This window comes from Zingiber officinale, chromosome 2A (assembly GCF_018446385.1).
Source record: "Zingiber officinale cultivar Zhangliang chromosome 2A, Zo_v1.1, whole genome shotgun sequence".
In the NCBI taxonomy this organism is placed as follows: domain Eukaryota; kingdom Viridiplantae; phylum Streptophyta; class Magnoliopsida; order Zingiberales; family Zingiberaceae; genus Zingiber; species Zingiber officinale.
This window is the reverse complement of record NC_055988.1, coordinates 80650516-80707779: the sequence shown is the minus strand read 5'-3', so window position 1 is coordinate 80707779 and position 57264 is coordinate 80650516. Positions and strand designations below refer to the sequence as shown.

At 35.5% G+C, this 57264-nt stretch overlaps 1 protein-coding gene and 1 pseudogene across 1 annotated transcript; one reads left to right on the top strand and one right to left on the bottom strand.

The window, feature by feature from the left end:
• Positions 1 to 23745: 23745 nt before the first annotated feature.
• LOC122044523 lies at positions 23746 to 23884 on the bottom strand (annotated as a pseudogene).
• A 2587-nt stretch (positions 23885 to 26471) lies between these two features.
• On the top strand, positions 26472 to 28795 carry LOC122041333 (leucine-rich repeat extensin-like protein 5). The gene is made up of 2 exons (XM_042600974.1): positions 26472 to 27706; positions 27779 to 28795. Exons 1-2 carry the CDS (start codon positions 26565 to 26567, stop codon positions 28503 to 28505), a joined length of 1869 nt encoding a protein of 622 aa, XP_042456908.1. The 5' UTR covers positions 26472 to 26564; the 3' UTR covers positions 28506 to 28795.
• Positions 28796 to 57264: the final 28469 nt, after the last annotated feature.

Genomic DNA, 57264 nt, shown 5'->3' with positions numbered 1-57264 from the left:
CATGTGTTAAGAGTTGAAGGGTGGGTAATTTAAAGGGAGGGGAGGTTCTAACATGTGTCAAGGATTGAATGATGGGTAATTTAAAGAAAGTGAGAAGTTCTGACATGTGTCAAGAGTTGGAAGTGGGGGTAATTTAAAGGGATGAGAGATTTTAACATATGTCAAGTGTTGAAAGGGGGACCATTTAAAGTGATGAGAGATTTTGACATGTGTCAAGGGTTGGAAGGGGGGTCATTTAAAGGGATAAAAGATTTTGACATGTGTCAAGGGTTAGAAGTGGGGTAATTTAAAGGGAGGGAAGGTTCTGACATATGTCAAACATTGAAGAGGGGTAATTTAAAGGGAGGAGGTGTTAAAGAAATAAAACTAAATAAATATTAAAAAATTAAATAAATAATAAATAAAATTAATTAAAAATAAAACTAAATAAATATTAAAAATTAAATAAATAATAAATAAAATTAATTAAAAATAAAACTAAATAAAAATTTAAAAAAATTTAAAAAATATAAGTATTAATGAAAAAAATAATAAACAAAATTAATTAAAAAATAAAATTAAATAAAATTAAAAATATATATAAGTATTAATGAAAAATAATAAATAAAATTGATTAAAAATTTAAACTAAATAAAAATTTTAAAATATATAAACTAAATAAAAATTTTAAAATATATAAGTATGAATGAAAAAAATTAAAAATAAAATTCATTTTAAACATAAAACTAAATAAAAATTTTAAAATATATAAGTATGAATAAAAAATTTAAAAATAAAATTAATTAAAAATTAAAAATTAAAATTAATTAAAAATTAAAAATTAAAAATTAAAAATATATAAATATGAATATATAAGTATGAGTTAAAAAAATTAAAAAGAAAATCAAAAAATCAAAAAAGAAAAAGAAAAAAAAGATAGAGGGTAGAATGATTATTTTCGGAGGGGAGAGAGAGGGAGGATGGGGTGCGGCACCATGATTGAGGCGGAAGCGATTGACCAATTTCTTCCGTCCTATCATCGGAGAGTCATCCTTTCTGGTTCCTTCCCTGCGGTACGCACAGGCGGTACCATGCCTCACATGCTCCTATGCAGCCTAGGACCGGCAACTACTGCAGATAATATTAAACCGCGTACGTATCTGTCTCTCTCCATCCCTTGCTCTATCACACTTTGGAATATTTATTTTTACAAGGGTGTTTCAGCAAAATTGAAAAAAAATATACAGCAAATTTAAGGGCCAAATCCATTAAGATTGTCTAATAACTAAATAAACACCATTATTATTAATTTAGGATCAGATCAAATTCAATTCGAAGCTTATCCTCTTGATGTTATTTTTTTTATTCTGTTGCAACTAGTTCAACTTCGAGTAACTATAATTATTCGACCAGCTAGATCTCCTCCCACTAAAATGGTTTACACATATATCGAATTATTATCATCCTTCCTTTCCTTTGTTATGCAAATGTGAAGTTTCAAAGCATCGAGGTCGGTTTATAAACGCGTGTATATATTTTTATAATATGTGAGCATCTATTTTTTTTTTTCATGAATACTATAATCTAAGTGGTAAATCTGAACTTAAGAAAAAAAATCTTATTATCTTAAATTTATTATAACTCAACCTTTAAATCTTAAAATTTTATATCCTAAATACATATAATATATCCTATGAATATTTAAAATTTTAAATCTTAAACACTATAATCCAAGAGGATGAGTCTGAATCCTAAACGAAAAATCTTATTGACTCGAATACATTATAACTCAACTCCTAAATCCTAATATTTTAAACTTTAAATATATATAATATATCCCAAAAACTAAACAAAAAGTAATTAAAAATTTATTCTGATTGAATCTAACATGTCTGGATTCAACCCAGGACGCGCCCTGGGTCCACACAGCAGCGCAACATCGAGTTCGTAGTATAGTAAACTCGTGTGTCTCGATATATACTGTGGAATAAAATTGACGGACTGCTATGGACATGCCCTCGTGGCAAGTCCACATATTTTTTTTCCTTTCTAAAATTCAAAATTTCTCACGTCTTTGTCTTCTTCCGTAGTGTTGCCTCACAGCGGGTCATGTTGGTGAATCAACCCAGGTTGGACCCCAGCCAAACCCCAACCAGATCCCGCCGGATCACGATCGAATTTCAATCAAATTGCGGCCAGATATCGGCAGAATCACGACTGGATTCTAGATGCAATTCGATAGTATCGGGTCGCAACCCGACCGGGGGTTTGGCAGCGACCGAATTTCGCCCATGATCACATCGGATCACAGCAGGAATCCAGTCACAATTGGCTGCGATCCCTCTTTGGTTTACATTCCCCCCAGGTTACAGTTTGGGTCGGGGCAGGAGGCCAAAGGCGGTCGGCGGTGGGCGAACGATCGGGCGATCAAACGGTCGGGCGATCAGGTGGTCGGGCGACTACGCACCAAGCAGGGGATGGCAACCGACAAGCAGACATGGTATGCACGGTAGGCGCTAGGCTGGCAAGAGTCGAGTGTTGCACGATGAGGAGCGATTCAGCAAGGAAGACATGGCGATTTTGACCTACAACGAGGGCAAGTCTGCAGCATTTTGGTCCACAACAGAGCAGCACCCTATATATTGTAAGTACCCCATGGTAATTTTGATGTGATCAACTAAGTCAAGTTAGGTCCTGTTGTTATTTAACCCATATGTCTAAGTGTGTAGGAATTTAATAGCACAGGAAGTTGAGCGAAAGACGTAGTTAGTGAAAAGGATGGCACAGGAGAGAGTCGACAGGCTCAGTGTGTCTGAGGGATGAAGTGTTGCGAAAGAGTACGCTAGCGGACGAGAAAGAAGCGTGCAGCATTTCCAAGGGACTAGAAGCCAAAGCAGAATCTTGCTCGAGGAGAAAAGAAGCTGAACTACCTTATGGAAGACACCTTCCATGGCGTGGAAGGCGCCTTCGATGAACAGTGCGAATGCGCCTTCAATGGCTTGAAGGTGCCTTTCCAGTAACTGTTGGCGAAGATAAAACTTTATCTTTGCACAAATAAAATTGTCACGCTGGAGGCACCTTCCACCCTATAGAAGGCGTCTTCCAGCCTCAGATAGAATTTTTCCATGAGCTATAAAAAGACCTCTAGAGCTAGGAATAACTCAACAACTTTTGTATTAATTTCCCAGCATAGTTTTTAGCATTCAAAATAAAATTGTCACGCTGGAGGCACCTTCCACCCTATAGAAGGCGTCTTCCAGCCTCAGATAGAATTTTTCCATGAGCTATAAAAAGACCTCTAGAGCTAGGAATAACTCAACAACTTTTGTATTAATTTCCCAGCATAGTTTTTAGCATTCAACGAGTGTAATAGGCTTCTTCGCCTACATGAAGGAGATCTTTTCAGTGCTTTCTTCTGTCTTAGATTAATAACCACCTAGGTTGTAACCAAGTTGTTAGTGTAGTTTGCACTAACGGTCTAACTCAGGTTTTGATGAATGACAAGTAAATTAAGTTAGGTATTGTTATGATCTAACCATCTTACCAAGTGTGCAGGAGATTAACCAGATAGGTTAACAGGCCGATCGAATATCTAGTACGAAGTCTAGATAGGTCAGCGGGCCAACCGGATATCTGGCAAAAAGTTTAGCTAGGTCAATGGGCCGATTGGATAGCTGGTGTAAAGTTCAGCTACGTGGACGGGTGATCAGATAGCTGGTGCGAAATCCAGATAGGTCGACAAGTTAATTGGATATTTTGCAAGAAAGTCTAGTTGGCTCTACGGACTAGACAACTGGCCAGTTGGTAAGTTAAGGTAAGCCACTGGAGGAGAGTAACCTTGTGAGAATATGTCCCGGTTGAGGGACAGCAGGCGTCGGTCCAGGTTAGATCTGTTTCAGATCCCTAATCTGAGACCTTGACTAGTTCTTAGTCCTGGGAGGATAGAAACTAATTCATACTACTCATTATTATTATGCTAACATTTGTCTTGTAGATTATTATTTTGTTTATTGGACTAACGTGGTTTTGCAGGATAAAGGAACAAAATTGCCTTTGGATGAACAGTATCCGAAAGCGCCTTCAAGCTTGATAGAAGGTGCATTCGTACTGTTCATAGAATGTGCCTTTCGCGGGATGAAATTTGGACTTTGTCGTGGATAAGTGTCGCGTTGTTCGGAATCGAGTTTCTCAAGTTGGCGGCGCCTTCCATGCTCTTTATAAGCCTACTCACTCAAAGCTTCAACATAAAATACACATATGAGCTACTACATATTCGATTGAGCATCTGATTGCTTATGCTTCCTGCTATTACTATAGAAAGTCTGTCTACCTTTGAGCTACGCTTTCAAGACGTCCGAATCATCTTCGGCAGACCAACAACAACACACCGAGCTCTCTATTTTGTTGGTAACCTTTTTATTAGTATTGCATTCTTAATTCTATTGCTTTAAAAGGTAAGTGTAGGTTGTTACATTGTCCCTATTTTTGTACTTGATTCCCTCTTCCGGAGGTATCGGAAGAGGCATTTAGTGGATTACCTATCGATAGGTCTGTGAGATCTAGGTCTTAAAGTAGGAGTCGTCGAAGGGTCCGAACCAAGTAAACTGCTCGTGCTCTCTCTTTTCATTTTTGTTTGTCTATTTTCTTTTTCCGATGTGCGTACTTGTGATTTTAAAATCAAGAAAATAAGTTTTATAAAAAACATGTGATTCACCACCCCCCCCTCCCCCACCTCTCATGCGCGTCTCGATCTAACAAGTGGTATCAGAGCAGATTTTACTCTGATTTGCTGCAACCACTAATCAAGCCGGCCGAGGGAATCATTTTCAAATTTCTTTATTTTTCGCATTCTATTTGAATTGGTAAAAACTTTACCTATTTAGATAATTTTTTTCGTTCGATTTTAACTTGAGATTCGTGCAACACCTCTCAAATTCTTATATATATATATATATATATATATAAAACTCTGCTAATCCAAGACCAAGTCTTGGTACCTTCTTTAGTTTATCTTTTCAACACACAAATGGCGTAACTTGAACGGTACAACATCGTACGTCCCCCACTCTTCAACGGGGATGACTTCCCATACTGGAAGAAGTTAACGGAGGTGTACCTTAAAATTGACTACGACAAATGGTTTAGCATCACCAAAGGATACAAGGTGCCTGTTGATAACGCCGGAATTCCAATGGACCCGGAGAATTGAAATCCGAAAATGAAGAAAAAGGCTTAGATTGATTTTAAGGCCCTCAACACAATCCAGTGTTGGTTAACCGAGGAGGAGCTAAAACGCGTCGGCCCGCACGAATACGCCATAGAACTATGGAACAAGCTCATAGAATTACACGAGAGAACCAACGACTAACGCCAAAATCGAGAAAGGTATTGCTCTTATTGTAGGAATGTCGAAAAAAAAATCCAGGACTAAGCCAAAACCTGAAGTTGAGTCTAACCCAAACTCAGAGGATGAAGAATACCTGGTGAACTTGGTAAGGAAGATGTTCACCAGGAGAAAGAAGAACTTCACCAACAAGGACCTACAGAAGATCAACTCCACCTCTAACTCGAACAGCAAGAACGTGACATGCTTTGGATGCAACAAGAGGGGGACTACAAGACCAACTGTCCGAGTCTCAAGAAGAAGCAAACCCTGAAGACGACTTGGGACGAATCATCAGGGGAAGACTCAGACGGTGAAGAACTGAAGCACTCCAACTACCTCGCACTGATGGCATACGGACCAGAATCAAAGAGTGAATCGGAAGACAAGTCCGAATCCAAGTCGACCCATGAGTCCACACTCGTTTCTGAAGATTCCGATGAGGTATATTTTGATTTAAGTAAAAAAGTTTTTAAAAATCATTTTATGTTTAAATAAGAACTTAACTACTTCTGAAAATGAAATAATTGAACTAATCCAAGAAAATAAAATATTTAAAGAACAATTAAAATCAAATCTAACAGTTAAACCAATTCAATCTAAAAGCCCAACTCAAGTTGCAAAACTTGAGGAGAACAATCTCAGGTTGAAAAGCGAATTAGTCAAACTAAAAGAATTACTGGAAAAATTTATAACTAGATCTAAGTACCTTGACATGATACTTGGATCACAAAGAGCTGTGTATAATAAGTCCGGACTCAGATATAAGTCTAGCTCAACCAACAAAATCTTTATTTCTTTAGTTAACCAAAATAAAAATCAAATTAAGGCTTGGGTTCCAAAAGTGTGTATAACCACGTAAGTAGGACTCAATCAATATTATATACCTAAAGATAAAATTTATTACATAAATCAAATGACTCTCCCTTAAATTCTAAAATTAAATCTTCAAAAATAAATACAAAATCAAAAGAAAAACCTTAAGTTAATTAAATCTAACTTAAATGAATACAACATAAACACAAGCTATAATTGAATATACTACAACTATAAAATAAATTGACATAAACTCAAAACTTAAATCCAAATGTTCAATAATTCAAGGGGAGACTCCAATTAGTTGACTCCAAAAATCAATAACTTACCCAGATGGGTAATTAGGGCTAGTCTAATAGGAACAAAAGTTTAACTTGATCAACTGTACTGGTGAAGTTTTGGATAATAGTAGGTTAGGGAAATTCTATCTATGCATGTCTAGGAAGATATGACTTAAACCTGATGCATTTGACTTAGTGGAACTAACTAAAGCTACCCTTTAAGGATCTTAACTAGTTAAACCAATATTTTGTACTAATTTCAGTGGATAGGACTATTTGGAAAACATCGAAGACATGGTTACTCTAATGATGTTCAGATGACTCACCATAGCGCAGAAGTTTAACAAAAAAATGTCAATTTGGTGAGTCCAAAGCTAAACTTGAATCTAACACAAAGTTAAACCAAATCCTGAAATTAAACCTAATTTATCTCATAAATTTATAGGATTCCCTAATTAAAAACATAGATCGAGTGAGATGAATAAGGATTAAATTAAATTTTATTAAATTAATTAAATCCTAAAATCAAAACTGAATTAAATTTAAAATAATTTAAAAATCCTTTTAATTTTTTTTAAAATGTTTTAAAAATTACTTTAAAAAATATTTTAAAATTACTTTAAAAATATTTTAAAATTACTTTAAAAATATTTTAAAAATACTTTTAAAATATTTAAAATTACTTTAAAAGTATTTTTAAAAATTACTTTAAAAATGTTTTGAAATTTACTTTAAAAAATATTTTAAAATTACTTTTAAAACTATTTTAAAATTACTTCAAAAATATTTTGAAAATTACTTTACAAATTATTTTAATAACTTTAAAAATTATATTAAAATTACTTTAAAAATTATTTTAAAATTACTTAAATTACTTTAAAAATTACTATAAAAATTATTATTTCAAAAATTATTTTAATAACTCAACAAGGACATTTAAATTAAATTAATAAATAAAATTAAACTAAGTTAATACTTGAAACTAAATCTAAATCTCAAACATTCAAGTTATTCTATCCAATTGATAAATAAATTCCTACTTTCTTTGTTGGAAATAAAGTGGATATTCGACAGTAGATGTTCCAGACCATGACTGGAAATCACACCAAGTTCACTCAACTAACTTATAAAAGTTTAGGAACAGTTGCATTTGAGAACAACGACAAGCTCATGGTAATTGGGATAAGTAATATCGAACTCAAAACTAATTTTATTGTTAAAAAGGTGCTATTAGTTGATGACTTCAAATATAATCTGCTTAGCATTAGTCAACTATGTGATTTTGGATATAAGGTTGGTTCTTATCTTCTGAATACTTAATCAAACACTTAGATAACCCTAATATAAATCTAAAAGGGTTTAGGAAGGACAACATCTATGCAATCAATCGAATTGTCTCTTCACTCAAGTGTCATCTAACACAAAAAGAAAAAACTTGGTTATGATATAGAAGAATGTCCCACACAAACTTTAGGAACCTAACAAAATTAAATGGTTTAGCTAGAGGCTTGCCAAAATTACCCAACTTAGATGCAACAATCTGTAATGCTTGTCAACAAAGAAAGCAAACGAAATCAACCCACAAATCAACTAACCAAACTCAAACTAACTCAATACTATAATTATTGTACTTGGACCTATTTAACTCTCATGGAATCAAATCCATAAATGAGAGTCTCTATTGCCTAGTAATAATAGATGATTACTCAAGATTTACCTGGGTAAAATTTCTTAAGAATAAGGATGAAACGTTTGAAGTATCCAGTAAATTCTGCAAACAAACTGAAAATGAAAAAGATCTAAAAATCAAAAGAATCAAAAGTAATAACGAAGGAGAATTTAAAAATCACAACTTTAATCAATTCTGCCTTGAAAATGGCTATTATCACGAATTTTCATGTCCTAAAACACCTCAACAAAATGGAATACTAGAAAGAAAGAAAAAATAGAACTTTACTTGAAGCCTCTAGGAACTATGCTAAATGAATACAACCTTCCAAAATATTTTTAGGCGGAGGCTATTAGCACAGCCTGTTATGTACAAAAGATAATCATAATAAATAAAACTTATAATAAAATCTCATTTGAACTCTATTATAGTAAACAACCTAATATCAAATACTTTAAAGTATTTGGATGCCTAGCATATATACTAAACACAAGAGAATACTTAAAAAAATTTACCTCAAAAGTAGAAAAAGGAATCTTTGTAGGTTACTCATTAAACAGTAGAGCTTATAGAGTATATAACAATACTAAGAATTGAGGAAACTGTAAATGTAAAGTTTAAAGAATCTACCTCGAACTTAGAACCGACTCAGATTTAACCAATTATCTTTTTAAGAAGTAGTACAAGTCAAGAGGGAGCAAATGAAAACCTAAGTCGAGAATATGAAGAAGAACATCAACCACAAGGAAATGAACCTAGTAGAATAATAAGGATTAACCCAAACTATCCACTTGAACAAGTAATTGGTGATCCAGACCAAAGAGCCCAAACTAGATCAACCCTTAGAAACCTAAGTCAAATATCTCTAATTTCTAAAATTGAACCCAAAATAATAGAAGAATCCCTACTTGATCCACACTGCATTATAGTCATCCAAGAAAAACTGGTCTAATTTGAGAGAAATGAAGTTTGGGACTTAGTATCACTATTTGATAATAAAAAGGTAATAGAAACAAAATGAGTATTCAGAAATAAGCTAAGTGAAAATGGAGAAATTGTTAGAAATAAGGCTAGACTAGTGGCTAAAGGGTTTAGTCAAGTAGAGGGGCTTGACTATGATGAAACTTAAGCCTCAGTAGCCAGACTTGAGTCCATCAGAATGCTACTTAGCTATGCAGTCCATAAGGGATTTAAACTTTATCAAATGGATGTTAAGTCCGCCTTCTTAAATGGGCTAATAAAAGAAGAGGTATATGTAGGTCAACCACCTGGATTTGAGAGTTTAGATCATCCTGACCATGTCTTTAAACTTAAGAAAGCCTTATAGGGTCTTAAATAAGCACCTAGGGCTTGGTATAAAAAGTTAACCTCCTACTTAATTTCCAAAGGATTCAACCAAGGACAACTTGATCTAACACTATTTGTAAAATCAATCCAATAAGATATCTTTATAGCCCAAGTATATATAGATGATATAATCTTTGGTTCAACCAATTCAGAATTTTTACAAGAATTTATAACCCTAATGGAACAAGAATTTAAAATGAGCCTAGTAGGTAAATTAACTTATTTTTTAGGATTACAAATTAAACAAACTATTAAAGGGAATTATGCTTATCAACAAAAATATATCAAAGAATTACTTAAAAATTTGGAATGAAAAATGTTAAAGAAATAAAATAACCTATGGCAACTAACACAACCTTAGATAATGATCCAAATGGAAAACCCGTAGAGCTAAAATACTATAGAAGTGCCATAGGCAGCCTCATATACTTAACTGCAAGTCGACCTGATATTTTATTTGCAGTTAGTATGTGTGCCAGATACCAAACCTATGCTAAGGAATCCCACTTAACAAATGTAAAAGAATTTTTAGATATCTAAAAGGAACACAAAATGTAGGAATTTGGTATCCAAGAACAACTAATTTTAAACTAATAGGTTACTCTAACTCAGATTACGATGCCTGTAAACTAAATAGAAAAAATATAAGTGGTAGATGTCAATTACTTGGATCATCACTTGTTAACTGATTCAGTAGAAAGCAATACTGTGTTGCTTTTTCTACTACTGAGACAGAATATATAGCAATAGGAGAATGTGTTGCACAATTATTATGAATGATGCACACCTTAAAAGATTTTAATTTAAATTTTAAAATTACATAAGTACCAATTAACAATATTAGCTCAATTAACTTAACAAAAAATTTAGTGCATCATTCAAGAACTAAACACATCAAAATTAAACACCACTTCATCAGGGATCATGTCTCTAAAGGTAGCATTAAACTCAATTACATTGAATCCAAGTCCAACTTAGCTGACATATTTACCAAACCTCTCCTTGAAAGTAAATTTAATGATTTACGTCGACAACTAGGAATGTGTTCTATAGACTAGGACCTCTATTTTCAAAATTATTTTTTCAAATAATTTATAAATTCTAGGGTAATTTTTTTCTTACATTTTCCTCAAAATTCCCTTATTTTTAGAATTTTCAAAATCAATTTAGCCTTAGACTAGATTAAATCCATAGAAAGCATGTTCCTATAGATCTAGGACTTGAGCATCTCACTAACACATTAGGGTTGTCTTGTTTGTGAATTGACAAACTTAAAAAAGGGGTGAGATGCATAGACAGATTGTCTAGACTTAAGATGCTTATATCAATGCATCAAAATAAGTTTAGACATAAAATACCAAATTCATAGTAATCAGGTTAAGTAATCTGGTTTAGTCAAACACTAACTGGATAAAATGACTTAACCTGATTAATCAAGTGAACACTACTAGCTTATACTAGTCAGTTAGTAACTAACAGTTAGATAGTCAAGGATAATTTTTAGATGATCAGATTATTTTTTAATATTAGGTTCAGGGGGAGAATATTTAAAAATGACTTTAAAAATAATTTTTAAACATACTTTGAATAGATATTTTCAAAAACATGTTTTTCAAAATACTTTCTTTGAAAATTATTCTTAACACATTTTGAAAAATAATATGTTTTGAAAAATTCTAATCATATGTTTTAAAATTTGTTTTGAAAATTGTCTGCTTCAATTTTTGTAAACTACTTTTAAAAGTTTCATTTTTTTAAAACCTAGTCGTTTGAAAATTTCATTCCTTAAAAGTATTCCTTAAAAATTTTTGAAAAAGTTTCATTTTTGCAAACCCTAGTCGTTTGAAAATTTCATTCTTTAAAAATATTCCTTAAAAATTTTTGAAAAAGTTTCATTCTTACAAAACTTATTTTAAAATTTCCTTAAAACTTTTCATGTTTAAAGCACTTTCAAAATATTTTCTAAAACTTTCTTGTCAAAAGTATTTTGAAAAGTTAGAACACATTGAAAATTATTTTAAAAGTTTCTTAACAGCTATTTGTGTAAAAGTTTAAAATTCTTTAAACTCCACTGATAACTCTAAAATTTTATTATTGCTAAAATTTCACTACTTTTTCAATCAGGTTGAACAAGTTTTAATAAGTTTTTTTGGCATTATCTTATTTATCCTTATTTTTTTGATGAATGCCAAAGGGGGAGAGAGGGCTAGGGATTAAGTTAGCAAACAAAAGAAAAATTAGAATAACGTAAACCTTACAAATGATCAAGACAATAAAACTAATTTACTCATGTTTTATTTTATGCTTATTTTGCATATTTTTTTCTAACTTAACTCAGATTGTCATTGCATAAAAAAGGGGGAGATTGTCAGTGTAGTTTACACTAACGGTCTAACTCAGGTTTTGATGAATGACAAGTAGGTTAAGTTAAGTATTGTTGTGATCTAACCATCTTACCAAGTGTGCAGGAGATTAACCAAATAGGTCAATGGGCCAACTAGATATCTGGTACGAAGTTTAGATAGGTCAACGGGATGACCAGATATCTAGCAAGAAGTTCAGCTGGTCAATGGGCCGACCGGATAGCTGGTGCAAAGTTCAGCTAGGTCGACGGGCTGACTAGATAGCTGGTATGAAGTCAGCTAGGTCGACGGACCAACAGGATAGCTACTGCGAAATCCAGATAGGTCGACGGGCTGACCGGATATCTGGCAAGGAAGTTTAGTTGGGTCTGCGGATTCGACAACTGACAAGTTGGTAAGTTAAGGTAAGTCACTGGAGGAGTCCCGGTTGAGGGACAGTAGACATTGGTCCAGGTTAGGTCCATTTTGGATCCCTAATCTGAGACCTTGACTAGTTTCTGGTCCTGGGAGGACAAGAACTAATTCATACTACTTATTATTATTGTCATTTATCTTACAGATTATTATTTTATTTATTGGACTAACATGGTTTTGCAGGATAAAAGAGAAAAATTACCTTCGGATGAACAGTGTCCGAAGGCGTCTTCAAGCTTGATAGAAGGTGTCTTCGTACTGTTCATAGAAAGCTCATTCCATGGCTATGGAAGGTGCCTTCCATTGGATGAAATTTGGACTTTATCGTCGATAAGTGTCGGGTTGTCCGGGATCGAGTTATTCAGGTTGGAGGTGCCTTTGATGACTATGGAAGGCGCCTTCCATGTTCTTTATAAGCCTACTCACTCAAAGATTTAACATAGAACACACATACGAGCTACTACGCATTCGATTGAGCATCCGACTACTTCTGCTTCCTACTGTTACTCTAGAAAGTATGTTTGCCGCCTCTGAGCTATGCTTCCGGGACGTCCGAATTATCTCCGGCAGACCGACAACAACACACCAAGCTCTCCATTTTACTGGTAATCTTTTTATTAGTGTTGCATTCTTAATTCTACTGCTTTAAAAGGGAAGTGTAGGTTGTTACATTGTCCCTATTCTTGTACTTGATTATCTCTTTCAGAGGTATCGGAAGAGACCTTTAGTGAATTACCCATCAATAGGTCCGCGGGACTTGGGTCTTGGAGTAGGAGTCATCAAAAGCTCCAAACCAAGTAAACCACTTGTGTTCTTTCTGTTTCATTTTTGTTCATCTATTTTCTTTTTTCGCTGCGCGTACTCATGATTTTAAAACCAAGAAAATAAGTTTTTTAAAAAACACGCGATTCACCCCCCTCTCACGTGCGTCTCGATCCAACACAAGTAACTCCTTAGTGGCTTTAATTTATTAGTTGTTTAATTTCCTTTTTATAAGTGTGCTTGCTACTAATCTAAGTTTAAAGATTGAGAAGGATTTTTATTTTATTTTTTAACAGACAATTCACCCCCCCCTCTTGCTAGTCCAACCTGTTCTAACAAGTGGTATCAGAGCCAGGTTACTTCAGAATGACTAACCGCCGATCGAAGCACAAGAGATGGTTGGACCGAGCATTAAAATTCATCTAAGTTCGAGGGGGAGTTCGCGATTTGAAAGAAAAAGATAGAGATATTCCTTAAGACCGATTTTGATTTATTACTAATTATGAAATTTGGTTTTGAAATTTCAACATTTAATCTTTCAAAATTTTCTAGATAAGAATATTTTTCCTTTGACTTTGTTTTAAACTTTATTCTCAAAGCATTTTAAAGTACCCTATTTTTATGTGATCAAGGGGGAGAAGTGAAGATTAAGTCTAGGGGGAGGGTATCATTATTTTTTGTACATTATTTGCACACTATTATTTGCGATATTAATTACCTTAATATTATTTGTTTTTTTACCCTAACTTAACTTGGGGTTGCTCACATCAAAAAGAAGAAGATTGTAAGTACCCCGTGGTAATTTTGGTGTGATCAACCAAGTCAAGTTAGGTCATGTTATTGTTTAACCCTTGTCTCTAAGTATGTAGGAACTTAGGAGTACATGAAGTCGAGCGAAAGAAGCAGCTAGTGAGAAGGGCAACACAAGAGAGAGTCGACAGGCTCTGTGCGTCCGAGGGACGAGGTGCTTCGGAAGAGTACACTGACAGACGGGAAGGAAGGGAGCAATATTTTCGAGGGACGAGAAACCGGAGCGGGTACTTGCTCGTGGAGAAAAGAAGTTGAACTGCCTTATGGAAGGTGCCTTCCATGGCTTGAAGGCGCCTTCCATGACTTGAAGGCGCCTTCGATGAAAAGTGGGAAGACGCCTTCAATGGTTTGAAGGCCCCTTCCCAGTGACTGTTGGCTAAGATAAAACTTTATTTTCGCATGGATAAATTGTCATGCTGGAGGTGCCTTCCACTCTATAGAAGGCGCATTCAACCTCAGATAGAATTTTCTAGGGGCTATAAAAAGACCTCTGGAGTTAGGAATAATTCAACAACTCTTATATTCATTTCGTAGTACATTTCTGAGTGTTCAATAATTGTAATAGGCTTCTCCGCCCACACGAATGAGATCTTTTCAGTGCTTTCTTTTGTCTTGGATTAACAACTACCTATGTTGTAACCAAGTAACTCCTTAGTGTCATTAATTTATTAGTTGTTTAATTTCCTTTTTATAAGTGTGCTACTAATACGAGTTGAAAGATCGAGAAAAGTTTTATTTTATTTTTTTAACAGACAATTCACCCCCCTCTTGTCAGCCCAACCTGTTCTAACATATATAACACAACCAGTGCACATGATCGGTCAGGGTAAGATTTACTCAAGTGAATCAATCTGTGTTTGTCATATAAACTTTTTTGTTTATGTGTGTAATGGATGTATTAATCGATGATTAATGGAGAATCTGTAACCGACTAGTGAAACAGTTGGCCGTTGATGGTTTCGATCTCGAGAAGGAATGACCTTTATTTGGTCAGTTACACTACAAAAAAACAGTCTATTAGGGACGACAGTTTGCAACGAATTTAAATTTTGCTCCAAACTTTCCAACAAAATTTGCAACAAAATAATAAATTGTTTCGAATTAGCAACGAATTTAGCAACAAAATAAATTCGTTCCAAATTAGCAACAAAATATATTTTGTCGCTAATATTGTTGCAAGTTAGCAACAAAGAATAAAATTTGTTGCAAATTTTGGAACGAATAATTTATTCGTTTCAAAATTTGCAATGAATAATTTGTTCGTTGCAAATATTTGCAACGAATAGTATTTTCGTCGCAAATATTGCAACGAAACTATTATTTGTTGGAACTCCCCAACAAATATATAATTTATCGCAATTCTACAGTAAAAAAATTTGCAGGATAAGGTTTCCAACGAATTTGTAATTCGTTGGAGATTTCCAACGAATTGGCAGATTCGTTGGAGATTTTCAACGAATTGGCAGATTCATTGGAACCATTTCCAACGAATCTACCAATTCGTTGGAAATCTCCAACGAATCTGCCAATTCGTTGGAAATCTCCAACGAATTACAGATTCGTTACAAAGTATGGTATGGATTAAAAACCCGTTTGACCGACATAGAGACCTCGGAATTGGATGAAACAAGTTCCTGTGTGCTCCTCTTGGTCTCATGATTCTATAGATAAGCTCAAATATTTTTTTTTGAAATTAGATGAATTTTTAACATCTAGGTCAATTGGATGAAATTGAATTTGAGCTTGAAAGTGTTAGTTATAAATCAAATTGGAGTATAGTTGAACTTGCTAGATTTAAAAAATGATGTTCGAGTGCTCAGAACGAGGGAAATCAGTTTGGTGGCGTTCGTAAGGTTCTCGTGATTATATCCATGAATTAAAAATAATTACGGAGCTAATTTATGTTGATTTGTGAATTTTTAAACTTGAGTTTATATTTTCTAACACATTGGGGATTAAAAAAATAAAGGAAAAAAATATATGAAATAAAAAAAATATTTGAGGACATATATGAAGTCAGGACAAATAGAGGAGCACACAGGAACTGGTTTCATCCAATTCGGAGGTCTCTAGGTCGGTCAACCGTGGATTTAAGAAAATGTAGGGTTTCTAACGAATCTGTAATTCGTTGGAGATTTCCAACGAACAGGCAGATTCGTTGGAAACATTTCCAACGAATCTGCCAATTCGTTGGAAATCTCCAATGAATTACAGATTCGTTGCAAAGTATGGTATGACTTAAAAACCCGTTTGACCGACCTAGAGACCTCGGAATCGGATGAAACAAGTTCCTGTCTGCTCCTCGTGGTCTCATGATTCTATAGATGAGCTCAAATATTTTTTTTGAAATTAGATGAATTTTTAACATCTAGGTCAATTGGATGAAATTGAATTTGAGCTTGAAAGTGTTAGAGTTTTAAATCAAATTAGAGTATAGTTGAACTTGCTAGATTTAAAAAATGATGTTCGAGTGCTCAGAACGAGGGGAAATCAGTTTGGTGGCATTCATAAGATTCTCGTGATTATATCCATGAATTAAAAATAATTACAGAGCTAATTTATGTTGATTTGTGAATTTTTAAACTTGAGTTTATATTTTCTAACACATTGGGGATTAAAAAAATAAAGGAAAAAAATATATGAAATAAAAAAAATATTTGAGGACATATATGAAGTCAGGACAAATAGAGGAGCACACAGGAACTGGTTTTATCCAATTCGGAGGTCTCTAGGTCGGTCAACCGTGGATTTAAGAAAATGTAGGGTTTCCAACGAATCTGTAATTCGTTGGAGATTTCCAATGAACAGGCAAATTCGTTGGAAACATTTCCAACGAATCTGCCAATTCGTTGGAAATCTCCAACGAATTACAGATTCGTTGCAAAGTATGGTATGACTTAAAAACCCGTTTGACCGACCTAGAGCCTCAGAATCGGATGAAACAAGTTCCTGTGTGCTCCTCTTGGTCTCATGATTCTATAGATGAGCTCAAATATTTTTTTTGAAATTAGATGAATTTTTAACATCTAGGTCAATTGGATGAAATTGAATTTGAGCTTGAAAGTGTTAGAGTTTTAAATTAAATTGGAGTATAGTTGAACTTGCTAGATTTAAAAAATGATGTTCGAGTGCTCAGAACGAGGGGAAATCAGTTTGTTGGCGTTCGTAAGATTCTCGTGATTATATCCATGAATTAAAAATAATTACGGAGCTAATTTATGTTGATTTGTGAATTTTTAAACTTGAGTTTATATTTTCTAACACATTGGGGATTAAAAAAATAAAGGAAAAAATATATAAAATAAAAAAAATATTTGAGGACATATATGAAGTCAGGACAAATAGAGGAGCACACAGGAACTGGTTTCATCCAATTCGGAGGTCTCTAGGTCGGTCAACCGTGGATTTAAGAAAATGTAGGGTTTCCAACGAATCTGTAATTCGTTGGAGATTTCCAACGAACTGGCAGATTCGTTGGAAACATTTCCAACGAATCTGCCAATTCATTGGAAATCTCCAACGAATTACAGATTCGTTGGAAATCTCCAACGAATTACAGATTCGTTGGAAAGTATGGTATGGCTTAAAAACTCGTTTGACCGACCTAGAGACCTCGGAATCGAATGTAACAAGTTCCTGTGTGCTCCTCTTGGTCTCATGATTCTATAGATGAGCTCAAATAATTTTTTTGAAATTAGATGAATTTTTAACATCTAGGTCAATTGGATGAAATTGAATTGGAGCTTGAAAGTGTTAGAGTTTTAAATCAAATTGGAGTATAGTTGAACTTGCTAGATTTAAAAAATGATGTTCGAGTGCTCAGAATGAGGGGAAATCAGTTTGGTGGCGTTCGTAAGGTTCTTGTGATTATATCCATGAATTAAAAATAATTACGGAGCTAATTTATGTTGATTTGTGAATTTTTAAACTTGAGTTTATATTTTCTAACACATTGGGGATTAAAAAAATAAAGGAAAAAAATATATGAAAAAAAAAATATTTGAGGACATATATGAAGTCAGGACAAATAGAGGAGCACATAGGAACTGGTTTCATCTAATTCGGAGGTCTCTAGGTCGGTCAACCGTGGATTTAAGAAAATGTAGGGTTTCCAACGAATCTGTAATTCGTTGGAGATTTCCAACGAACAGGCAGATTCGTTGGAAATATTTCCAACGAATCTGCCAATTCGTTACAAAGTATGGTATGGCTTAAAAAACCGTTTGACCGACCTAGAGACCTCGGAATCAGATGAAACAAGTTCCTGTGTGCTCCTCTTGGTCTCATGATTCTATAGATGAGCTCAAATATTTTTTTTGAAATTAGATGAATTTTTAACGTCTAGGTCAATTGGATGAAATTGAATTTGAGCTTGAAAGTGTTAGAGTTTTAAATCAAATTGGAGTATAGTTGAACTTGCTAGATTTAAAAAATGATGTTCGAGTGCTCAGAACGAGGGGAAATCAATTTGGTGGCGTTCGTAAGGTTCTCGTGATTATATCCATGAATTAAAAATAATTACGGAGCTAATTTATGTTGATTTGTGAATTTTTAAACTTGAGTTTATATTTTCTAACACATTGGGGATTAAAAAAATAAAGGAAAAAAATATATCAAATAAAAAAAATATTTGAGGACATATATGAAGTCAGGACAAATAGAGGAGCACAAAGGAACTGGTTTCATCCAATTCGGAGGTCTCTAGGTCGGTCAACCGTGGATTTAAGAAAATGTAGGGTTTCCAACGAATCTGTAATTCGTTGGAGATTTCCAACGAACTGGCAGATTCGTTGGAAATCTCCAACGAATTACAGATTCGTTGCAAAGTATGGTATGGCTTAAAAACCCGTTTGACCGACCTAGAGATCTCGGAATCGGATGAAACAAGTTCCTGTGTGCTCGTCGTGGTCTCATGATTCTATAGATGAGCTCAAATATTTTTTTTGAAATTAGATGAATTTTTAACATCTAGGTCAATTCGATGAAATTGAATTTGAGTTTGAAAGTGTTAGAGTTTTAAATCAAATTAGAGTATAGTTGAACTTGCTAGATTTAAAAAATGATGTTCGAGTGCTCAGAACGAGGGGAAATCAGTTTGGTGGCATTCATAAGATTCTCGTGATTATATCCATGAATTAAAAATAATTACAGAGCTAATTTATGTTGATTTGTGAATTTTTAAACTTGAGTTTATATTTTCTAACACATTGACGAATAACTTGAGTTTTTAAACTTGAATTTTTAAACTTGAGTTTAGATTCGTTGGAAATTTCCAACGAAAATGTGGATTCGTTGGAAATTTCCAACGAAAATGCGGATTCGTTGGAAACATCCAACGAAAATATATTTTCGTTGGAAATTTCTAACGAATCTATATTTTCGTTGGAAATCTTGTATTTTGTAACTTTTCCAACAAATAGTTATTCGTCGCAAATCTGTTTGCAACGAATACATTTTTTTGTTGCTAATTTGCGACAAATTTAGGGTTCGTCGGAGATATTTTCTGCTGACATTTCCAACAAATATTGATTTTTGTTGCAAAATTTCCAACGAAATTTGGAACGAATTTTGATTTTGTTGCAAAATTTCTAACGAATTTTGATTTCGTTGCAAAATTTCCAACGAAATTATATTTTTTCGTCGCAAATTTTTGCGACGGCATATTTGCAACGAATTTTTTTTGTCGCAATTTTCGTCCCAAATCCAATTTCCAACGAATTTTTTTCTAAAATTTGTTGCAAAATTTATCCCTAAATGACAGTATTTTTGTAGTGTTAGTTATTGCTGTCAAAAATCTAATCTCCTATATAAAAAGGTTGCAGCCTTAGGCAATAGACACCACGAGAAGTAAATTCTCCACCTTCGTTCCCCACAGTTTCTTTTATATATGTCGTGTTCATTTTGCAAGGCAATCTGCCTATGATAATGTTCGGGTACTTTCTTAGTTCATCGTGACCGCATGTTCTATGTGGTGATCGTAGTTTGTCATTGTATCTTAAGAAATAGATATCTATCGTGACCTTTGCGTCGAACGCATACCTCTCTTTTTCTCGAGCACTAAGAGGTCTTTTCGGACTCAACCATTGGGCATTTTGACTAATTATGGAAACTTCCCAAGTACTCGGCTTCGCTCTCCGACCACTAGATAGTTGGGCAACTTGGTATCTTGACTCGGTACTTATTTACCCACTCATGCGACTCAACAACTCTCCCTACTATGCGCCGTAGATGGAGGCCCATTCAGGGCACTCAAGGACAGCTCAGCTAATCCGACACTCAACTAGCTTGGCACTTAACGACTTGGGCAAGTTGTTACTTGCCCGATTCAGACAGTGACACTTACCTTCCCACTTAGGCTCGAGAAATACTCCGAAGTCCTAAGCTCAACAACAGCAGCATCCCACTGGTGTTCGGGCAACATGATGCTTGATCCCGCAAGTAACTTGAAGGTATCAGCTCATGTATCTAAGATAAGACTGAATTTTAATTTTGTAATTTCAGATTTAATCAATTTCCTTTGTAATCTGATTGTCCAACATCCTTATTTCCTTCTAATGGACAAATAGGCCCCGCGCTATGATGCAAGGGCGTTCAATGAGTCTAAAATTTACCAAACCGAGAATTATATTTATTTATTTTGGCCTTAAAAAATGATATTATTGAAAGGGAAATAAAGAAATTGATTAATTGTTCAAAACTAACTAAAAACAATTGTGGTAAAAGGTGAATACACTCGCTCTCAGTGTCTCCGTCAATCCGTCTCAAGGTCAATATGGAAGAAGTAAATCACAGATGACTACTAAAACTAACTAACACGGAGGAGCCAAAACTAATTATAAACAAGAATCAATTTGAGGAGGATATAATTATAGATAGGCTAAAATAAAAATAAAAAAATAGGAAAAATAGAAATGTTCTCAAAATAAAAAAATATTATTAAAAACATCTCATTTTTTTAAACTAATTTTCAATTTATACCGATGAAAGTTTAATTCGAAGATATTAGGGAAAAGGTAATCTTTTTATTTATTTTTTCCATTTTTTTATTAATCCATAGTAGCGCCATTTGTTTGTGAAAAATAAAATAAAATACAGCCTGTAGAGTGCAGTATGACTGTACGTGGTGGTAAAAATGCAGCTACACCGTCTAGCTTCCCACTAATTCAGAAGTAAATTATAAATAAAAAATATATTTATCTTGATTATACTAAAATTTAAATTCTAAATTTTATAATGATAATACCTCATGCGCTAGTTATTAGACTGTTCTAAGAAAATTTATTGGATGCAGTTGAAAACATTTAGTTCTGTGTGCAATTAATATTAATTAGAAGTATCATACTGAGTTATAAATCAACTTCAAACAGATATATAATTCCGGGAAAAAAAATTCATCCCCTTATTTTATATAACATTATGTAAAAAGGTGGGTCCTGCCGCCCAGCGGCCCCCTAGGCCTGGCCTCACAGAAATCCTAGGAGGAGGTAAATCAGCGGTGAATGCTGGTTCAGGTAAAGCGTGGTGTCTCCGGAATTTAACACAGCCGGCCCAGATTATTCATCCAGTGTGCGTCCGTGAACCTTCGACCCTACAACTCATTGTGCAAGGATGCCACGCCTTAACCGGTTGATCCAGCCCGCGGGGGTCCCTTATTTTATATAACATGAGAACGGAAGGGGTCGTCTAGTAGTTAGCGCATGAGGTATTATCAACTTAAGATTTAGAACTTGATTTTCAACATAACTGAGGTATATCTTTCTTATATGTCAATTACTATTTCAAAGCTAATAGTTACATATGATTTATCTCCTTTATATTAGTCCTGAAATAGATTTGAAATAGATTGATTGGGACACTAAGATATCAACTTGATAACGGAAGAGACATATGGGATAAATATAACGATGGGTCATTCAGGCCAAAGCCAATAAAATAATCAAAGAGGTATGATGTGTTTATAAGGATGGATCGTTCAATGTAAACATCAAGTAGTTTACCTACAAGCTCAGTTCCCTCAGTTCTTCCACCCTTTCTTCGCTCTCAGCTCCTGTAGCAGAACGTGGATGGGGGTACCGTCAGTGTGGTCACCACCATCAGTGAGCCGGGAGCGGGACGTACATTGACCGTCCTCTTCTCCCCCTTCATTGCGGAGAGTCGGAGACTCACCTTTTCTCTCTCCTCTTGTCCCTGCGGTACGCACACTTGCGGTACCATTCCTCACATGTTCCTCTGCGGCCCAGGACCGGCGACTACTGCAGACAATAGAAACCGCGTCCGTACCTGTCTCTCTCCATATCTTGCTGTATCACACTTTGGAATATTTATTTTTACAAGGGTCTTTCAACAAAATTGTAAAAAAATACAGATATATATATATAGAATAGTTTTAGTTTTTAAATATTACCTATATATATATATATATATATATATATATATATATATAGAGAGAGAGAGAGAGAAAGAAAATAATTTTAATTTTTAAATATTACCCCTGGTTATATATATATATATATAGAGAGAGAGAAAAAAAATATAATTTTAATTTTTAAATATTACCCCTGGTTACATGTATAATATAATACATGAATATGTATGGATAATAGACTTCCCTTTATAAAAAATTAATTTAATATCATACCTGATTTTAGTAAAAAAGTAGAAAAAAATATTTTCTAACATTTTTAAAGATATTTATAGAACCTTCTCTATTTATATTTCTAATTGATTAATGAGAAAAAAATCCTAATAATGCGCCAAAGTTAAGTCTTGAACTCTAGATTCTTGATTGATACTTTGTAAAAATTACTAATAAAATTTGAAATTATTTTCAAAAGAAAAAAAGATATTAACATAATTTCATTTTGGGTTTCACCAAAATTAGTTAGTAAAAGGACAGATTCTTAATATCTTACTATTTTATTAAAAATCATTTCCCTTTACTAACTAACTTTGGTGAAGCCTAAAATGAATTTACGTTAATATCATTTTTTCTATTCACACTAAAAATAATTTCAAGATTTATTAGTAATTTCACAAGCGAAATAATCAGTGATCTAGAGTTCGAGGCTCAGCTGCGACATATTATTATGAATTTTTATCATCATTAATTTTCTCTAGTTGTTTTATATAAAAAAATATAGTTCTCTTTAGTCCCACATCTTAGAATTGACAACACTATGATCAAAGAAGCTTCTATAAATATTTTAGGCCGACAATGTTAAAAAATATACTTTTCTTAGTTTTTTTTACTAAGATAAATATAATATTATATTAAATTATTTTTTTCATAGGGAAGTCTGTTACACTAGTTTGTTGCTGAGATTCTCTTGTGTCACCCTTGCATTATTGCATGGGTCTGACGAATCTTACCCAAATAATAAAAGTCAGGTACTTTACCTTAATGACTTTACTTTAGTATTTTAATGCTAAAATACTTTAATTAATATAATTTCATTATAAAGGGTCAAATGTGATTTCAATGTATTATATTACATATGCAACGCGTGTGCATGATCACTAGTATATATTAACTATCTTGTACACGCGTTGTGTGAGCTAAGTGCCTTATACCAGATGGGACGATGCAGGGAGAGATCTAAGGGGAGAAGAATTGTCCTATAAAAATAGTTTTAATTTTTGAGTATTGTCCATACTTTTATTTTTTTTAGAGACACAAAACTAATATTTTTATAATTTTATACATCTCAAGGGGTATTTTCAAAAAATTGAGGTGGGGCAACTGCCCCACCAAAGCTATACGTGGCTCCATTTATGGTTACGTATGTAAAATAATACATGAACACATGAGAGTAACATACTCTCCTTTATAAAAAAATTAATTTAATATTTTATATTAAACATTAAATTGATAAGAACAAATATTACATTTAATTTTAGCCAAAAGGTCACCCATAAATTTAGTAAGGGTGCACCAGACCCATGAAATAGTGTACTAGGGTGACACTCAAGAATCCTAGTAGCAAACTACTGTAACGGACTCTCCTATAAAAAATTAATTTAATATCATATTTGATCTTAGCAAAAAATCTAAGAAAAGTATTCTTTCTAACCTCACAGGCCTAAGGTGTTTATAGAAATTTCTCTGTTCGCAGTGTTGTCAATTCTAAGATGTAGAACTAAAGAGAACTCTAGATTTCTAATTGATTAATGAGAAAATTTTTAATAATATTCCGCAACTGAGTCTTGAATTTTAGATCCTTGATTGATTAATGAGAAAAATTTTCAATAATACGTCGCAGCTTAGTCTAGAACTCTAGATCACTGATTAATGCGTTTGTGGAAATTACTAATAAATCTTAGAATTATTTTCGGTATCAATAGAAAAAAGACATTAACGTAATTTCATTTTAAACTTCACCAAAATTAGTTAGTAAAGAGGGCAAATTCTTAATACAATAGTAATCAATTAATGGAGAATTCATAATCGACTAGTGAAACGGCTAACCACTGATGGTTTCGATCTTGACAAGGAATGACTTTTATTTGGTCAGTTAGTTATTGCTGCTAAAAATCTAACCTTTTATATAAAGAGGTTGCAGCCTTAGGCAATAAACACCACGAGAAGCGAAAACAAATTCTCCACCTTCGTTCCCCACAGTTTTTTTTATGCCGTGTTCATTTTGCTAGGCAATTTACCCGTGATAATGTTCAGGTACTTTCCTAATTCATCGTGACCGCCTGTGCTAAGTGATGATCGCAGTTTATCATAGTATCTTAAGAAATAGATATTTATCATGACCTTTAAACACCGTTGGAGGAAATAAGTTTATTTTAAGGAAACTCTATCGAACAGACCTCAACTCATTTCTTTCTAAAGCACTAAGAGGCTTTTCGGACTCAACCATTGGGCATTTTAATTGATTCGGACCACTAGACAGTCGGGCAACTTGGTATCTTGAATCGGTGCTCATTTGCATGCTCAGGCCACCCGACGCCGTGCATGGAGGCCACTTGGGGCACTTGAGAACAGCTCAGCTACTCGACGCTCAACGAGCTTGGCACTTAACGACTCGGGCAAGTTGCTACTTCCTCGATTCGGCCAGTGACACTTTACTTTCCACTTGGACTCGGAAAACACTCCGAAGTGCTCAGCTCAACAACAGCAACGTCTCCCACTGGTGTTCGGACAACTGGGCGCTTGAACAAATTAGTCCCACAAGTAACTTGAAGTTATTAGCTCATGTATCTAAGATAAGACTGAATTTTAATTTTGTAATTTCAGATTTAATCAATTTCCTTTGTAATCTGATTGTCCAACATCCTTATTTCCTTCTAATCGACAAATAGTCTTTATTCTTTCACGTCGCTATCTCCTAGCCCCTTAGCTTGACTCTTGGTTATAAAGCATGCATCATCAACATTATACCTTATTGTCTAAGGAAAGAAATGTTTAGGCCTAATTAACTCGAAAATTAGGGCTATTCAACTTTTAAAAAAGAGATGAACATTAGAAAAAAAATATTTTGATATAAGTTTTTCTAAATATAACTAAAAATTATAGTAATTTTAATCGAATAGATTGCTACAACATAACTCTAAAACACTAAACTATAATAAAAGTGATGAAATAAATAAAAAAACATTGTTAGTTTTTTTTAACCTATAGTGTTTTTTTTAATAATAGAGAAAATAAAAGAGGCGTTTTGTAATTTTTTTTTGGTCAAAAATGCACTGCATGAGAGTTAAAGGAAAACCCTTGTCATAAAGTATTATTATACAGTTTGAAATTTAATTAAAGTGCATACTAAAATTATTTTAAAATTGTTCAAAATTATTCAAAAATTAACTAAAATTTTGATAAAAAATTTATAGTAATTAATCAACATTATTATTAGAGTAAGATGTTATTTTTTGAGATAGGACGCGTTCTTTTAATATTTCTTTAAAATATATTTTTTATAATAATAATAAAAAAATTCATACTCTATAATAATCTGTAATTAAGGGAGTCGTAACTTGGAATAGCCCCAAAGATATGGGCTGGGACGACCCTGGTTCGGCCAAGTCGTACTTAGGCCTCGGGCGAAATTGAGTTCGAGAGACATAATGTGTTTGACACTCGGGCGGGCTTGGAAATTGAATTCGCAACCGGATGGTGCTCGAATCATAGTCAAGTGCCCATGAAGCGTGTTCGGTCGGACAATTCTCGACACAGGGGCTCGAGATTAATGAAGGTGAACATTAATCGTTACGGATGAAGGAGATCTCGAAGAACCCTAGTCGGATGGATGATACTGGTGATCGACAACCATTACACAAAAGGAGAATTTTGATGTCATAATGATAATCAAGAAAGAAAGTGATCTAATTGTCGAAATCATCTGTTTCGTTTCGGGATAAGACCGATGCTTAGTAGGAAACTACTCAAGGGGACTCAACATTGAGTCCAAAATTTACCAAAAGGGAAATTTTATTTATTTATTTATTTAGGCCCTTTAAAAAAATGATATTATTGAAAGGAAAATAGAGAAATTGGTTAATGGTTCAAAACTAATTAAAAACAAGAACCAATTTGAGGAAGATATAATTATAGATAGGCTAAAATAAAAATATAAAATAGGAAAAATAGAAATTTGCTCAAAATAGAAAAATATCATTAAAAACATTTCCTTTTTCTTTTCTCCTTTTCTCTGCAAACCCTTCTTCCCTTTCTGTAAAATCCCCCCAATCCGATTCCGTCGAACGAAGCCAGGAGAATCCCCTTCCCTGCAACTCCGATCATGGAATCGGCGCTGGCGGTCGTCACCGGCTACGCGGACTCCACCGAGTCCTCCCCTCGCTCCCGCGGCGGCGAGTCGTGGGACGAGCCCTACTCCGCCCTCGCGGCGCCGTCGCCGCGGCTCCGCGTCATGTGCAGCTACGGCGGCCGCATACTCCCACGACCTACTGACAAGTACCTCTGCTACCTCGGCGGCGAGACGCGGATGGTCGCCATCGACCGTAGCGGCTCCCTCGCTGACCTCTCCGCCAAGCTCTCCCGCGATCTCCTCGGCGGCGGCTCCTTTTCGCTTAAGTATCAGCTCCCGAACGAGGATCTCGACTCGCTCATCTCTGTCTCCACCGACGAGGACCTGGAGAACATGATAGACGAGCTCGATCGCATCTCCGCCTCCCCCGCCGCCGCTAGGGCCGGCGGCGGTTCGACGCGTTCCGGCCGGCTTCGCCTGTTTCTCTTCCCCTCGAAGCCGGATTCGGGGAGTTCGTCGGCGATCGGCTCGCTGATCGACGAGTCAAAGTCGGAGACCTGGTTCGTTGACGCCCTCAACAGCGCGATTAGCGGCTTGGGCATCGACGACATCCCTCGCGGTTCCGTCGAATCCGCCTCCGTCAACTGCCTCGTCAGCCTCGACGATGATCCCTCTCACTCGCGCGGCGCAGTCGGCCGACCGCCGGCCCTCCCTCGCCCCGAATCCGCCGGGAAGCTTGTGCGTCACGGCCAGGAAGTCCTTTCCGTCCCCGGCTCACCGATGCTCGACAAGGCTTCTTCCTTCGGATCCACCTCGTCCGCTCCGCCTCTCTCCAATCTTCCGCCCATTCCGGTTCCTACCATTGATCGGACCGCCGATCAACGCGTTGCGGGGCACGACGACCACTTCTCCCGCACGATCCCTTCTCCCGACTCCGCCACCAGCCAAAGGGCCGACGAGGGTTTCAAAGATGCAAACTTCGCCGCCTACCATCACCACCTTCCACCCATTCCTCTCCCGACAGCCTCTGCTGCTTCGCTCATCATCTCCCCAACTGAAAACCTGCACCGAGACTTCTCCGACGACGACAAATCTGACCACGGCGGATTCCGAAAGCCGCATCAGCCTCCAAAGCCTACTCAGAACGACGCCATCATCACTGATCCTGCGCCAAGGTATCATCTTGCTCGCATCAACTAGTTGATTCACTAAAATTGAGTGGAATTTAATTCGATTCCTTCTTCCAGGTCAATGTATTCAAATCCAATCTCCGATCCAAAGGTAGCTTCTGATCCTAGCTATCTTGTGCCGTCGATGCAGCAGGAGCAGCTGCAACAACAGAAATCCCGTCTTCAACTTCACCACCAACAACAGCAGTTCATACCACCAAATCAGCATTACATTCACGCAGCTGCTCCGGTTCTCCCAATGCCACCCTACTACTCTCTGATGGGTCCTCCTGTGCAGCAAACGCCGCAAGCTCCCCCATTCGACCCCCAGTTTCCCTACATCTTCATGCCGGTTCATCCCAATTCGCCTTACAATGTGCCAGCAGTTCACCCCAATTTGGCTGACCCAACACCATTACCATCTTCCGTGAAGCCAACAGCCGGAGCTCAGGGGGCTCCGGCGAAGCCTCCCGAAGTGCTAGCGAGTTTCTATAGGACAGCAGCAACTGCCCCTGCAACCGCACACTCTGCATTGCAACAGCAATTGCTCCATGTCACTGCCAACCAAGCCCACCCTTATCCAGGAGCAGGGTTTCATGTCATGCAGCACTCTCAACTGACTCAGCCACCTGCCGCAACGGCGAATTATGGCTACGATGTCGCCTCTGGCTACCAACCAATCTACTACTCTCAGGCCGCTCCACAATCAGCATTGCCCCGACAGTATCAGACAGCCAGCGCCACACATATGGTTCCAGAAGGAGCAGCAGCTCCTGGAGATTCATATCCACCTAGATTGCCATGATCTAAACTCCTTGTTGAGTTTGAATGGTGTAAGTAATCTGTCTACATGATAGCCAACCTTCTCATTCTGATACCATTCATTGTGTTGTTTAATCCTTTGGCTTGTGTTCATTGCTCGTGTGTGTGTGTTTGAAAGGGTATTATTGTTGTTTTATGATGTCGATTGTGATAGGAAGAGAGTTGAGGTTTCAGTCTTGAGGTTTGCTCTTAGAACGAACAATCATGTTGGTATTCTATTTGTGTTTTAACAAGTTTTGTCCAATATTTAAGTGGAATTTTCTCTTCTATATAGATCACTACTTTTTTTTCTTGTAGAGAAAAGAATAGGTTGTTCTTGTGTGATGATAAACTCGAGAATCCTTTGCTGCTATTTATTATTCTTTGATCAGTGGATTGAAGCAGCGACGAGAGAACAAGGATTAAGTTATCCTTGAGGGAGGATTAGACTGTTTCTTATTTTAATATAATATTGCTGTAATTTTGATAAGTTAAAACGATTTTACTCTGAAGTTGTAGATTTTTTTTTTTTCAATTAACATTAGGGCGATAAACTAGTCAAGTAGAATCAAATTTTATGAGGTTCAAACTTGTCTGAACGCTGGTTCAAACTTATTTGATTATTTAAAAATTTCAGAATTTAAATTACATTTAATTGGTTATTAAATAGGTTTGTTTAATTTGAAATTTTCCTTATCAGGTTGTTTATTTATTTACTATATTGTTGAAAATTTTAGTGATAAATATAATTCACAAATTTTATTAGTGAACATTATTTATGAATATAATTCTGTATAACCTTTGTTTATTGGTGGTAAAAATGAAGTTGATCACTTTAACTATCCCTCTAGTATAACCTCATATATTCTAGAAGGGATAAATTTTGAAGATTTATTCAACTATAGCATAGTAGCTTTTTTTAACAGGGAGTACAAGATAACTCGAACATGTTAGGAATTAAACTATGTCACTCCTATCTGAGTATTAACTCGACTATCTATGTAGAGGTCTAGAATCATTACTCTCACAGTAAGATATAAGTAGGTAAATCACGGATGATATTTTATCCTAACGTAGCTACCCTTTGCATAGGAAGGTTAGACACCTAATGAGATATTTTATACAAGTTGAGAATTTAACTCAAAAATTTATTAGAACAAACACTCATGTAGGTACCAATTGTGTCAACTTGTCGGGATTTCATAACTTTTGTTCATTGGCAGCAAAAGATAAAATCACCACCTTGACAACCCCTCCAAGGAGGATCCCTACTATCTAACTCTTCAAGCCTAGTGGCAAGAACACCCTTTCATGAATCAACTGTTCTAGTCCGTGGGAGCAAACATTTTTTTTTATAATCCAGGTATCCATAGTCCGTGGGAGCAAATATTTTTTTTTATAATCCAGGTATCCAACTCTTCAAATTGATTAATCTTAGAGGTGGTTAATTCAGTTCTATAAAAATTTCCTAAATGCTAAGAGGAAACATTAATAAGTTGAATGTTAAAGTTTATTCATTTAATTGAATGCATTAAATTGACTTTATATTTATTGAATAAATATAAATCATCTTGGACGAAATCTAACACCTTGCTCATTCATTTAAAACCCTAATTAACATTAATTTTTGAAAAACAAAAATGAATTGGAAATTTTGTTAATTATGTGTCTTTGTAAAAAATATTGTTTCATAACATATTTTCTATTATAATAAAGGATTAATTTGATTGTTAATTGATATATCATTGTATTTTTTTTATACCGCTCCATCTATACTATAAATATAGGTGTTTGGTAGAATGATTGAATAAGATAATACTCTCTTCAATTTTGTATTTTTTTACTATTAAATTATAACATGTTATCAATACGAGCGCTCTTTAAGGTATAAACTCATAAATATTCTTACTCTTAGTATTTATGTTGGTACTCTTGAAATAACACAAATTTTAAATTTTATGTTTATGCTTTTAATTTTATATTAATGCTCCTTAATTAACACAATATTTTGATTTAATAACTATGTTCTCGAACTAGCATAAATTCTAAATTTACATTGATACTCCTGAAGAAGTACAAACTTTTAATTTTATAATAACACTCCCGAAGCAACACATTATTTAGATTTAATATTGATACTCTCGAAGGAGTACAATTCTAAATTTATATTGATGCTCCTAAAGAAACATAATTTTTAATTCTATGTTGATGCTCTTGAAATAACAGGACATGAATTTATGTTGATTTATTGACAGATCTATCTATGATTTAAAATATAAATATCTAAGATTTATTAATATTCCTAAAAAATATTGATTTAAGATATAAGTTTTATCAATGTTAGAATATTGATAACCTAACATATATCAATAATTTTTTTTTAAAAAAATTGATTAAAGATATAAAATATATCAATATTTTTAAAAATATTAAAATATATATTCGTTTTGATCATAACATGCTTGTTTAATTTTTGTTGCTATAATATTTTGTGTTAACATAAATATTTGATTGCTACAAATATTAACACGTTTTTATTTTATAAATGATATTATTCTAATTATTTCCTTGATTTGCTTTTATGGTTGTTATGACAAATATTACAAAGTTTGAATTTAAAGCATTTGACTTAGCCAGAAAAAAAAAATATTTGTCATGAATTTAAGATACTGAGATCTACCTGGCATCGGAGAGCTTAGGAGATATATAAAAAAAAGGAAACAACAAATCCCTATATGATCGTGCAAAAGCATTTATTTTCTTTCGTCATCATCTTGATCATGGATTGAAGGGGAGTTTTGGTGTAACGATAAAGTTATTGTCATGTGACTAAAAGGTCACGAGTTCGAATCCTGGAAATAGCCTCTTGCACAAAGCAGGGTAAGGCTGTGTACAATGGATTCTTCCTCGAGACCCCGCATAGCGGGAGCTTCATGTACCGGACTGTATTTTTTTTATCATCTTGATGATGGATTGAAAATTGAGTATCTTACTGTAAAAGAACGACGAGAACTTTGGAAGAATTTGAAAGAAAGATTTGACCATTAGGGAACTATAGTTTTCCCAATAACCTGTTATAAATTGATGCATCTCCGCCTATAAGATTTTAAATCTGCAAGCGATTATAACTCAATACTATTTAAGATTAGCTCTAAACTCATACTTTGGGGAGAGAAAATTACTGATCAAGATTTATTAGAAAAAAACTTGCTTCACTTTTTACGCATCAAATGTGCTTCTACAGTAATAATATCATGAGTGTGGATTTAAAAAATATTTTGAACTTATCTCTTACCTACTAGTTGTTGAACAGAACAATGAGGTACTCATGAAAATCATCAATTGTATACAACTGGATCTACACAATTTCCAGAAGCAAATGGAACATCATTATCTGAAGTGAATGTATAACGCCCAAGATCTCCTAACGTAAACTACTTTCATGTAAATAGTTAAACCACTAGATTAATTTAATTAGATGATTTATTCATTTTAATTTACAATAAATGATGGCTAAATAAGTAAAAAAAAAAAGAAGTTAATGATTTTTTTTTAAAAAATAAATACTAAAAAGTTACGGAATTTAAAATACATAGGATTCTTGAGACTAGATATCTACTTGGTATTTAAAGCCAAAGCCAATATATATATACTGGCTTTGGCTTTAAATACCAAGTAGATATCTAGGCTTAAGAATCCTAGACCAAAACCTAGGGTGAAAAGAAAAGAGAATGCTGTAGCCGCCATGATCTTCCTCGCCAAAGCACAGCAGAAGAAAAAAAAAACATGAGATTCTTGAGGGAGGAGGTCAGGCCAAAGACTCCTTGCTCGTGCTCCTTGTCTCCTCGTGTCAAGGATCAAAATTAGAGCATTTTAAATGCAAAGACACTTCTTAAACCATTATTTTTTTTTCTGCACCATTCAAATTATATGATGCATGTTTATATTATTATGCATGAGAAACCAGTAGCTTATGTGCTTACTCACATTTCCTTATTTTTTTTACATGATTTCTTACACGTTCTTGAAGGGTATATAATAAAAGGATTATTCTAAACAATTAGGGAATTTTATATTATTGTTATAAAGGATGAAGAGGTTCAAATTATAGTATGCATGTTTATAATACTATGCATGAAAAACTAGTAGCTTATGTGTTTGCTCACGTTTATGATTTTTCATTATTTAATCAAGTTTCTTGCAAGTTCTTGAAGGGTATATGATAAAAGGATTATCCTAAACGATTATGAACTTTTATGGAATACTTAATGATGTATTTTAAGGCTATATTGCATGCATGGTTTAAAAGAAATGCATGATATCTATTTTTATAAAGGATGAAAAGAATTTTTTTTTAAAAGATGCAAGCTGATTATGATAAAATGATAATGATAATGATTTAGTGAGAATACTGTAAGGGAAAAAGTCCCAGAGGAAACTTGTTTATAGAAAAAGGTCCTAAAAGGAGCTCAATATTAGATTTTCATATTAGTCTACATAGCCCAATGATGAGAGTTGCTGACACCAAGCCGCTAGGTACTATGATTTTACATTTAAGATTGACCAATCGATCATATGATGATAGCTAGTCACTTTTAACGAATAAACCTCACCTTAAAAGGATTTTATGATATATGATGATGATAAAAGCTATATGATGATATGATGATGATTCTATGATATATGGAAATGATAAATGATGATCTAATGTATTTTAGTAAGAGTATTTTTAATGATGCATGTGCTTGTATACATATTATTTGTTATTACTAGTTAGGACATGCTGAGCCATTGGACTCACTCGGTTTGTATGGTTGCAGGCGATAATAGTTATGAAGTTGAAGCATATGATGCTTGATTGGACTGGGCCACTGCAGTACACGCCCGAGGACTATGCTGCTTACCGTGTTTTGATAAAACATTGTTTTTATGATTTATGAGGGTTTTGAGAGGAAAAATAAAATAATTTACTACTTAGGTATTATTGCTGAACTCTTATGATGTTTAGACTGGATTTAGAAGTTTTTATTCATACTGGATGATGAATATTAATTGTAGTTGATTCTATGTTAGTTGTAAATTAATTTTAAAATGGTGTATGGTAGATAGGCTATGATACGACTCTTATAAAAAAAGTTTAATATTATTTAATTAAAGTAGGAGTTAGGGTCGTTTCAGTTGGTATCAGAGCTAAGTTTTTGAAAGGATTGTGCCTACTATCTCTCCTGTAAAGCTCAAGAAGTTAAGCCTCAAGTTTGTGAGTTTTTACTTCTTTAAAATTTATATGTTAAAATTAAATGCTTTCATGATATAAAAATTAGGAGAATAGATGCTATTAAATTGAAGTGCATGATGGTTACGTACTGAATGAGACATTGGGTATAGATATGCCTCCGAGACATGCTATTAACGGAGATAGGGATGAAGAGGGACATGAGGAGGTGCCACGACCCCCTCCAAATGCTACTACACGATTACTTGAAGGAATGACTCAATTATTTGAGTAGCATGCTGGTAATGCTAATAGGGGAGGGCAACAGGACATCTATATGTAGTTTAGGAGGATGGATCCTAAAGATTTCTCGAGTACTATTGATCCATTCGTAGCTGAGGGATGGATTCGATCTTTAGAGGTGATCTTCCGATATATGAATATGGCTGATGTTGATAGGGTATGTTGTGCCATATATCTACTAAAAGACGACACTTCCTTATGGTGGGAGGGAGTTGAAAGAGGGGTTGATCTGAAAACCCTAACTTGGGAAGATTTCAAGAGAATTTTTTATGAGAAATACTTTACCACCAACGTCAAGGATGACTGAAGAGGGAGTTTATGAGTCTCCATTAGGGGGATTTATCTATTGCTGAGTTTGTTAAGAAGTTCGATAGGGGGTGCCACTTTACGCCCCTTATTGCCAACGATGCTGTTGAGAAACTGAGACACTTCTTGGATTGTCTCAGGCCTACTATTCCCCGAGATGTTCTTCTCACAAATCCGACTGTGTATAATGATACTGTTAATGGAGCTTACAGGGCAGAGCAATCTTTGAAAGACATAGCATGGGAGATGCAGAGGCCACCACCACAGCAACAATAACAACAGAATAAAAAGTCGTACACGGGGCCACAGAAGGGATAACAAAAGCCTCAAGAGCAACTCAAACAACAACCGAGAGCAGCTGCCCTAAAGACTGAGGAGAAGCCACTGTGCAAGGAGTGCAATTGCCAGCACCATGGAAAATGCATGTGGGGTACCTACAAGTGCTTCACATGTGGAGGAGATAAACATAAAGCTGTGGATTCCCCAAAGAAAAAACAACCTGTGACTGGTCAAGCTTTTATGATGCATGCCGGAGAGGCGGAGCCAGACATTATGCTTATCACAGGTATACCGGTTATTTTAAACATTCTATTGCTATAATACAAGAAATGTTAGGCGTGTACGCTAGGATTATTTCAAAGTATATTGAACTTGATGATTTAGGATCGCATGTTTAGAATCTGGTATGGTCTAGGGTGAAATTTTCGAATAATATGATTTTGGGCATGTAAAATAGAAATTTGAAATTTTAGGGACTTATTAAGTAATTTGAAAACCCTAAGGACTAAATTACATGATTCTAAAAATTTTAAGGGCTTAAGATGAATAGACTGAAAACTTTGGGGCCTACATGTTAATAAATGTCAACATAGGGACTGTAACTGAATAAATCGATAACCTAGGAGTTGGATTATGATTTTTCAAAAATTGAAGAACTTAATTGCAAATTTTTTAGAATTGAAGAGTTAATCCATAATTTTTGAAAGTTAAGGGGTTATTTTTGTAGTTTTAAGGATTTTAGGGGCTGAAGTATAATAAATAAAAAATTTAAGGGACCTAAAATGGTAGGAATTTTTGAAAATGATAGGCTTGACTTGTGTCGATGGTATTGTGGTCGCAGGTAGGATATTTATCGCAAGCATAGCTACCTATGCATTGCTAGATTCTCAGGCGATACACTCATTTATATCCGAGACTTTCTTAAAGCGACTAGGAATCTTACCAGAAGACATGGAATTGGGATTGAGTCACAATGCCTTCGGACGAACAAATGTTATTTACCAAGATGGTAAAGGATATGGAGCTCAGACTACAGAAGAATATGATTCAGGAAGATCTTATTGTGTTGCCGATGCTTGAATTCGACATTATTTTTGGGATGGACTGGCTATCACGGAATAGAGGTTTGATTGATTTCTGACAGAGGGTAGTATCTATCAGACCGTCTAGTAGAAATCGTTTACCTTTGAGGTAGTTTAGAACAAGCAGTTGCCGCATATTATTTCTGGTATATGTGCAAGGAAGCTTTTGCGTAGAGGCTGTCGAGGATTTCTGGCTAGTATCATTTCAATACCTGATGCAATCCGTTAGAAGATTAAGGATGTTGAGGTTGTCAGAAACTTTCCTAGGCATTCCGCTCGAGAGAGAGAGAGGTGGAGTTTTATATTGAGCTGATGCCAGAGACAGTGCTAATATCTAAGGCACCATATCGACTAGCACCTGCAAAAATGAAAGAGCTGAAAGATCAGATTCAAGAGCTACTAGTTAAAGGATTCATTCGCCTGAGTTTTTCTCCATGGGGTGCACCAGTGTTGTTCGTGGAGAAAAAGGATGAGAATATGAGGCTCTATATCGATTATTAAGAACTGAACAGAGTCACAGTGAAGAACAAGTATCCCTTGCCTAAAACTGAAGATTTATTCGATCTGCTGCAAGCAGCTTCAGTATTCTCAAAGATAGATCTTCGTTCGAGATACCATCAATTGAAAGTAAGGGAAGTAGACGTCTATAAGATAGCTTTCAGAACTCTATATGGGCATTACGAGTTAATGTTATTTGGGATGACAAATGTCCCAGTGATCTTCATGGATCTCATGAATTGCATATTTTGGCCGTATCTTGATCAGTTCATCATTGTGTTCATAGATGATATTTTGATATACTCAAAGAACAGAGGAGCATAGTCAACACTTGAAGACAGCCATACAAATATTGCAAGATCAAAAGTTGTTTGTAAAATTCAGCAAATGCGAGTTCTGGCTAGAGAAAGTGGCATTCTTAGGCCATATTATCTCTAGAGGCGGAGTAGAAGTTGATCCTTCTAAAGTCAAGACAGTCAAAGAATGGTCAGTGCCTAAAACTGCAACTAAGATATGCAGTTTCTTAGGCTTAGTTGGTTACTATCACAAATTCATCAAGGGTTTCTACCATTACGGTACCCTTGACAGCTCTGACGAAGAAGAATGGCAAATTTGTTTGGGGATCAGATTGTCAAGACAGTTTCGAGAAGTTGAAGCAAGCTCTCACTACAGCACTAGTTTTAGATATGCCATCAGGGCAAGAAGAGTATGTTGTACATAGATACATTGAAGTTAAGTTTGGGCGTAGTTCTTATGTAGCAAGATCAAGTTACCACATATGCATCTAGACAACTAAAGGTGCATGAGAAGAATTATCCGACTCATGACTTTGAGCTAGCTGTAGTCATTTTTGCTCTAAAAATTTGAAGACAGTACTTGTATGGTGAGAAATGCAAAATTTTCACCGACTGTAGAAATCTCAAATACTTCTTCACCCAAAAAGAGCTGAATATAAGGCAAAGAAGATAACTAGAACTTGTAAAAGATTATGACTGTGATATTAGCTATCATCCCGGGAAAGCTAATGTAGTTGCCGATGTGTTGATTAGAAAAATAGTAGTCATAGCCCAACTATCAATGTAGAAAGCTCTTCAGATAGAAATTCAGATGTTCAATCTTGGGATGTATGCAAGAGGTGAGACTCCTAATCTATCCACTCTAACAATGCAGTCTACTTTGAGAGACATAATTCAAACCGGGCAAGCTACTGATGAGTAGTTATTGTTGGTTGCTACTCGGAAAACCTAGAGGTTCCACTGTACAAAAAATTTGTACAAAGGTCTGAACCTTTTCCTAGCTACCATGTGTTCTTTTAAATTAAATTTTGGATCGCCTGCGGAACTTAACACGTTTGATCCAAAACTTAATCTATTTGTTCTTTTAGGTTTAGACTTGGATCTCCTGCGGAACTTAACACGTTCGACCCAAATCACCTTAATTAAGTTATTAATTCCATTAAATATTAATTTCCATAATTGGTTCCAGTACTGACGTGGCGAGGCACATGGCCTTCTTGGATATGGGAGCAACCACCACCGACTAGACAAAACCTTTTATGGAAAGATAATATTTAATTTCCTAAAATAACTTTAGGTTAACCGAAAAGAACAATCAAATCATAAGGAAAAGAAAAACAAAAGAACACTATATCGAAAACAAATTCGAAACACTAGAATCGTATGCCTCTTGTATTTAGTATTATTTCCAAAAATAACTAGTATGATGCGGAAAGAAAAATACTAGTTATACCTTTTAGAAAAACCTCTTGATCTTCTACCGTATTCCTCTTCTAACCTCGGACGTTGTGTGGGCAACGATCTTCCGAGATGAGAACCACCAAGCACCTTCTTTTTCCTTGCAAGTTTCGGCCATCAAAACTTCTTCTCGGATGAAGAGGTTCGGCCACCACGACCATGCTCCAAGGGATGCTAGAAAAGAGGTATCTTTTCTCTCCTTCTTCTCCTTCTTAGATCCGGCCACCAAAGCTATCTCCACCATGAGAAAGTTTCGGCCACACAAAGGAGAGGAGAGAAAAGAAAGGGCCGGCCACACCCAAAGAAGAAAAGAGGGAGAAAAATAATAGAGATGTTCCCCATGAAGCCTCCTCTACCTCCTCTTTTATAATCCTTGGTCTTGGCAAATAAGGAAAATTTAATAAAAACTTCCTTAATTCTTTTGCCATTGAAAAGGAAAATTTATGTAATTAAAAATAATTTTCTTTTCATCATGTTAATGGCCGGCCACCTTAATCCCTTTAATCAAGGAAATTTTAATTCACACAAGAATTAAAACTTCCTAATTTGCTTCCGAAAATTTATAAAAATTTCTCAAATAATTTTTCCCTTCATGGTGGTTAATAAAAAGGAAATTTTATAAATTAAAATATTTCTTTTAAACATGTGGATAAAAAGTAAGTTATCTCTAAAAAATTTAAATCTCTTTTAATCTACAAATAAGGAAAGATATCAAATTTTTTCTTAATCTTTTGTAGAAACTTATAAAAGAGAATATTTAATTTTAAACTCTCTTTTAAATCATGAACATGATTAAAAATGAAAGTTTTCTTAAAATTTAAAATCCTCCTTTAATCAACAAATAAGGAAAGATTTCAAATTTTAAACTCTCTTTTAAACATGTAGATGATTTACAAATAAGGAAAGTTTTTACCAAAAAATTAAAACCATCCTTTTAAACTACAAATAAGGAAAGAGATTAATCTCTTCTCTTAATATTTTGTAGAAAGTTATAAAAGGAAATTTTTAATTTTTAAACTCTCTTTTAAAATCATGATATCCACATAAGAAATAATTTTAATAAAAATCCTTTTTAATATTCTAGTGGCCGGCCACCTAAGCTTGGGACCCAAGCTTTGGCCGGCCACCTACATGACTCATCCACTTGGTCTTGGCTGGCCCTAGCTTGGGTTCCAAGCTAGCTTGGCCGGCCCCATTGGATGAGTAAGAAGGTGGGTATGCGGTTGGTATAAATCTCTATATATTAGAGGCTACGATAGGGACCGAGAGGAGGAATTGGTTTTGGTCTCCCGATGAAATTAAGCATCCCGTGTTCGCCCCGAACACACAACTTAATTTCATCAATAATAATTCATTCCACTAAAGAACTATTATTGAACTACCGCACCAATCCCAAATTACATTTTGGGCTCCTTCTTATTATGAGTGTGTTAGTCTCCCTGTGTTTAAGATAACAAATGTCCACTAATTAAGTAAGTTACTGATAACTCACTTAATTAATATCTAGCTCCAAGAGTAGTACCACTCAACTTCATCGTCATGTTGAACTAAGTCCACCTGCAGGGTTTAACATGACAATCCTTATGAGCTCCTCTTGGGGACATTCTCAACCTAGATCACTAGGACACAATTTTCTTCTATAATCAACAACACACACTATAAGTGATATCATTTCTCAACTTATCGAGCTTATTGATTTATCGAACTAAATCTCACCCATTGATACATTAAAGAAATAAATATCAAATATATGTGCTTGTTATTATATTAGGATTAAGAGCACACACTTCCATAATAACTGAGGTTTTTGTTCCTTCATAAAATCAGTATAAAAGGAACGACCTCAAATGGTCCTACTCAATACACTCTAAGTGTATTAGTGTAATTATATAGTTAAGATAAACTAATACCTAATTATACTACAACTTTCCAATGGTTTGTTCCTTTCCATCTAAGTCGTGAGCTACTGTTTATAATTTATAAGGAAACCGATAACATGATCTTCTGTGTGTGACACCACACACCATGTTATCTACAATATAAATTAATTGAACAATTACATTTATCATAAATGTAGACATTTGACCAATGTGATTCTCATTTCTAGATAAATGTTTATACCAAAAGCTAGGCTTTTAGTATACACTCTAACAGTTATAGAAATGGAAATAGAGAGATAAAACTAAGGGTTGGATGTTATATACAGTCGAGGATGACATTGTTAAATATCGAGGTTGACTTTGGATTCCTAGTGTGGATTCTCTTAGAGTTGAAATCATGACAGAAACCCATAATACTCCTTATTTTATTCATCCGGGGAGTACAAAGATGTACAATGAATTGCAATTACTTTATTGGTGACCATGTATGAAATGAGGCATCCTACATTTTGTATCTGAATATATAATTTGTCAGCAAGTCAAAGCAGAACATCAGAGGCCAACAAGGATGCTTAGGCCACTTCCTATTCCTGAGTGGAATGGAAAAATATTGCAATAGATTTTGTTGTAGGCTTACTGAAGATAGTAAAGGGCTTCAATACAATTTGGGTGATAGTAGATCGTTTTTCTAAGTCAACACAGTTTCTACCAGTGAAGACAATTTTCTCCATAACTCAGTATGCAGAGCTGTATATTCGAGAAATAGTCAGATTGCATGAGATTCCATTTTCTATTGTGTCTGACAAAGACACAAGATTTACATCATCATTTTGGAAGAGTCTACATTCTGCTATGGGGACTAAACTAATGTTTAGCACAACATTTCATCCCCAAACAGATGGGCAGTCAGAGAGGGTGATACAGATTTTGGAAGATTTACTCCGAGCATGTGTGATCGACTTTTAAGGAAGTTGGGAGCCGAAGCTACCTCTAGTAGAGTTTACCTATTGTTGGACCTTTGTGTCCGGCTAAAGGGGGAGGGGGGTGAATAACTTTTCTTGATTTTTACCTACAAATTGTTAGCGGAAGTAAGAAACATAGAAATGAAATAATGAGATATGAGAAATCAATGCTAACTCCTCAATTTACTTGGTCTCTACCTCCTTGAGGTGACTAATCCAAGGCACACACACACATAATCAAGCTTCACTATTATCTTCTCCTTCTTGAATCAAGAACGAAGGTGGAGAAACCTTTACACAATGATCTCTTCTTCTTACAAGATGGAAGATGAGGTTAGGAAGAAGAGATTGAGAGTGTTTGGAAGTTTGGAGATCACTTGGAGAGCTTAACAATATTTTTTGCATCAGATGATTATTTCTCTCAAAGCCTTAGGCCTTTTATATTCCAAGCCAAAAATCCCGATTACCAGTCGACTAATGAAAGTATCAGTCAACTAGTGGCAAGTAATGACTACTGTGCTGCTCAAAATTTATGGGGATTATATGTGTCATCAGCCCAATGACTGTATACCAGTCAACTGATACTTGTGTGAATCGACTGGTAATGGGCCACAACATTCTGTTTGTTTTGATATCGGGTATTAGTCTACTGATAGAAGTATCAGTCGACTGGTACCTCTTAATATGTCAATATAGTTCTTTAAACATGATCTCTCATACTTGAACCAAATCCTTAGCCTAGACTTATACCTTCAAGCATCTTCTATCAGCCTCGCGCCCTTAGGATGCTTCTAAGCCCACGACTCCTCATCCTTACGCTTGCCTTCAAGTGCTTCCTTTGGCTTTGTCATGCTACGTATCCTTATCTATGGAGGATTTCCTAGGGTAAGTACTAGTAGGCTCATCAAATTCAACATTAGATGATTTCTCAATCGTTTGAGTCCTTATGTTGTATACTATATAATCTCTACTAGTAGCTGAGTATCCAACTAGGATTCACTCATCCGACTTGGACTCAATTTTTCCTAAGTCATCTTTGGTATTTAAAATATAGACCTTACAACCAAAGACTTTGACATAGTGAATTGTAGGAATTGTGTCATTCCATAATTTAAAAGATGTTTTTCCTAAAAACTTATGAATCAAAATATAGTTTTGAATATAGTAAGCAGTATTAACTAGGGATGGCAATGGGTCGGGTTCAAACCCGACCCCGCATTAAAACTGTCCCGTTTGGGCCAGGACTAAACCGGTCAAACGAATTACGGAGCGGGTTAGGACCCAATCAACGGGTCTAGGGGCGGGTCCTGGGATTGATCAAACCCGCCTCGGACCCGCCCCATATATTAATAATTATTATTTATATTTTATATTATGTAAAATATATAATAATTATAATATCTTAAATACCCTAGTTTTTCACTTGTTTCAACCTTTCCCATTCCCACAGCCGCCTCACCTCTTGGTCTTGGAGTCTCTTGGTCATTCCCTACTCCTCTCACACACACAAATATACATCTTTGACAAGGAAATGAGGGACTCGACATACTAAAGTTGAGTGTTTGCAGCTGGTAGGGGAAGATCTTGCGATGAAACTAGAGTTGGACCTTTGAGGGGCAATTTTAGGGATCTATTTTGGAAATTTCGGGGCAAACCACAGAAGTAAGTGTTTCACTTTCTTGTTTCTGGTGTTTTAATATATTGTTTTTCAAGAACAAGAGACAAATTTAATTAAAGTGTTGAGTTTTTTAAACGTTTCTCATGTACTTACTTTTTTTTTCATTCTTTAATCATCTGTTTAGGGAGTTTTTTTTTTATAATTCTTTGTTTATTTGTTTGTAGATGGAGTATGATGAAGCATCTATAAATCTTCAAGAAAATAATAATGTATTGGAAATCACTTTTGAGAATGATGATGGTGGTGATGATTTGAGAGTTGATGGTAGTTCTAAATGTAGTGGCAAAAGGAAGTATACTTCAGAGGCTTGGAACCACTTTGATAGAGTGATGGTTGAAAATATTCAATTCGTAGAGTGTAACTATTGCAAAGCCCATCTCAAAGCTCCAACAAGCCGTGGAACTACACATTTGTTAAAACATTATGAGAAGACTTGTAAAAAACATCCCAGAAAAATGGATATCCGGTAAAGTCTCATGGCAAGTAAGAAAAATTGTGGAAGTCAGGACTTGACTACCCATATTTTCATCTAAGAGGATTCAAGGTATAAGTTTGCCATGATGGTCATTTTGCATGATTATGCACTTGGTATTGTTGAGCATGAGGGGTTTCGAGATTTTATTGCTAGCCGCCAACCTTGTTTTAAGATGATCTCAAGAAATACCCTGAAAAGTGATATTTTAAAGATTTACAATGAAGAGAAGTCTAAGTGCTACAAATTGTTGGGCAAGATTAAGTGTCGAATTGCAATCACAACTGACATGTGGACATCAAACAATACTAAAAAAGGTTTCATGGTACTTTATTGATGATTCATAAACACTACAAAGTGTTATCTTGAGGTAATTATATTTAAGAATATATATGTGTGTGTGTTTATATATATATATATATATATATATATATATATATATATATATAACAAGAAAATAATTTATGGTATTTAATTTTTATGCAGATTTATATATATTCCGGCGCCACATACAGCTGAGATTCTAGCTGATAAACTTGTTGAGTGCTTTTTAGATTGGAATATTGATCGCAAAGTGTCAATAATCACAATTGATAATTACACGACCAATGATGTCATGCTTCGTCTTCTCTCGTAGAAGCTCCAAAGGAAAGATTTGACACTAAATGGAAAGGTACTTCATATGCGTTGTTGTGCTCATATCTTGAACTTGATTGTCAAAGATGGATTGGAAATTATAAGTGATGGAATTGAGAAAATACGGGATAGTATCATATTTTGGACTGCTTCACCTTCAAGAGTAAAAAAGTTTGAAGAAATTATGCGTTAATTGCAAATTGATTGTACTAAAAAATTATCTCTTGATTGCAAAACTCGATGGAATTCTACTTTTTTGATGTTAGAAACTACATTAATTTATCAAGATGTGTTTCCACGACTTAAATGTCGAGAGAGACAGTACAAGAATGTTCCAATTGATGAAGATTGGGAGCATGCAATTGAAATTTATGATAAGTTGAAAATATTTTATAAGGTGACCAAGATGTTCTCTAGTACACTTTACCCCATGTCTAATTTTCGTTTTCCAAATATATGTGATATCAAATTACAATTAGATGAGTGGGTGAATAGTCCAAAGATCATGATCCAATGTATGACAGAAAAGATGTTAGGAAAGTATGAAAAATATTGGGATTCTTGCCATATTATGATGGGGGTTGCTGTTGTTCTAGATCCTAGGTACAAAATGAAACTGGTTGAATTTTACTTTTCACATATCTATGGTGAAAGATCACAATTTAAGGTAGATGAGATTAGTCAAAATTATTATGATTTATTATTGGATTACCAATCAAGGACCGAAACTAGGGAAAATAGCTTGAGTGTAAGCAGTTCAGTGGTTGTGGGAAATATATCATCATCTTGTGTCTCTAGTCGTGTGAGTGCCTCTTTATATAAGTATGACCAATTTGTGGCTAGTTTAGATCCTATTACTTCGATTTCCAAAACTTCAGAGTTGGATACATATTTCAGAGAAAGTGTTTTGCCAAGAACTGAAAATTTTGACATCCTAAGTTGGTGGAAGACAAATGGAGTTAAATATCCTAACTTACGAAAAATGGCAAGAGATATTTTAGCCATCCCAGTTTCAACAGTTGCATCTGAGTTTGCTTTTAGTGATAGTGGAAGATTGGTTAGTCCTTATCGTAGTAGGCTTCATCTAGATACTTTGGAGGCATTGATGTGTGCTCGTCGTTGGTTGTGGAATGATATGAAAAGTACTGTTTTTTATTATATTTTGTAATACTATGTATAACAAAATTTATACAATTTTTTTTTTATTCTTATAAGTACTTCAACTGCCAGTAATTTTATCAAATTGTCCAACAATGCTTGATGAGGAAGAAGAAGATGACCATGAGGAACATATTGCTGACCACTAAGACATTATCCAGTAGATTTTTATTGTTTTCGGTTGCAACTTTAGGATTGTAATGAATATTTTTGTTTGTTTGTTTTGGTTTCTAACTTATTTTTAATTGTTCTTCCTTTAAATCTATATTATTATTTTTTTGTGTGATGTATGACGGGTTGGCGGGTCCAACGGGTTAGACCTGCCAGGTTTTGGAGGTGGGTCGGGGTGGGGTGGGTTTAAAAATTAGGCGGGGCGGGTCCGGGTCTAAATTTTTGTTGGCGAGGCGGGTCTTGGGATTGGTAAACCTGCCCCGTTGCCATCCCTAGTATTAACCATTCGGCCCACAAGTAGCTAGGTAAAGAATATGTATTCTAGACAAAATTTAGAGAAATTTAAATTCTCAAACTCTCCACCATGATCACTCCGGATTATATTGATTTTGAGATTCATTTCATTTTCTACCCTTTTGCTAAATCCCATGATTGTTCCTAAAGTTTCATCCTTATGCTTCATGAAATAAACCCAAGCATATCTAGAGAAGTCATCAATTATCACTAAGCAATGTTTGTTATCTACCAAAGAAGGAGTTATATGACAATCAAAGAGATCCAAATGCAATAATTCTGAAGGTAGTGAAGTACTAGTTAGAGTTTTACCTTTGTGTGATGATCTAAATTGCTTACCCTCTTGACATGCGTCACACATCTTGTCTTTGATTTACTTGATTTTTTGTAGTCCCTTCACTAGCTCCATCTTGGCTACTTTGGCCATATTCTTCATGTTGATATGTCCAAGTCTTCTATAACATAGCCATTCCTCCTCTTCTTTTGATAATAAACACTTAATAGAGAGGTTAGAAGCATATGAAAGATCAACATAGTAAAGATTTGTTTTTCAATATCCTTTTAGCACAATGTTTTCAAGACTCTTGTGCTTAACTAATCACTTATTGGAGTAAAACTCTACCTTATATCGGCATCACAAAATTAACTAATACTAAGTAAATTAAACTCCATGTTCTTAACCAATAGGACTTTATGAATAATGATTGTAGGTAATACCTCCATTGTACCTTTACCTATAATCTTATGCTTCCCACTATTCCCAAATGATACTGTTCTTTTCTTTATATACTTTATTGTGGAGAACTTGCTCACATCACCGATCATATGTTTTGAGCAACCGCTATCCACAGTCCACATACTTGCATCTTTCTTCTCTTTTATTTAAACAACATAAAACACACAACTCTTTGGTACCTATGCACTTGATTTGGAAGTGTCATACAAATATTTCTTAGGCACCCAAGCTTGTTTTACCTTACCCATGAATTCTTCTTAACTCTATTTCTAAAAATATCATTGCTAGTACCATTGATTAGAGACATGTAGGCAACTTCCTTTTCTTTACGCCCATATCCTATTCCGGCTTTGTTATAAACCACCCTTTGGTCCATTGATTAGAGACATGTAGGCAAAAGCCATAAATGTCATGTGTCGAGTGACATGACCTCATCCGATAAATCAATACTTGGAATGTCTCGTGTAGCTTGAGCCACCATGACCTTCTTCTTCTTCTTCTTCTTTTTATTCTTCTTTTCTTCTTTCTTTTTTAATTCTGAACAATTTGGCTTGATGTGCCCTTTCTTGTTGCATCTATAACAAATGACATTAGTGTTAAAACTTGAACTTTAACTATTTTTACCTTTTGAAGATTGAAACGTCTTCTTCATATCCTTCCTTATGAATCTCCTTGATCTTCCCATCATCTTCTTAACATAATGAGTCACTTCACTAGCTGACATTTCTTCATCATTATCTGATGGCTCTTGCTCAGATTCGGATGATGAAGATTCCTCCTTCTTCTCCTTCTTTTCTACAATGAGGGCTATGCTTTTATCTTTTGGAGACACATTAGTTAGTTCATGAAGTTCAAATTCACAAAATAGTTCATCAAGCTTAACTAAGGATAGATCTCTAGAAACCTTATATGCATCAACTATTGATGCCCATAAGGTTGTTCTAGGAAATGATTGAAGGGCGTACCTTACTGGATCCTAGTTGTCAATTTTCTAACATATTGCATGAAGCTCATTTACTATCTCCTTGAATTTACCATGCATTTGACTCATGGTCTCATTTGTCTTCATATGGTGAACGTTTGAAGTTGACTCACTAACAGATCCCTCTTAGGTCTTCTTGATTCACTTGATCCTTCATTCAACTCAATGAGCTTCTCCTAAAGCTCTTTGGCAGAATTGAATGATCCTACTTTGTTTAGTTGCTTCTTAAATAATACACATTGTAGGGTTGTTGTGCCTTTGCATTAGCTTAAGCTTTTTCATTATTTCCTTTGTCCAATCGTTGATTGGTAGAGGTGCTCCAAATTCATCCTTTGGTTTTTTGAACCCATCTACAACACTAAATTAATTCTCAATGTCATTCATTAGGTAATATTCCATTCTACCTTTTCAATATGCAAAACCGTTTCCATCGAAGAATGGTGGTCTAGCGGTGCTATAACCCTCTTGAAGTACCATCTTGATGCTTTGGTTAACAATAAGTTCTTCTGAGGCCAACGAGACTCTGATACCACTTGTTGGACCTTTGTGTCCGGCTAAAGGGGGTGAATAGCTTTTCTTGATTTTTACCTACAAATTATTAGCGGAAGCAAGAAACATAGAAATGAAATAATGAGATATGAGAAGTCAATGCTAACTCCTCAATTTATTTGGTCTCCACCTCCTTGGAGTGACTAATTCAAGGCACACACGCATACAATCAAGCTTCACTATTATCTTCTCTTTCTCGAATCAAGAACGAAGATGGAGAAATCTTTACACGATAATATCTTCTTCTTACAAGATGGAAGATGAGGTTAGGAAGAAGAGATTGAGAGTTTTTGGAAGCTTGGAGATCACTTGGAGAGCTTAACAGTGTTTTTGCATCACATGATTATTTCTCTCAAAGCCTCAAGCCTTTTATATTCCAAGCCGAAAACCCCGATTACCAGTTGACTAATGAAAGTATTGTTGGGATGTATACTATAAGTCTAGCCTTTGTATGAACATCTATTTTGAAATATTTTGAAATGAGAATCATTTTGGTCAAATGTTTGCATTTTATATTTATATATATGTCAATGCAGTTGCCCATTTAATTTATATTGTAGATAACATGGTGTGTGGTGCTACACAGAAGATCATGTTATCGATTCCTTATAAATTATAAATAGTAGCTCACAACCAAGATGGATAGGGACAAACCATTGGAACAGTTATAGTGTAATTTGGTATTAGTTTGTCTTGACTATAAAATTACACTAGTACACTATGTGTATATTGAGCAGGACCATTTGAGGTTGTTTGTTTTATATTAATTATATAAAAGAACAAAACATCTGTTATTATGGATGTGCGTCCTCTTAATCCCTATATAATAACAAGCACGTGTATTTAGTATTTATTTCTTTAACTTATCAATGAGTGAGATTTATTTGTTAAATCAATAGGCCCGATGAATTGGGAAATCGTACTATTTATATAGCATGTTGTTGATCATAGAAGGAATCTGTGTCCTAATTATTTAGGTTGATGATGCCCCCTTGAGGAGCTCATAAGAATTATCATGTAAACCCTGCAGGTGGACTTAGTCCGACATGATAATAAAGTTGAGTGGTACTACTCTTGGAATTAGATGTTAATTAATTGAGTTGTCAGTAACTCATTTAATTAATGGATATATGATATCTTAAACACAGGGAGTTTAACGCACTCATGATAAGAATGATCCCATATTGTAATATGGGATTGGTGCGGTAGTTCAATAATAACCCTTTAGTGGTATGAGTTATTATTGATGGACTTGGGTTGGGTGTTTAGGCCGAACACAGGAAGCCCAAGCCCATCAGGAGGCCTAAATCAATTCCTCCTCTAGGTCCCTATTGTAGCCTCTATATAAAACCTCGCATCCACCCATCCGGTTTGGTTTAATTTGGTTTGGTTTAACTTAACTTGGTTTAACTTAGTTTGGTTTAACTTAACTTAATTTAATTTAGTTTGGTTTAACTTAGTTATAGAAAGAGAGATTTTTTTCTAAACAGAATTTTGTTAAGAGATTTTTTCTAAACAGAATTATGTTATTTTTTCTTTCTTTGTAACCAACGGCAAACCTATAAAAAGGAGTAGGTGGTGGCCCTTAAAACCTAATCTTCCTAATTTTCTAATTCCACAATTCCCTTCTCCCTCCTTGTGGCCGGTGCCACCTTCACCTCCACCTAGGGTCGACGCCACCTCCACTAAGGGTCGGCGGTTTCCTCCTCCACCTTGGCTAGGGTCGGTGGTTCCCTTCTCTCCCTTGCTTGTGGCCGGCGCCCCTTCTCTTGCTTGGAATTCTTGGTGGTCGGCGGCTTGAAGAAGAGGAAGAAAATTAGAAGGTGCCCCATCCTAGAGCCTCCTTTTGTAACCGGCAATTTGAAAATCGAGAAGAGAAGGAGGGTGGTGTTGTCTTGGTAGATCGTCACCCACACAACGTCCAAGAAGAGGAGAGGAATACGGCAGAAGATCAAGAGGTCTTTAGCTACGAAGAAAGGTACAACTAGTTCTAAATTTCACTGCGTAATTGGATTTATTTTCTTTGTATCGATTCTGAATACCAACACAAGAGGCTAGCGATCTTGTGCTTCAATCAAGGTGTGCTTTGATCATTCAAGAACTTGCTTGATTGATCAAACACATGCTTGATCGAACATGCGGGTTGCTAGGAAAAGTTCTGTTCTTGTACAATTTTTTTGTACAGGGAAATTTAAATAGAACGGAATTACAGCGCCCTTCAAGTTGTATCAGAGCATGTTTTCTGGTTCTGTGTGATTGGTCTTCGGATAAATTATACACTACTCATATATAAGTTTAGGCCGTATAATAATAGGATGTGCTAGAAAGATTAACTTTGTAGTTGCAGGCATCCTAGATCCAACTATTATGACTTTTTGTGCTTGTGTATGATTTGAACTCTCAAGTATGTCGAGGTTGTTTTGTGTGCATGATTGTAATAATTAAATGCATCCGGTCGCTGCATTATGTTTTTTACATTCTGTTCGATCTAAATTACATGTAAATTCCTTTGTAGAATATAGGATCGATAAATGTAAATGTTTATTTTTTTTGTTACGGCTTGTATCCTTGCTATGCGTGGTGCTATTTTGAGGACCAGAGGCACGGCGAAGAAGGAAGCAAGATAGACACAATGGCTTGATCCATTGGCGATATATTGGAGGGCAGCGTTAGATGATGTCATAATAGTTGGAAATTTTATTTTCATATTTATTACCTTTATATATTGTTTTATGTGCTGTGATGTGTGTGTTGTGATGTGCGTGCATGATTAAAATTCCTCGATTTAAATAACTAACTGGGAGAGAGATTATTTAAATAAATTTTACGGTCTCCATTACTGGTTTGTAAGTGATGCATTCAAACTTGCGCGTTGGCTTTAAGTGTCTTCCTCCATATCAAATGAGTTTGTTTGCGGATCACTCGATCAAACTTCCTCTATGGATGATTATAGGAAATTATTTAAGTATGTGTGATCTTCTCCATTTGAAGCGGCACAATCTTAATTATTGAACTAAGTATCAAGTAATGGTATATACTTAGACGCATTTAATAGTATCCTCTCCATCGGAGTCACTGCTATTATTTGTGTGATCGAAGATGAACCAACTATTAATTTTATTTGTTATAAAGTTGGGTTGACAAGATAATAAAATTAATGGGTAAAACTTCCTCTTACAAATGTTTGAATTAGTATACGTCCACACTATCGTGGCATACGAAATTCACGGTGTTTTGAGGTGTTGGTGAATTTAAATTATATTGTTTGAGAAATCAATATTATTTTAAATTCTAAAGTTTTGACCAAATATTTTATTTTGTGATTCTTAGGATTTCAAAATGGCTTTCAATCCTCTTGCTGTTATTTTAAAAGAAAATACACTTACTGGTCCAAATTATATTGATTGGAAACGGAACTTGTACATTGTCTTAACTGCTAAAGAATACAAGTTCGTACTTCTTGAGGCCTGTCCTAGCGTGCAGGATTCTAGTGAAGAGGAGATAGAGAGACATAGAAAATGGGTTAAGGCAGATGAGATGACGTAGTGTTACATTTTGGCTTCTATGTCAAATGTGCTGCAACATCACCATCAAGTCTTACCCACTGCCTATGACATGATGCCCAATCTCAAGGAACTTTTCGGACACCAGAATCGGGCTGCCAGGCAGGAGGCCATGAGAAACTTAATGACGACCACCATGACTGAGGGAACATCCGTGAGGGATCATATCCTCAAGATGATGGCTTATTTGAATGAGATGGAAGTCCTTGGAGCTGAAATCGATGGGGAAACCTAGGTCGATATCATTCTCCAAACGCTACCCAAGAGTTTTGAGTAGTTACGCCTGAATTACAACATGAACAAAAAGGTTTATTCGTTGGCGGAACTTCTAACAGAACTCCAAGCAGCAGAAGGACTATTTCGTCAAAGTTCTCAAGTTCACATTGCTGAAAACGTTTCTGCTTCTAAGTCGAAAGGCGAAAAGAAGAAGAAACAAGTTGGTTCAGGAAAGAAAGTGATTCGACCTCAAGGGACTGGACCGTAGGCAGGTGTGAAGAAGCTAAAAGGCAAGTGCTTCACATGCAAGCAGTTTGGACATTGGAAGGTGGATTGTCCTCGTAGAAAGGAGAACAATATAGGTATATCCTATTCATTAGTTATTGAAATATGTTTAGCGGTTTATCTACCGGTACCTGGTGTGTAGATACGGAAGCCACTAATCATGTCTGTAATTCATTGCAGGGGTTCCAGGAAACCCGACGACTACAAGAAGGGGAGATCACCGTCTACATGGGCAATGCTACGAAAGTGGCGGCTGTTATAGTGGGAGATGTTTATTTATCGATTTTGAGAAATTATCTTTACGTACCATGTTTTAGAAAGAACTTGATTTTAGTTTCTAAATTATTTATAAATGGATATTCTATTTCTTTTGATGACAAAGTGGTTGTCAAGAAAAATAGGATGGTTATCTGTTCTGGTGTGTTGGTTGGCAATTTGTATACTCTTAATCCAATAACTCCCACGATGCAACAAATGGAAATTAATAACACATCTTTTAATTATAATAAAAGAAAGCAACCTTCGGAAATAAACCAAACATATCTTTGGCATATAAGGTTGGGTCATATTAACTTGAGTATGATTCAAAGGTTAATAGCCGATGGACCTTTGGGTTCATTGGTAGTGGAAAACTTTACGACCTGCGAGTCTTACTTGGAAGGAAAAATGACCAAGAGACCTTTTAAGGCAAAGGGGTATAGAGCCAAAGAAGTGTTGGAATTGGTTCATTCTGATTTGTGTGGGCCTATGACTATCCAGGCAAGAGGTAGTTTTGAATATTTTGTCTTTTTTATAGACGACTATTCGAGATATGAGTATATTTACTTGATGCGCTGCAAGTTTGAGTGTTTTGATAAGTTCAAAGAGTACAAGGCTGATATGGAGAAACGTCATGGTAAAAGTATCAAGACACTACGGTCTAATCGTGGTGGTGAGTACCTCTTAGGAGAGTTTAGGAGTTACTTATCAGACGCCGGGATTCAATCCCAATTGTCTACACCTGGTACACCCCAACAGAATGGTGTGACAGAATGAAGGAATAAGACTCTTATGGAAATGGTTAGATCAATGATGAGTTATTCAGAATTACCAAATTCATTTTGGGGATATGCTCTGGAAACGACGGCGTACATTCTGAACTTGGTACCTTCTAAATCAGTACCCTCTACACCGACAGAATTATGGAATGTGCGTAAGCCTAGTTTGAAACACATTCAGATTTAGGGTAGTCCAACACATGTGCTGAAGGGAGATGCTGATAAGTTGGAATCACGTATAGAAGTTCACTTGTTTGTAGGATATCCTAGAGGAATGAAAGGTAGTTTGTTTTATAGTCTTAAAGATCAGAAGGTCATTGTTAACACCAATACCCGATTTTTAAAAGAGAACTATGTAATGAACCATAAGCCCATGAGTAAAATTATTATTGAGGAAATGAAAGAGGACACTTCTACTTTAGTACCAACAGTACAAGATGAGATACCACAAGTAACTGCAACACGTGTCACAAATGATACACAATTACAGGTAGTGCCTCATTGTAGTAGGAGGGTTATTAGGCAACCTGATAGATTCATGTTTTTGGGAGAGTCTTCGAACCTGATTCCTGATGAACATGAAGCTGATCCCTGGACATATGATGAAGCACTCCAAGATAAAGATGCAGCATCTTGGCAAAGTGCAATAAACTCTGAAATAGAATCTATGCATTCTAATCAGGGCTGGGAGATTGTGGAACCACCAAATAGTGTAAAAGTCATTGGATGTAAATGAGTTTACAAAATAAAAAAGGAGCAGATGGGAAGGTGGAAACTTTTAAAGCGAGGCTTGTTACGAAGGGGTATACTCAGAAAGAAGGAATCGATTACGAGGAAACTTTTTCGCCATGCTTAAGTCTATCCAAATTCTTTTATCTATTGCTGCTCATATGGATTATGAGGTTTGGCAAATGGATGTCAAGACAGCTTTCCTTAATAGAAATCTTGAAGAAAACATTTATATGAAGCAACTAGAGGGATTCATTGCGAAGGGCAAAGAACATCTTGTATGTAAGCTCAATCGGTCCATTTATGGACTGAAGCAAGCTTCGAGATCTTGGAACATCTAGTTTAATGAAGTGATCCAGTCTTATGGATTCATTCAGTGTCCGAATGACTCTTGTGTATACAAGAAAAGTGACGGAAATGTGGTGGTATTTCATGTACTATACGTAGATGACATTTTGTTCATTGGCAACAATGTCAAAGTGTTGTCAGACGTACGAGTATGGTTGTCCAAGCAGTTTGATATGAAGGACTTGGGAGAATGTGGACATATTCTTGGGATCAATGTAATAAGGGATCGCAAGAAAAGGATATTATGTTTATTCCAAGCTTCATACATCGATACTATCCTAGCTCGTTTTAGTATGCAAAACTCCAAGAAAGGTTTTCTACCTTTTCGGCATGGAGTACCTTTATCTAAGGAGATGTGTCCTAAGACATCAAAGGAGATAGAGGAGATGAAGGCAGTTCCTTATGCTTCAACTGTAGGAAGTCTAATGTATGCGATGCTATGTACGAGATCAGATATCTATTTTGTCGTGGGCATGGTTAGCAGATATCAAAGTAACCTAGAACTAGGACATTGGACTACCGTAAAGTATATATTAAAGTACCTAAGAATGACTAGAGATTATATGCTGGTTTACCAAGCAGATAATTTGCTCCCTGTGGGTTACACGAATTCGGACTTCCAATCAGATAGGGACAGCAGTAAATCAACCTAGGGGTATGTGTTTACTTTGGGAGGTGGAGCCATAGCATGGAGGAGTATTAAGCAGAAATACATTTCAGACTCTACCATGGAAGCTGAGTATATGACAACCTCTGAGACAGCCAAAGAAGTTGTATGACTCAGAAACTTCTTGATGGACTTAGATGTGATTCCTGGTTTTCCCAAAGTTATCACAATTTATTGTGATAACAGTGGTGCAGTAGCAAACTCGAAGGAACCACAAGCTCATAAGACAAGTAAACACATTGAGCATTAGTACCACCTGATACGAGACATCGTAAAACGAGGATAGGTTGTTGTCGCCAAGATTACATCAGCAGATAACCTGGCAGATCCTTTCACTAAGGCCCTTCCGGCGAGAGCTTTTGATAGGTATGTTGAGGAGATAGGAATCAGATGTATGACAACATTTATGGTAGCATAGTCTTTTAGTATTAGTGGGAGATTGTTAGGATGTATACTATAAGCCAAGCTTTTGTATGAACATCTGTTTTGAAATATTTTGAAATGAGAATAATTTTAATCAAATGTCTGCATTTTATATTTATATATATGTCAATGCAGTTGTCCATTTAATTTATATTGTAGATAACATAGTGTGTGGTGCCACACAGAAGATCATGTTATCGGTTCCTTATAAATTATAAATAGTAGCTCACAACCAAGATGGATAGGGACAAACCATTGGAACGGTTATAGTGTAATTTGATATTAGTTTGTTTTGACTATAAAATTATACTAGTACACTATGTGTGTATTGAGCAAAACCATTTGAGGTTGTTCGATTTATACTGACTATATAAAAGAACAGAACCTCTGTTATTATGAATGTGCGCCCTCTTAATCCCTATATAATAACAAGCACGTGTATTTAGTATTTATTTCTTTAACTTATCAATGGGTGAGATTTATTCGTTAAATCAATATGCCTGATGAGTTGGAAAATAGTACTATTCATATGGTGTGTTGTTGATTATAGAAGGAATCTGTTGTTGGTGCAATCGACCTCTAGGGTTTCGATGTTTGACAATATGACCAAGGGTTGACCTAAACAAGACTTGATGTTTGGGAGAGAGAAGTCTAATCAAGACTAGATGACTAGCAAAGGTAAGTCCTAATCAAAGGTTAGGCAAAGTGGAAGTCCCGGTGAGTGAAGTCAGACCGTAGTGAGTGAAGCTAGGTGGAGGAAGTCCCGGTGAGTGAAGCTGGGTTCTAGTGAGTGAAGCTAGGTGGTGGAAGTCCCGGTGAGTGAAGTTGGGCCCTAGTGAGTGAAGCTAGGAGGAGGAAGTCCTGGTGAGTGAAGTCAGACCCTAGTGAGTGAAGCTAGGTGGAGGAAGTCCTGGTGAGTGAAGTCAGCCCTTAGTGAGTGAAGTTAGGTGGAGGAAGTCCTGGTGAGTGAAGCCAGGCAATGGAAGTCCTAGTGAGTGAAACTAGGCAACCCTAGGAGGTAACCCTAGGTTATACTTGATATTTGTTAATACTGTGCTAACTCAGTGTTGCAGGGAAGCTCAGCTAGGTTGACGGGCTGACCAAGTAGCTGACACGAAGTCCAGACGGGTCGAAGGGCTGACCGGACGTTTGGTAGGTAAGTTAAGGTAAGTCACTAGAGGGGAGTGACTGTGAGGTCGCGTTCCCGGGAAGGGAACATTAGGCGTCGATCCGACCTAGATCCATTTCGAAAATCTAAGTCGAGATCGTGACTAGATTCCGATCTCGAGGAGACGGAATCTAATTACTATTCTGCTTATCTATAAATTGTGCTGACATTCTGTTTTGCAGGATATGATTTATACTTGCCTCGGACTAACGTTTTCTTGCAGGAAGGAGATTGCAAAAAATAAGGGTCCGAGCGCCTGGAGGCAACTTTTATCCATATCGTCGCTTCGCCACGTGGAGATCGCTGACTGGCTCGGCTACGTCACATTCAAGGTGCCCTGAATGGATCTGGGCGCCCCGAACCTCCTATATAAGGAGGGTGAAGGCTGAAGCAATGAAACAACAAGATCTTCTATCACGTGCTCTGCTATGCTCCTGCGACACCGCGAGGCTACTCCGACAAGTGCTACTATTTTCTTTTTCTAATTATTGTCGGTACTATTTCCTTAAAAGCATTTGTACTTAAACTTGTAATATTTTATGAATTGTTAGTAGATTGCCCAACGAAAGCACTTGACGAGTGCGGGCCTTGGAGTAGGAGTCGCCGAAGGCTCCGAACCAAGTAAAAAATACTTGTGTTAGCGTTGCTCTCTCTTTTCACTTTTTCCGCTACGTGCTTACTCGATAATTTTTTTTAATCTCTATTCACCCCGCCTCTAGTGAATTCTCGATCCAACATCTGTGTCCTAATTATTTAGGTTGATGATGTCCCCTTGAGGAGCTCATAAGAATTATCATGTAAACCCTGTAGGTGAACTTATTCCGGCATGATAATAAACTTGAGTGGTACTACTCTTGGAATTAAATGTTAATTAATTGAGTTGCCAGTAACTCATTTAATTAATGGACATATGATATCTTAAACAAAGGGAGTTTAAGTGTTTGGTGTTTGGGTTGTTATTATTGATGGACTTGGGTTGAGTGTTTGGGCCAAACACAAGAAGCCCAAGCCCATCAGGAGGCCTAAACCAATTCCTCCTCTAGGTCCCTGTTGTAGCCTCTATATAAAGTCTCGCATGCACCCATCCAGTTTGGTTTAACTTGGTTTGGTTTAACTTAACTTGGTTTAATTTAGTTAGGTTTAACTTGGTTTATTTAACTTGGTTATAGAAAGAGAGATTTTTTTCTAAACAGAATTTTGTTAAGAGATTTTTTCTAAATAGAATTCTGTTAATTTTTCTTTCTTTGTAGCCAACGGCAAGCCTATAAAAAGTAGTAGGTGGTGGCCCCTAAAACCTAATCTTCCTAATTTCTAATTCCACAACTCCCTTCTCCCACCTTGTCGCCGGCGCCACCTTCACCTCCACCTAGGGCCG

What these genes read in the sequence shown, in the direction of transcription:
- LOC122041333 (XM_042600974.1), top strand. Translation starts at nt 26,565, where the DNA reads ATGGAATCGGCGCTGGCGGTCGTCACCGGCTACGCGGACTCCACCGAG. An exon ending in ATCACTGATCCTGCGCCAAG is followed by an intron (nt 27,707 to 27,778) that starts GTATCATCTTGC and finishes TCCTTCTTCCAG; the next exon opens with GTCAATGTATTCAAATCCAA.